The following is a 72,089-nucleotide window of genomic DNA, read 5'->3' as shown; positions in this document are numbered from 1 at the left end:
AAATGTAATTCAAAACCCTAGAATAGTAATTATAAAATTTCATTTCATCAAAATCAAATTCAACTTCTTAGTTTAAAATAACGGAATTCAGTACCAAACTTAAGTATCCAAAAATGATTCAAACCCATATCCAACAAATCATGAATCAATTTTCACAAAAGAAAAAAAATAGAAATATCACAAAAAATCACAAATATGTCTAATAAACTAACCTTAGGAGATTGGGATTCAAGCATATTCTTCAATGTTTCAAGAATCATCGTAGTGAAAGTTGATGAGTAAACCCTAATATAATTGGGTTTTTAGAGAAAAATGGTGGACGAGAGTATTTTGAACGAAGGGGAGTGGGTTTACCAAATTGAAGAATTGATGCAGTAATTGCTACTCACAGGCACCACGATCCATAATTTTTTGAATTGTTGTTGTTTTACTAATGGTCACCAGTTCATCATCCATTATCTTTTATTTTCATCTTTTATTTCAAGCGATTTGAAACCCTAGATTCTACGAAACAACCAAAATGAAGAAGAAGAGTAGGTGATGTTGGGGAAAGAAGAGAATTAGACGTTGTTGGTGAAGGACTAATAAATGGTTGTGGTTTTGGTGGTGGTGCGGGAGAAGGCGATTAGGAGACGCTGTGGTGGTGGTGTAACAGAGATTGAGAGAGACGATGAGTCTTCTCATACGAGGAACATGAAACGAAAGGAGGGAAGAAAAAGAAGAAGAAAAGGTCAAGGGCATGTTTGTCTTTTTTTAAAGTAAAAAAACTAAATTTACACATTATTATTTGGCTTGGGGTTTTTGTCCCAGTTTTATTTGAAACGGTTTTTATTTGGTAGAAATAATATGACCGGTTTTTTCTTATCACTAGTTTGTTCACCTAGGGTTTTGTCACTAGTTTTGTTTTCATAATCCTTTATCCTGTTATTAAGGAAAATCAGTTAGATTCCTTAACAATGAAAATATTACCACAACACATAATCCTTCGTGTGCAATTAGAATAAGAAACGTCAAGGGAACAATAACCGAAATGAAACAAACACCAAAAGAACAAGCTAAAATAAAGAATACAAATCATCACTAACTTTAATTTCTGAGTTGGGCTTGGGCATCTAATTGGTTTAGATTTTGTTTACAAGTTTCAACACGATATCAATTAAAACCTAAACAAAGGTTTTCTTCGGTTGAATTTGCAACTCACAGGAACTTGAAATACCCCAAAAAAAAAACTTCTAACAAGACAGCGAATGATGGTGGAAAGCAAATTAAATCCCCATTTAGTTAGCGACACAATACTTAGGCTTGGTACTGGGCTAACTCATTTGGATGCTGGGTTAAGACTAAATATCTACACTACAAAAAAAATTGGCCAGATCAAGGGACGGGCTATAGCCCGGATTAACCCCTTACTAGGCCCGTCCCCTGCTCCATCCGACAGAGATATGCATACTGGCCCTGATAATGGTTGGGGCTGGACCATATAGGATACCGACAACCTGAGACACAATAAGATAGAGCTCGGAGAACCCCTTATCAATCAAATCAATCAATTATTTAACAAGATGATAATTGAATCTAAATACTTGATTCTCATTAATTCAAATCCCACAAAAAATTGACGTGGAAAGTTGTAAGGAGAATATATATAGAAGAGCAGTGCTGTCCCGCACAGCTGCGCGAGACGTCAACATAAGCAAGCAGCTAACGCGCCGTCTGATATTATCATCTACGGTTAGATTAATTTCAGTTTATCTTCCCTATCAAACAACAGCTGGCAAACTTTGAATATCAGAAATAGGTCCCTTATTTTTATAAACTAAAATAAAAATGGCCATCCCTATATATATGTTATTAATTGTTCTAAGATATCCCTTCCAAAAACCAATGGTTTCTCTCTTGAAAGAAACCATTCCATGTTTCAGAAAAAAAAAATTCCGGTACTTTTGAGAGAAACACAATGCTAAAAATGTCTGATATATACAAGGCGGTTGAAGATCATGATGATGATTGATACTCATCAATCACACATATATATTTATATACACTAATTGAATTAAAGATGTGTTGATGGTGATTTTTAGCTTAAGGTTAAAAACGGTAAAACCTTACATCTGACATGACGTCACTACGACCACTAGTGCATTTATTGAATCATTCAACATGCATACGTAAGAATTACCAGGGTACCTTTTTTTATACATGTGTCATGTTCCACGACAGAACTCTTAGTATTGACCGTATTAAACCCTAATTCTCACGCCACCATGCCAGCCACGTCTCCGCGCCAAGGCATGCCAACCATGCCAGCTGCACCACCGTGCCAATGGCAAACCATGCCGGCCACGTCTCCACGCCAAGGCATGCCAACCATGCCAGCCGCACCACCTTGACAATGGCAAACCATGACAGCCACGTCTCTGCGCCAAGGAATGCCAACCATGCAAGCCGCGCCACCGTGCCAATGACAAACCATTCCAGCCACGTCTCCACGCCAAGGCATGCCAACCATGCCAGCTGCGCCACCGTTCCAATGGAAAACCATGACAACCACGTCTCCGCACCAAGGCATGCAAACCATGCCAGCCGCGCCACAATGCAAATGGCAAACCATGTCAGCCACGTCTCTGCGGCAAGGCATGCCAGCCGCGCCACCGTGCCAATGGCAAACCATGCCAGCCGCGCCACCGTGCAAATGGCAAACCATGTCAGCCACGTCTCCGCACCAAGGCATGCCAACCATGCCAGCCGCGCCACCGTGCCAATGGAAAACCATGCCAGCCACATCTCCGCGCCAAGGCATGCCAACCGCGCCACCGTGCCAATAACAAACCATTCCATCCACGTCTCTGTGCCAAGGCATGCCAACCATGCCAGCCGCGCCACTGTGCCAATGGCAAACCATGCCATCCACGTCTCCATGCCAAGGCATGCCAACCATGCCAGCCGCGCCACCGTGCCAATGGCAAACCATGCCAGCCACGTCTACGTGCCAAGGCATGCCAACCGCGCCACCGTGCCAATGGAAAATCATGGCAGCCACGTCTCCACGCCAAGGCGTGTCTAAACCATGCCGACCTTTCCTTCACGGCTGCCAAAACGAAGGGTTGCAGCAATCCACGGCCACCCTTCCATCTGAGATACAAATCTTAGCCGTCCAAGGTCGCCAGGAAACGCGTGGTAGCCTTTGGCCCAAATTTTGGCCGCGCCCAAACTATGCCAAAGCCCTAGTTTTTGAACGCGCCTAAACTATGCCAAAATCCTTGCTTGGGCACGCATAAACCATGCCACACCGGCCTTTCCTTTACGGCTGCCAAAACGAAGGGTTGCAACAATCAGCGGCCACCCTTCCATATGAGATGCAAATCTTAGCCGTCCAAGGTCGCCTGCTAACGCGTGGTATCCTTTGGCCGAAGTTTTGTCCGCGCCTAAACTATGCCAAAATCTTAGCTTGGCCACGCCTAAACCATGCCATACCGGTCTTTCCTTCACGGTTGCCAAAACGAAGGGTTGTGATAAGCATGTATATGCTACATTTTATACTCATATTTATATTAGCTATGATACAATATTTTATTTACTAATACTATTTTAGTACTTTTGTAGATAGTACAAGCGAATTCGATCGTACAACGAATAAACAGCAAAATGTGAGACTTAATGGTGTTTGGGACGAAAATGGAAAAATGTGGTTGGCCTGGTACTTCCATATATCAGCAACCACAATGATAAAATGTGGTTGGCCTGGTATTTCCATGTATCAGCAACCACAATGATCAATTATGCTGGCCTGGTATTTCTATATATCAGCAGCCGGATTGGCCTGGTATTTCCATGTATCAGCAACCATAATTATGAAATGAGGTTGGCCTGGTATTTCCATATATCAGCAACCACAATGATGAAACAAGGTTGGCCTGGTATTTCCATATATCAGCAACCACAATGAAAAAAATGACAAAATGTAGCTGGCCTGGTATCTCCATATATATCAGCAGCATAAAATTGTTTTATAGGCGAGACACAAACGCAGAAAATGAATTGAAATCAAAGTGGGGTTGGCACATGCAAACTGAAAATGGGAGTATTTTATCTTTCTTACTTTATTACAAATATATTCCACTGGGAAAGATAATTTATTTGCCATGTGAAGAATTAATTGAAGAATATTTACACGTGAGATTATTTTGGAAATAAAGTAACTTTTTCTTCATTTGGGAGATTTTGGAAATAAGGAGAGATTATTATTTCATTGGAAGAACGAGGTGGCAAACTATTTGGGGAAAGATACTGATGACAACATCAACTTGCATGCAAGATATTTTCATAGAATAATTTATTTTGATTCAATGATTAATGAAAAGGAAGGGAAGGTATATAAGAAGGGGTGTCGACTATTTGAGAGGAGAGGCGCGGCCGCAGAGCCGTTTACAGAGAAGAGAAACAAGGGTTTGGTGTATTAGAATTTTCTTTTCTCATGGTTTGCTAAATTGAATGTTAGGGTCTAGGTAGAAACCATTTTAATTGTGTGAACTCTACATTTATATGCTTAATAATGATTTGATTGATTAATAATTTTTCTTCATATAGCTTGTGATTTAATTTCTCATGTGATTTTCTTGATTATTTATGCTTTTCAATTGATATTTCGTACTTGGTTAAATCCCTTGAGGTGATATGCTTTAGGATTGATAAGTAATGCTTTACAATCACTACCCATGAAGCGAAGAAAACTATAACGGATAAATAGTACTTGAAAAAGAATTGAATATATTTTTTAAAGATTAGTAGAGTATGCATAGTTAATTGGTGGAAACTGAAAACTCTAATAACCAATTCCTATTTTGTTTGTTGTTAAGAATTATTTTTCTTTGTTCCGAATTTCTAAAAAAATCATTAAAACATCATCTTGTTGATTATTTACCTTTTGGCATTAGTTGGTAGAGTATTTCACACTCCCTGTGGGAACGAACCGCATTTGCTATCCATATTATAATTGACCTGTGCACTTGCGGATATAACTAGGCTTCATTTAATCATTCATTTTGGTTATATAAAATCCACATCAGGTTGCAATAATAAAGGGCCACCCTTCCATCTGAGATGCAAATCTTAGCCGTCCAAGGTCGCCAGCTAACGCGTGGTAGCCTTTGGCCCAAATTTTGACCGCGCACAAACTATGCCAAAACCCTAGTTTTTGGCCGCGCCTAAACTATGCCAAAATCCTAGCTTGGCCACGCCTAAACCATGCCATCCGGACCACATGTGCCAATGACATTCCGTACAACCTTTCCGCGCCAAGGCATGCCAACCGTGCCACATGTACCAATGACATGCCGTGCCAGCCGCATCTCCACGCGAAGGCATGCCAACCATGCTACATGTGCCAATGGCATGCCGTGCAACCTTTTCGCGCCAAGGCATGCCGCGCCACATCTCCGCGCCCAAAGCATACCAACCATGTCAGCGCTCCACATGTGCCAATGGCATGCCGTGCCAGCCACATCTCCGCGCCAAGGCATGCCAACCATGCCAGCCGCATCGCTGTGCCAAAACCATGCCAGCCTTTCCTCCACGCCGTTGGCTGCCAAAACAAAGGGTTGCAACAATCAACGACCACCCTTCCATTTAAGATGCAGATCTTAGCCATCCAAGGTCACCAGCTAACGCACGACAATCTTTGGCCCAACGCCAAGCCCTAATTTGGTCGCGCCCAAAATATGCCAAAACCCTAGTTCTTGGCCGCGCCGAAACTATGAAAAAATCCAAGCTTGGCGACGCCTAACCATGTCAAATCCATGCCGACCATTCTTTCATGCCGCTGGCTACCAAACGAAAGGTTGTAATAATCAACGGCTACCCTTCCTCTCAAGATGCAAATCTCGAACGTCGAGAGTCACCACCGATCCGGCAAGTCTCCCAAGCTCAACTTGCCAAACAGCATCAACCTCCTACATGTTTTCCACGAAAACATTCGAGACATCAACACATGTCACAAACTGGGGGATGCACATTAGGGTATTTGTTTGGCGGTTTACAGCGTGCGGCGTACACTACGCCCGTTACAAGAGAGTGTCATAAGAATGATGCGGTTAGTAAATACTGGGAGTAATGGTGAAACTCTTTCCTTCATTATGGAACATCAATTCCAGGCGTTGCCGGTTACCACCTCCTCCCATTTACTCATCCGTTTCCATTTCTTACGAGATCAGAGTACGTTTCACTTCGACTTGTATAAATATGTCTTACCTATTACCACCGATCAACAAGTTTTGGTCAGGAGCATACAACACTCAGAAATCACCTGTTAGCTTTCCCATCCGTTAGCTTATGCTTTCTGATACAAGTCAAAACAACTACTCCTCCAGAATCAACTACTCTGGTCTCAACACTCTCTTCGCCTCCCTCCCCAAAACCAACCCTTCTCCTTCACTTTGTGACCGAAGAAAGTATGGAACGACCATTTCTTGGTTTAGGCCGGATTTGTACAGATTGATCTCTCGAATCTAAAGTGCTCCCTTGCAGTACAATGTTTAGGTTTAGACTCGTTTCTCTCCCACAACACACGAAATTACCGAAACCAGCAGAAACTATTTTCACCCTCAAATAATTGGCGACCACAGTGGGAGATTAATCTCTTGGTTACAATATCGATTTCCAATTCCCAATCTCATACTTCAACCCAGACATCAAGGTGGTATAAGAAAACGATCCGCTCAGGGATCGGCGACTCAGTTACCAATCATGACACGACAAGAGGTGACTGGGGACTTCCAAGATGGTAGAAGCAAACGATCCGCCCAAGGATCGACGACTCAGTTATCAGGTGACTCAGGGACAACTGGGGACTTTCCACAATCACGGCGGTGCTTCCTACAAAACTCGGTCTTACACCCGGAAGATTCATTTTTCGTCAAGAGATCCGAAAAACCGAGTAAGTCTTTCCTAGACAAAATACATGGTTTACTACCTCAAGTTTTCACGGGAATGATAAAACCGATAGCCATGTTATGTTTTATCTCATGCTCTCTACCGACACGCAACGCTCACGGTTCCATGGTTTTCCTGGGATGTTTGCGTCACTTGCAATCGTAACCAAGACAACATTATTCTAAAAAAATTCATTCAAAAAGAATAATCCGAAACCCTCATAGATAACAGTTATCTATCAATTCAAATAAAACCATAAACCAGGCGCTTTGTTTGACTTAAAAAAAGAAGAAGAGGAAAACCCTAATGCCCGGTTCTTCGTGGAATCAGTCACCTACCCTACGTACCTACTTTGCATAATAATGATTACCCGTCACTATTCATGAGGTAGCCAACGTTACTACGGTGATATTCGAAGAGGAAATTGAATTATTTCTACAAGTTTATGAAAGGCATACCCGCGGCTAAGGTTTACACCAGTTCAGAAAAACAATATTTCTACAGATTTATGGAAGGCATACCTATGGCTAGGGTTTGCACCAATACAAGAAAACACAAGAAAACAAATTGAAAGAGAAACGCTGGAGTACATACCTGGAATATGTTTGCCCACTTTATTGCTACCGCACCACGCCAAGCCGACGTCGTGCCAAGCCAGCGCCGTGCCAAGCCAACAGTCCGCGCCACGCCAAGACAACGTCCATGCCAAGCCAGCGCCTTTCCAAAACTCATGATTGTGGACAGTTTGCTCGCTTACACATCCAGACAATCCTTTTACTTCCATGGATGCCATACAATTCCAGCTAACCTACTTTGTTACCACGACAATTTAGTCTCTTCTGATTACATATGCTACCAAGAACTGTTGCCACTCATTTGTTGATACCAGCCAGAGCTTCACCACAGCAGAAATCGCTACAAAGATGAAAACATGTAAACCATACTTGGGGACTGAGGATATACATGGAATCCATTCACTGTCAAAGCTCAGAAGACACATTCAACCAAAAGGTCTTATCCACAACAAGGTCATCTACTCTTCGAGCGTGCAGCGCAAGAATATCATCACCTCTCTGTCTAGAAGACGCCTTCAAGACTTTACGAGACCGCGGAGGATCCAAAGCCTGCTTAGAGGAAAACAATTTCAGAAACTAAAGAAAAATGCGACTGGGGACTGCTCATCACAGTCCATCCCGATGACCATCAAAGACTCATGAGATAACTCCAGAGAGGCGGCTGAAACATTTTCTTGAAGAAATAGAGGGAGCCATGATAAACAACATAACTCTCTCATTCTTACCTCTTCTCTATCCATAATATTTCGTCCATGTGATATCTTGAGCATCCCAGTGTCACATCCAGAAGAGTACAATAAACTTGTATCAAATCCCCTGGGCATGGATTCAAGGCGATGCAATGAAAGTAGGATAAACATGGGGACTACCAGCATGAGACGCTTCCACCCTCTTCACTCTGATTATATCTGATTTCAACATCATCAATGCCAAAGTTTTACGAGCGCAGGAATTTCTCAACATAAAGCCGTACATATGCATCGAATACTCCAAAATCACGCTACAAAGATACATTCATATATTCGGTCATGCCATCGGATCTAACGGAAATACAACTGGGGACTGCTCACCGCATCCCATTCCATACGGTAGCCCAAGATTCAGAAGCTAGTTCGAAGGATGTTTCTTGGAACAAAGTCCTTAAAGACTCGATAGCAGCACATCGACAACAGAATGTCTCCCAACTCATCTATTTCATCCTGTGGCTTCGAAATATTTCTACCATACAATCATCCTGGACATATCAGAAGGTTCAGACATTAAACAACCTAAAGTCAATGATAGACCGACAACGCAACCACAATCTCCAAGATTAGCCCTGACATGATCGTTTTCGAGCATATATTTCATCAATCCATCCCGAGAATGCAATGGAGTTTGGTAAATTTTGGAATCCACTGGAGAGACACTGCAGACGAAAGCATGGACCCAGACGAGCAGCAGAAAACGGAAGAGGGTCGATACCTCTTTTCATGCAGACGGAGTTTCTAGAGTTTGAACAGAATAAAGATTCCTTTTTGCTCCATGAACGGGAATAGATGACTGGGCGCGACTATGCCACCTCTGGCCCGCAACATCCCTCCTGAATTCTTCTTGAATTTTACTGTCGGGCTGTTTTCACCTACCTAACGATCTTAAAACCTAAATACTTCTACTTAAGGAGATATGAAATTCTTTTTCGGTCAGATGGAGGGGAGGACCGTCAAAATCCGAGTTCGTATGAGAATTCTACAACGATTTTAGTAAGGAGCGTTAATTAGGGTTTCGGCATCCCAAACCCTGATTTCGACAAAAATGCGTCATCACCACCGTTTGGTGGCCGAAGATCCAGCCATCACCACCATTTGATATACGAAGTTGCAGCGTCATCACCATTTCCTCCATTCCAAGCCGACCAATGCTGACGGCTCCATTCCAAGCCGACCAATGCTGATGTCTCCATTCCAAACCGACTAATGGTGACTGCTCCATTCTAAGCCTACCAACGCCAGCGCTCCATTTCACGCCAAGTCTATGCTAGCGTCTCCATTCCAAGATGATGCCAACAGTCTGCATCTTAACCAGCAACCGCCTCTACAATTTCAAGGTCTAGCCAGCAACACCACCAGTAGAATTTACACAAGGCCGCCAACACAAGAATCGCGAATTCTCCTTACCTCTCGAAAAAGGTTAGACGGGTCTTCCTGACCATCTTTTCATGAATTTCCATTTCTATTTTTTCCTTGCCTGTCACCATCTTATGCATACCTCGCAACAATGCTCCTGTTCCGAGCTAAGCAGGGGACTTAATGTTGATGGTGGGTTTTAGCTTAGGGTTAAAATCACAAAACCTTACATCTGACATGATGTCACTACGACCACTAGCGCATTTATTGAATCATTCAACATGCATACGTAAGAATTACTAGGGTACTTTATTTTTATACATGTGTCATGTTCCACGACGGAACCCTTAGTATTGACCGTACTAAACCATAATTCTCACACCACCGTGCCAATGGCAGACCATGCCAGCCACGTCTACGCGCCAATGCATGCCGACCATGCCAGCTGCACCACCGTGCCGATGCAAAACCATGCAAGCCACGTCTCCGCGCCAAGGCATGCCAACCATGACAGTCGCGCCACCGTGCCAATGGCAAACCATGCCAGCCACGTCTCCGCGCCAAGGCATGCCAACGGTGCCAGCCGCGCCACCGTGCCAATGGAAAACCATGTCAGCCACGTCTCCGCGCCAAGGCATGCCAACCCTGCCAGCTGCGCCACCGTGCCAATCGCAAACCATGCCATCCACGTCTCCGTGCCAAGGCATTCTAACCGTGGCAGCCGCGCCACCGTGCCAATGGAAAACCATGCCATCCACGTCTCCGCGCCAAGGCATGCCAACCCTTCCAGCTGCGCCACCGTGCCAATCGCAAACCATGCCAGCCACGTCTCCGCGCCAAGGCATGCCAACCATGCCAGCCACGCCATCGTGCCAATGGAAAACCATACCATCCACGTCTCCGTGCCAAGGCATGCCAAACAATGCAAGCCGCTCCACCGTGCCAATGGAAAACAATGCCAGCCACGTCTCCGCGCCAAGGCATGCCAACCGTGCCAGCCACGTCTCCGCGCCAAGGCATGCCAACCATGCCAGCCACGTCTCCGCACCAAGGCATTCCAACTATGCCAGCCACGTCACCGTGCCAATGGCAAACCATGCCATCCACGTCTCCGCGCCAAGGCATGTCAAACCATGCCAGCCGCGCCACCGTGCCAATGGAAAACCATGTCAGCCATGTCTCCGCGCCAAGGAATGCCAACCATGTCAGCCGCGCCACCGTGCCAATGGCAAACCATGCTAGCCACGTCTCCGCGCCAAGTCATGCCAACAATGCCTGCCGCGCCACCGTGCCAATATCAAACCATGCAGGCCACGTCTCCGCGCCAAGGCTTGCCATCCATGCCGGCCGCGCCACCGTGCCAATAAAAAACCATGCCAGGCACGTCTTCACGCCAAGGCATTGCAACCATGCCTTCCGCGCCACCGTGCCAATGGAAAACCATGACATCCACGTCTCCATGCCAGGGTATGACAACTATGCCAGCCGCGCCATTGTGCAAATGGAAAACAATGCCAGCCACGTCTCTACGCCAAGACATGCCAGCCGCGCCATAGTGCCAATGGCAAACCATGCCAGCCACGTCTCCGCGGAAAGGCATGCCAAACCATCCCAGCTGCGCCACCGTGCCAATGGAAAACCATGCCATCCAGGTCTCCACGCCAAGACATGCCAACCATTCCAGCCGCGCCACCGTGCCAATAGCAAACCATGCCAGCCACGTTTCCGCGCCAAGGCATGCCAACCGTGCCAGCCGCGCCACCGTGCCAATGGCAAACTTTGCCAGCCACGTCCCCGCGCCAAGGCATGCCAACCATGCCAGCCACGCCACCGTTCCAATGGAAAACCATGTCAGCCACGTCTCCGCGCCAAGGTATGCCAACCATGCCAGCCGCGCCACCGTGCCAATAGCAAACCATGCCAGCCACGTCTCCGCGCCAAGGCATGCCAACCATGCCAGCCACACCACCGTGCCAATGACAAACCATGCCAGCCACGTCACCGCGCCAAGGCATGCCAAACCATGCCATCCATGTCTCCGCGCCAAGGCATGCCAACCGTGCCAGCCGCACCACCGTGCCAATGGAAAACAATGACAGCCACGTCTCCGCGCCAAGTCATGCCAACCATGCCAGCCGCGCCACCGTGCCAATATCAAACCATGCCAGCCGCGCCACCGTGTCCGCGCCAAGGCATGCCAGCCGCGCCATCGTGCCAATGGAAAACCATGCCAGGCACGTCTCCACGCCAAGGCATGCCAACCATGCCAGCCGCGCCACCGTGACAATGGAAAACCATGCCAGCCACGTCTCCACGCCAGGGCATGCGAACCATGCCAGCCGCGCCACCGTGCCAATGGCAAAAAATTCCAGCAACTTCTCCTCGCCAAGGCATGCCAACCGCGCCACCGTGCCAATGGAAAACCATGCCAGCCACGTCTCCGCGCCAAGGCATGCCAAACCATCCAAGCCGCGCCACCGTGCCAATGGAAAACCATGCCAGCCACGTCTCCGCGCCAAGGCATGCTAACCATGCCAGCCGCGCCACCGTGCCAATGGAAAACCATGCCAGCCACGTCTCCACGCCAAGGCATGCCAACTATGCCAGCCGCGCCATCGTGCCAATATCAAACCATGCCAGCCACGTCTCCGCGCCCAGGCATGCCAACCATGCCAGCCGCGCCACCGTGCCAGTGGAAAACCATGCCAGCCAAGTCTCCACGCCAAGGCATGCCAGCCGCGCCACCGTGCCAATGGAAAACCATGCCAGCCACATCTCCACCGAAAGGCATGTCAACCATGCTAGCCGCGCCACCGTGCCAATGGCAAACCATGCCACGTCTTCGCGCCAAGGCATGTCAACCATGCCAACCGCGCCACCGTGCCAATAGCAAACCATGCCAGCCACGTCTCCGCGCCCAAGGCATGCCAACCGTACCACCATGCCAATGGCAAACCATGCCAGCCACGTCTCCACGTCAAAGGTGTGCGTAAACAATGTCGGCCTTTCCTTCACGGCTGCCAAAACGAAGGGTTGCAACAATCAACGACCATCCTTCTATCTGAGATGCAAATCTTAGCCGTCCAAGGTCGCCAGCTAATGCGTGGTAGCCTTTGGCCCAAATTTTGACAGCGCCCAAACTATGCCTAAACCCTAGTTTTTGGACGCGCCTAAACTATGCCAAAATCCTAGCTTGGCCACGCCTAAACCATGCCATACCGGCCTTTCCTTCACGACTTCCAAAACGAAAGGTTGCAACAATTAACGGTCACCCTTCCATTTGAGATGCAAATCTTAGCCGTCCAAGGTCGCTAGCTAACGCATGGTAACCTTTGGCCCAAATTTTGGCCCTGCCTAAACTATGCCAAAACTCTAGTTTTTGGCCCTGCCTAAACTATGCCAAAATCCTAGCTTGGCCACGCCTAAACCATGCCAGCCGCACCACATGTGCCAATGGCATGCCGTGCAACCTTCCCGCGCCAAGGCATTACAACCGTGCCAGATGTGCCAATGGCATGTCGTGCCAGCCGCATTTCCACGCCAAGGCATGTCAACCATGCCACATGTGCCAATGGCATACCGTGCAACCTTTCCGCGCCAAGGCATGCTAACCATGCCGCATGTGCCAATGGCATGCCACGTCACATCTCCGCGTCCAAAGCATACCAACCATGCCAGCGCTTTACATGTGCCAATGGCATGCCGTGCCAGCCATATCTCCGCGCCAAGGCATGCCAACCATGCCAGCCGCACCGTTGTGCCAACACCATGCCAGACTTTCCTCCACGCCATTGGATGCCAAAACGAAGGGTTGCGACAATCAACGACCACCCTTCCATTTAAGATGCAGATCTTAGCCGTCCAAGGTCACTAGCTAACGCGTGGTAACCTTTGGCCCAACGTCAACCCCTAATTTTGGCCACGCCCAAACTATGCCAAAACTCTAGTTCTTGGACGCGCCTAAACTATGCTAAAATCCAAGATTGGCCACGCCTAACCATGTCAAAGCCATGCTGTCCATGCTTTCATGCCGTTGGCTACCAAACGAATGGTTTCAATAATCAACGGCTACCCTTCCTCCCAAGATAAACTTGCCAAATAGTAGCAACCTGCTACATGTTTTCCACGAAAACACTCGAGACATCAACATATGTCACAAACTGGGGGATGCTCATTAGGGTATTGGTTTGGCGGTTTACAACGTGCGGCGTTCACTACGCCCGTTACAAGACTGTCATAAGAATGAGGCGGTTAGTAAATACCGGGAGTAATGGTGAAACGCTTTCCTTCATTATGGAACATCAATTCCAGGCGTTACCGGTTACCACCTCCTCCCATTTACTCATTCGTTTCCATTTCTTACGAGATCAGAGTACGTTTCACTTCGACTTGTATAAATAGGTCTTACCTATTACCACCGAACAATAAGTTTTGGTCAGGAGCATACAACACTCAGAAATCACCTATTAGCTATCCCATCTGTTAGCTTACGCTTTCTGCTACAAGTCAAAACAACTACTCTTCCAGAATCAACTACTTTGGTCTCAACACTCTCTTCGCTTCCCTCTCCAAAACCAACTCTTCTCCTTCACTTTGTGACCGAAGCAAGTCTGGAACGACCATTTCTTGGTTTAGGCCGGATTTTTACAAATTGATCTCTCGAATATAAAGTACTCCCTTGCAGTATATTATTTAGGGTTTAGACTCGTTTCTCACCCACACCGCACGAAATTACTGAAACCAGCAGAAACTATTTTCATCCTCAAATAATTGGCGACCACATTGGGAGATTGATCTCTCGGTTACAATATCGATTTCCAATTCCCAATCTCATACTTCAACCCAGACATCAAGGTGGTAGAAGCAAAGGATCCGCTCAGGGATCGGCGACTCAGTTACCAATCTTGACACGACAAGAGATGACTGGGGACTTCCAAGATGGTAGAAGCAAACGATCCGCCCAGGGATCGACGACTCGGTTATCGGGTGACTCAGGGACGACTGGGGACTTTCCACAATCACGGCGGTGCTTCCCACAAAACTCGGACTTACACCCGGAAGATTCATTTTTCATGAGGAGATCCGAAAATAAACTCTGGGGACCTATTTCAAATATTAAGAGTTTGCCAGCTGTTGTTTTTTAGGGAAGATAAACTGTATTTAATCTAACCGTAGATGATAATATCCAACGGTGAGTTAGCTGCTTGATTATGTTGAGGTCCCGCGCAGACAACATTGCTCTAATTTTCAACCAAGAAGGAAAAAAAGAAAAACAGCCGTGAAGTTATTCTCAACCTCTTCTCCTAATTTTCTTAATAACCTCCGTCTGTGCTGTGTTTCCCAAATAATTCAATGATCTTGATTTTTTTGTTCAACCACTTCATATTAAAGCTTGGTTTAGTTGGTACGGTATCACTAGATGTTGTATTGGATTTTTCACGAAAATCTTGATTGTTGATAACAAATAAAATAATTTCCTTCTTCTTCTTCCAATTTCAGAAATAGAGATTGAATCGTTAGGGTTTATCAGGAATAAGAGGGTAATGCTATTGAAGTTCTCTCCGGATTTTTACTGCAACTGAGGCTGCAAGTGATGCTTTTGTATAGTGCTTTAGTTGTTTGTGGAAATGACTGTGTGAATCTAGAATGGAATTTGCATCAGTCTATTTGGAGATGTTCTGCTATTGATTTCCTTTTGTGATTTGGATTGAGCTATCAAAATTAATGGGATTGTTTGGAAAGGATCATGGCATGTTTAAGATCTCAACATATTCTTAGTTGCCTCAAGGTCCAAGTTGTATACATTTTTTAGGTACGTGTCCAACTGCTCTGAAGTAAATGGAAATGGAATATTTGGCTCCTCGGGCATTGATTGTATCATAATTGGTATGTACTGTATCTTATATACGTACTTATTCCACAGTCGTTAGTAGGCTTCTTTTTGAATAGTCATAGCAAAATGATTGTTCATTTTTTTTTATGCCTGTGGAGGTTAAGTGGGGGATTTATGGCTTGATTGACCCACCCATTCCCAAATTCAGGAATTTAAACGAACATGAACACCAGCCCTTATTCTTGGGTTCATACCTTGACAACTTTCTTCGTTGTTGGCTCTAACCATTTGGTGCTTGATAAATTAGTGGTATGTTTTTCTGATTTGCTGTCTAATTGGGTACGGTTTGCTTTTTCAGGGAAAACTGTTGCGGATGGGATTTTTAGTCCTTAATATGTTGCCCCAGAAGTGTTGCGTAAATATTATGGATTGAAATATGATGTTTAGAGTGAATTTGCAGTTGTTCAATTAGATCTAATTACGAGTGAAGTTCAAAATGTTGCTGCTGAAGTGTAATAATTTACAAGGTTATTGAATTTGATCTTTACTACATTTGACTTTCTATTTACGTGCGAACTTTAAGTGAACTGTCAGTTTCTTTTGAACAGGAAGTTGAATATCAGTTGCAACACGGACTCTATTATGCAGTTGCTAAACCAAATTTTCCAGAGAATGAAGATCGAAGTGAAGAAAATGTGAATGGTAAAGCCGCTAAGAAAGAAAATTTGGTTAGTGAGTTCATTGCCCAATGTGCATCCAAATTATTTTGTAAACCTTTTCTAAATTAGAGAACCTATGTTAGATTCTACCAGAAAAGTCAGAAGCGAACATCTCCTGGAAATGAATCAAAAAGAAAATCTAAAATGCGTCATAGATGTATTTCAGAGATCACGTGGATTTGAAAACGGTAAGTCTATTGGTGCATCGTGATTCATGCATACTTTCATGTCCTTCCTTTAGCATCTGTTTACATTATTTCCGTCTTCTGTCTCACTTCCTACTGCAGGATTCGAAGTATACAACATATTTTAACAAAGGCCCACACCTTCATTTTTTGCAGCTCATGGAAACAAAGATCTCTATCTTTCATGGTAGATGACAAGCAAGGATCAGTCAAGTTGAACATACCATAGCAAGTGAAACATTACTTGCTGGAAAACTTGCCAAGAGACGCAAGGATGTAGAACCTCATGACCTGTTGTCAAATTTATGATAGTCCGAAATGAGATCAATCATGTCCTTTCAATAAGTTTTTCAGTCCTTTGTCGGCAAAATTCCTGGATTACATCAACACAACTTAATCCTACTGCAATCACCATGGTTAACTTGCCTATTTTTCTGCTCAGACTGATGCTTAAACTTCGATACTCTTTTGTAAAGAAGAGGTTGTGATTAGTCAATAGATTTTGTTATCAGGACATTAAAGGGTTAACCTTTAATTGAAGGGTTGTACTGTAGATTTAATTTAGTTTAGGCGATTGATTTTCTTCAATTTTTATCTCTCTCATCATGTATTTGACGTTGTTATCGTGAATATGCATGCTTTACTTTCAGCAAGTTACTTAAAGAAATGAAGATGCACCGACAAACAAACAAAAATATCAATAGGTACCCTGTGCGAAGCACGGGTTATTATCTAGTATAAGTAGATACTAATTTGTGTACATGAAAATATAGGTAACCAGTGGTTGTCTTATTATTTAAATCTTCAATTCCCCAGGGTTTATTCATATATAAAAAAAAGTAATAATAACAGAAAAAGAAAGAACATGGTTTCCTATGCAAACTTGCATGCGGTTGCAGTTTCAGCTAGGAGGCAAAGAGGAATCTTCTTATGCATTGTGAGACCATCCGCTTCTTCTATATCTACTTCCTCTGGTTTCATCCCAGAGGGCAATTTCCAGTCAACACAATGAAGCAAATTTGCCAGGGTGAGCTCGACTAGCACTACCGAGAAGTTAACACCAGGGCAACCCCTCCGCCCAACCCCAAAGGGTATCAACTCGAAGTCTTGGCCTTTGACATCTATGTCATTATTTAAGAATCTTTCTGGTCGGAATTCAGATGGGTTTTCCCAAACTTTTGGGTCCATTCCAATTGCTTTTGCAGCAATAAACACCCTTGTTTTTGCTGGAACGTGGTATCCCTTGATTGTGCAGTTTTGGGTAGTTTCTCGTGGAACAAGTAATGGTGCTGGAGGGTGGTGTCTCATTGCCTCCTTAGTTACTAGTTTCAAGTACTTCAGTTTAGGAAGATCACTTTCTTCTACCACCTCTTTATCTCCGACGCTTCTTCGCACATCCTCCTGTGCTTTCTTCATGACTTCAGGGTTCCTTATCAGTTCTGTCATAGCCCAAACGATTGCTGCAGAAGAAGTATCACTTCCAGCTCCGAATATGTCCTGTGTAAATTAAGCAGTTAAAGAACAAACAGAATTTGGAGGAAACAGAAAACGAGTATAAGAGCAGAAAGAAATGGAGAAAAGATAAAAGACTTTACAGTGATAACCCCTTTAATTTGTTCTCTACTTACAGTGATGCCCTGACCCGGATTCTTTTGAACCCGAAGCAGCACATCAACAAGGTCTTCCACTGCAGGAGTGAGCCTCTGTGGATTAAGGTGTTCATCTATTACTTTCTCATAGAAATCATCCATTTGCCTGAATGTCTTCTCTAGCTTTGCTTCTGTTCCGTCAATCTTATGTAGCCAAGCCAACCTTGGGAAGAAGTCAGCCATGCAGAATCCAGCCAATAAGTCGTGAGTTTCTTTAATAAGTCTGTGAAACTTACTCTTGCCGTTGGTATCAATTTCTTCTTCATATTTCCTTCCAAAAGCAACTCGGCATATGACGTTGTTAACAAAACAAAGTATCATCTCGCTTAGATTTATCAGGGTCAAAGAAGAAGAAGATCGATGAATGAGTTCAATCAGCGTAGCCACCTCTTCTTCCCTGACAGCACGAAACGATTGAACCCTCTTCACACTCAACAGTTCCGCCATTGTTATCTTCCTAACCTCTCTCCAGTACTCACCATAAGGAGCGAAAGTTATATCCACAAACTCGTAAGAAAATTTCTTTGCTGCATATAGCATGGGTCTGTTGGAGAATACGAGATCGTGTGCAGTAAACATTTCTTTCACAATATTTGCAGAAGAGACGACCAAAGTTGGAATTGAGCCTAATTTAAGAAACATTATAGGCCCATACTTATCAGAAAGTTTTTTAAATGATATATGTGGTAGTTCAGTAATCTGATGCAGGTTTCCTATCAGAGGAAACCTAGTTGGACCTGGTGGGTACTTTTTTGTCTTTCCATCTTTGTTTCCTCTCAGGTTTTGGGCAAGCAAACCCAACAGTGAGAAGATGAAAACAAGTAGGAGGATCAAAATGTTGTGCGATAGCGTGGTGTTAGTTAGGACTTGAAGAAGCAGATTCATTTTTTTTTTGTTTGTTTGTTTTCTTCTGCACTTTTCTAGTAAGTGATTTTTGCTGTGCATTTCCAGTGAACTTCGAACCCCTTTAAATATACAAATAAGAAGACATAAAAGATGATCAGTCAATGCCACGAAAGTCTTCATGGTGATGATATTAATTTCTTACATATTTTCTATCCCCATTCTTTGGTCAAAGGCAACCAAGTTTACGTATGCAGTTGGATTCGTTTTTCTTCTTAGTACGAGAATTGAGATATAGCGTGAGAATTGGACGAGGAACCTTCATAAAGTAATGATTTTCATATATATATATTTTATACTTTAAACTTGTTGTATTCTAAGTATAAAACTCTCTCTCTATAGAAAACTCTCTTTGTTTTATTTTGTGTTCTCCATGATTCCATTCTTTGTCAAAGTTCCTCTTTTCCTTTCCCATTGATGTGAATTAATGGCTTTGGGTATATGCTATTTCACTATCAAATTTGTTAGCAGTATGTATTCGTAAGCTTTTGTTGTCTGCAGACTAAGTTTACAGACTAGTTTTTTGTCTGTAAAATATTATAGGTCGGTTCTTTTGGTACCTTACTTCATGATAAAACTGTGACCAGGTTACTATGTAAGAAACATGGATTGCTGAAAGGGAGTTGGTGGAGGAATTTTCAGGAAAAAGCTGCACTTGGACCGTAGCATAAGGATGCTTCCAACATTTTTATTATTAGCCTTGCGACTCTAATGTATTAACGTACTATTGGCCGACTTTAGGAAGCCTTCTGATTAAAGAATTTCCATATTTGAATTTCACAAAAAAAGTTAATCTTAAAATATTATATTTTCGATTTTGGTCGATTTATGTTATTTTTCTTCAAAGTTCTTGCATGGATAGTTTATAATCGTTATGTTTTATACGGGTTTGAGAGGAATTTAGTTAAATTTGATCCTAACCGATGTTTTCTGGGTAGTAAAATTTACTAGAAAAACATCAAAAACAGAGCTCTGTCAAATCGGGAAAGAAGACGAAGTTCTCGGTCAGTCGGAACCTGTACGCAGAAGCGGCCTATATACATGCAATTTAATTTTATTTTACTGAACCATGATATATGGAGGATTTGCTACTTACTTATTTTCTAACTACATCTTTGAGATATAAACAAATTATCTTCTGATCTTTCTCCTCAATCGCCATCAAACAAGAACGAGAGGAAGGAAATCAACACACAGCGGACGGAGAAGTTTAAACAGGTAAAGTCCTAGAGAAGCTTCCCTGTGAAAAGATAAATTATTTATTTGACCAGATGGTCCTGCCACCTGTCCAAAATGCATTTGAGCTGGCAGACATTGTCGCAAACACGTGTCTCATTAAGCAGCGATCAGTGCCTCAGATGACTTCCTTGCAAAATTCTTATATTACCGAATGTCATTCACAGTAGAACAAAAATTGCTCATCGGCTCCTCTGGTCGATCAATAAATTGGTTTTGTGGAACGGTCTCATCAATGTGTGTTATCTTACCACAATTAAACCCCACAACTAAACCCCATTGGTCATTCACACTTTTACAAAATTCTTATGTAAAAGTGTTGCCTCCCCTCGCAAACTTGTTATTTCCCGAGTAAACCCCATTGACATCTCATCTCGTTACATTCGCAACAAACAGCTAATCAAAATGGAAATTTTAAAAAGGGATTTGGCGAATGTTTTTTTATCCCGGCTTGATCCGGGTAATACGCAATTTTAAGTGGACACTTTTTTAAGGTAAAAGGGACAATCAAATGAGCAAAGTTACAAAATTACCCTTACCCTTTATAATCCTAATTACCCTAAATCAGTTTTCATTCTTTCCATTTCATCTTGTTCTTCTCTTCTTCTTCTCCTCCTCAAACACCATACCGGCTCCTCCGTTCCCCACCACCAAAAATCGTCGGTTAATTCATTAAAATCGTCGATTCGAAAACTTCGATTAATCTTCATCAATGGATCTGCCACCACCCAGGGCTAGTAAGATGAAACAAACAAGTAGAAAACGCAATGAATACAACCCCGAATTTGCAAAATTAGTTCAACAAAAAGAGAAGAAAAAAACGGTTGAAAAAGAAGAATTCGTAGGCGCTGAAACACGAGAAATGGTGCGATTAAGAAAGTAAGAGCATACTTAAACTCACTCTAGTACTTCAATTTCATGTTTGCATGTTAAATTAGGTCAGAAAAATCGAAATTGTGAATTGGAAGTTGCGACAGCGGCAAGGTATTATGTTATCGACCTTGCCAGCTTTTCATAGTTAGGGTTTGGCCGGCAGGCTCTTAGGTTGAATAACGTGTCGGCTGCTGAATACTTGTAACTGCTACTTGCAGGGCCGGCAGGTTATTCAAATGTAGACCTTGCCGGCGTCATTTTTCAATGAAGCGGGCATGTTATTTTTTTTTACCATGCCGGCTACTTGTTTCAATATATTGGTTCTTGATGCCTTGAATTTTTAAAACCGGTATGGTATTTATATAAAACCATGACGGCGGTTTGTCAGCCGATGATGTATGGGTTATGGACCTTGCCGACCTGTAATGTGAAAAATCCTTGTTTCTGCTGTATTCATATGTGTTATAAGCCTGCAGGCTATTTTAATGATACCTTGCCGGCTGTAGTTTGGCCGACATGTAATTTAGATATCGACCCTTCCGGCCATGTTTCCTCCGGATATGTTATATCTGTAAACCCTGCCGACCTGTAATTTTTTTTCTTAATTGTTCTTGTTCAGGTTGGAAAAGGCAAAGAAGAAAGCTCTGAAAGCTCTTAGTCCTCCTTCAAGACCTCCTCGTGTTGGTGATAAATTCTTGACTTTAACACATCGAGGGACATACATTGTGCCGGGAACGACAAAGATCCGTATAATGAATGATCCTGAACCACCATTTGAACCCAGTGATTCAGACGAGACTCCAGATGAAGACCAATCAATTCCATCTGGTAGAAGAGGTGGTAACAATGATGATGATGATGGTGATCAAGACATGCTTGATGTTGGAGGAGGTAATGATGATGATGATGATGGTAATGGAGATAAAGGTAAGAATATCCAATATGAAATTGTTGAAGAGGAAGAGGAACAAGAACAACAGGAAGAATAAGGAGATGGAGAACAAACTCTAGCTATTGTTCAACCCACTGAAGCTTCAGTTTCAACTTCAACCGAAACCGGAACGAGGAAGAGGGTGATCACTAAACCAGCTGATTCTCACATGCCTCCCCGTAACTTGATGCTTACACTGAAAAAGGTGAGCTTCCAAGAGGGACCCCAAGACATGGTGGAAAAGTTCTTTTTGGTACAAAGACTCATGGGAATGTACGATCCATAATACTATCGTAAGTAATATCAATCCGTCTTTGTTCTTAATTCAAGTGTGTAACTATCTCAAATTTGTGTTAAGTGTTTGTATTTCTTTTCATTTTGTTTTTTTGGTATTTAGGATCACAAGCATGCCGTCCGTCTCATGAGGCGCCAAGCTTCGTGTTCAGTGACTAATACTTGGGATCTTGACAAGGAATGTGAGGATGTGAAAGTGGTTGTCAACAACTCCGGTTGTGGCCTGCGGTGGAGAGTTCGAATATTGAGCATGATAAAGTTACCGTATCTGCAATCTGTGAGAGGTTCTATGGAGAGACTGATACAATTTTATTCCCATTTGGTGAGATGGCGACAACTCCCGATGATGCTCAATAAATTCTAGGCCTCGAGGTTGATGGAAAAGCAGTCATTGAGGGATTCGATAACAAGTGTCCTTTAAAGGATATTTAAAAATTGAGCCAGAAATTGTTTGGTTGGAATCAGATTGAGACGGAGTCTATTCTTGAGATGAAGGATGGTCGTCTAAGCAAGAAGTTTAATATGAAGAAGTTGAGGGACACATTATGGGAGACAAAGAAAATCTTTGATAAGGAAGGAAGGGTGAACCCGGTGCGAATCAATGCTACCGCGTCAGCTTATTTGCTATACGTCATGGGAAAATGTATCTTCCGCGACAGTTCCGGAAGCTTGGTCAAAGAAGAAGATCGATGAATGAGTTCAATCAGCGTAGCCACCTCTTCTGCCCTGACAGCGCGAAACGATTGAACCCTCTTCGCACTCAACAGTTCCGCCATTGTTATCTTCCTAACCTCTCTCCAGTACTCCCCATAAGGAGCAAAAGTTATATCCACAAACTCGTAAGAAAATTTCTTTGCTGCATATAACATGGGTCTGTTAGAGAACACGAGATCGTGTGCAGTAAATATTTCTTTCACAATATTTGCAGAAGAGACAACCAAAGTTGGAACTGAGCCTAGTTTAAGAAACATTATAGGTCCATACTTATCAGAAAGTTTCTTAAATGATATATGTGGCAGTTCAGTAATCTGATGCAGGTTTCCTATCAGAGGAAACCTAGTTGGACCTGGTGGGTACTTCTCTGTCTTTCCATCTTGGTTTCCTCTCAGGTTTTGGCCACGCAAACCCAATAATGAGAAGATCAAAATGTTGGTGTTAGTTAGGGCTTGAAGAAGCGGATTCATTTTTTTTTCTTTCTTTTACACTCTTCTAGGAATAAGTGATTTTTTTTTTTGCTGTGCAGTTCCAATGAACTTCGAACCCCTTTAAATATACAAATAAGATCGACATAAAAATAATCAGTCAACGCCATGAAAGTCTTCATGGTGATGATATTAACTTCTTACATACTTTCTACTCCCATTCTTTGGTCAAAGGCAACAAAGATAACGTATGCAGTTGGATTCGTTTTTCTTCTTAGTACGAGAATTGAGATATAGCGTGAGCGTGAGAATTGGAGGAGGAACCTTCATCATAGAGAGAACTGATTTTATTTTTTACTTTTTTTGATATTGTGGTATATAAATTGGTTAAAAAGACTAAAATCAACAATTTCTGAGTGAAAAGGACAGTTAGATTTTGATACTATTTAAATGGACAAAAATGTAAAAATAGGCAGGATGTAAAAATAGGCAGGATGTAAACAGTTTTTTCATGCCCATTTTCAAATATTTTTTTCTTATTTTTAATTTACACAGGATGTATCCAGTTTCATCTTGCTATTTTTTAAATTTAAGCTAGGATGACTTCAGTTTCATCCTTGCTAAATTTTTTTTGTCCATTTCACCCAAACTATTTTTTACTCGTCCATTTGAACCGTGATTTAAAAATATTTGAACAAATGATCCATTTTTCATATAAAATAATGATTCTCATATACATTTTTTATATTTTAAACTTTTTGTATTCCAAGTATAAAGTTCTCTCTCCATAGAAACTCTCTTTTGTTTCGTTTTGTGTTCTCCATCATTCCATTCTTTGAATGAGTACCAGTTAATACAAATCAATAATCAAACAAGAGAAAGAGGTCGTAAGTTTACCTCATTTTGGATGGATCTAAATTGTTAGTGCCCTCTTTTCCTTTCCCATTGATGTGAATTAATGACTTCGGGTATATTTTATTTCATCATCAAATTTGTTAGTAGTATGTATTCGTATCCTTACATTCTAAATCTGTGAATCTGGAGTGAAGAGAGTGTCTGATAGGCTTTTCAACAGGCTTTGTCTTTGTTTTCTAAGTTGATCCATGAGTCCCAAAGAAGGTTATCTTGTGGTTATTATCACAATATAATGCAACTTGTTTTTATCTAGAATCAAGTTAAGGATGAATGTGTGGAAATGCTGAATGTGGGATTTTGGGAAAGTTAAATAACGACCCACTTCATGCTTTTGTGATCTGCAGACTTGCTCTTTTTGTCTGTAAAATGTTTTAGGTTGGTTCTTTTGGTACCTTACTTCATGCTAAAACTTTGACCAGGTTACCATGTAAGAAACACGGGTTGCTGAAAGGATTTGGTGGAGGAATTTTCAGGAAAAAGCTTCATTTGGACCGTATGTTGGAAACAAAGCACTATAATCAAATCACACAAAGAAACCGCTGAGTCACGTACTAGGTCGCTATCTTTAAGGTGTTTCGCGACTCTGCCTCTTGATTGTGCTAGCAGTCAGTTTTTTGTCGAAACCCTATGGGATAAAACAGCTTATCTCTTTCGATTTCTCTGCACTGAGAAATCGAATCAATAATAACTCTTTCAACAACACTTGCTCAGAAAACTTGACGAAATAAAAATAACGTTCTATATTTTTTCTTCCAGAAACCAGTTTTTTTTTTTATAATCAAAAAGAATCAATGGAATTAATGGAAAATTAATTTTCGATTAAATGCCAATTAAATTTCTTTGTAACAGCAAAAAAACGGCCGTATTAAAATTTCAACATTAACTGTAATTAATCATGATATAATTATCTTAATACGTTTTGAAAATTTAAGTTAAAAACAGCAAAAAAATTGTTTCTGGATCAGCAGACCTCCCAAGGCCCCAAGGCCCCGCTCCCGGACTAATGTAATATAATATATAGTATAAATAGTATATACCCTAGTGAAATTGTGTGGGGTGGGAATTGAACCCATGCCTATAGTGTGGGAGCTCAAAACAATGCCACCATACTATCTCTCTAACTTTGGCATATTATTACAAAACTATGTTTTTAAATATATACCCCAACAATCCCCCACTTATATTTTAAAACATTGAGCAAGTGCTATACAGTTGTGCATAAGCAAAGGTGCCTTTCGACTTGAACCTCTACATAGTGTTGAACTTTCTAAGTATCAGGTAACTAGAGTGACTCTCGTCTTGAACTCTAACTAATAATAGATTATACAACACACACAACTATATCTTAGAGTAAAGTTCTTAATTTTGCACATTAGGGCCATGTGCTTATCCCTTTCTTAACGAACGATCTAGAGAAATGCCCAAGTTCTCATAGAAGGCGGCCACACCTTCACATTCGTATAGGTGAGTCTATCAAGGATACTCCTGTATATCCCACTCTTAACTTAAGAGCTATAGACATCATTAAGAGTTTAAACACTCAACCTGTTTCCCACTTCAGGATATCATGCTATGGGAATGCATGACTCTATCATATTATTTGTAACTTCGTCTAGTCCCTTTGAACCTATTTCTAGGTTGGGTATCCATTACAAATGACTCAACTTCTCACGGGCAAAAGTCCCATACTTTTAGAGATATTCCATACCTTTTCTCTTGCTAATCCTTTCGTCAAAGTATCAGCTATATTTCCTTCAGACCTTACATGATCTACTCTAACAACACCAGTTGTGAGAAATTCTCTAACTGTGTCGTGCTTTCGACGTATCTGTCGATTCTTACTGTTATTATAACAGTTCTCTACTACTCCGATAGCCGCGGTACTATCGCAGTGGATCAAAGTGGCTGGTATCGGTTTTTCCCATACTGGAATGTCTGATAACAGACTCTTCAGCCATCCTGCTTCTTCACTAGCTGCTGCTAGTGCCATCAATTCAGCCTCCATCGTAGATTGGGCTATAATTGTCTGTTTCTTTGATCTCCAAGATACAGCGCCCCCAGCAATAGTAAAAACATATCCACTGGTGGCCTTGGAATCATCTGAAAGAGTATTCCAATTAGCATCGCTAAATCCTTCAAGGACTGCGGGATGCCTCTTATAGTGTAATCCTAGGTTTGTGGTTCTTTTCAGATACCGCATAACCCTCTCAATAGCATCCCAGTGTTCCAAACTAGGATTACTGGTAAACCTGCACAGAACTCCCACTGCATATGCAATGTCTGGTCTTGTACAATCAGTTGCATAACGCAGACTTCCAATTATACTAGCATATTCAGATTGTCTAACACTTTCTCCAGTGTTCTTAAACAATTTCACATTAGGATCAAACGGAGTACAAGCAGGCTTACAATCAAAATATTCATACTTTCTCAGAATTTTTTCAATGTAGTGAGATTGATCCAAACAAATACCACTACTAGTTCTAGTTATTTTGATTCCCAAGATTACACTAGCTTCACCCAAATCTTTCATGTCAAAATTCGAACTAAGCATACCTTTAGTTTCATTGACAACAGATAAATTGGAACCAAATATCAGCAAATCATCCACATACAAGCAAACAATCACACACACATCATTCTCAAATTTATAATAGATGCATTTGTCACCCTCGTTTATTCTGAAGTTATGTGAAATCATTAAATTATCAAATTTCTCATGCCACTGTTTAGGAGCTTGTTTTAAACCATAAAGGGATTTTTCTAGCTTACATACTTTCTGTTCTTGTCCAGGAATTACAAAACCTTCAGGTTGTTCCATATAAATTTCCTCTTCTAGTTCACCATTCAAAAAGGCAGTTTTAACATCCATTTGGTGAATAACAAGATTATGAGCAGCGGCAACAGCAATCAAAACACGTATAGATGTTAATCTAGTAACAGGAGAATAAGTATCAAAGAAGTCTACGTTCTCTCGTTGCCTAAATCCTTTAGCAACCAGTCTAGCTTTGTGCTTCTATTGTTCCATCAGGTTTAGTTTCCTTTTCAAAACCCATTTACAACCTATAGGCTTACAACCAGGAGGTAAATCTACTATACGCCAAGTTCCATTAGACATATGAGAATCCCATTCATTATCTACAGCTTCTTGCCAGAAACTAGACTCTGCAGAACTGAACGCCTCTTGTAAATTAGAAGGTTCTTCCTCTACGGCATAAAATTCAAAATCAGGATCTCTTGTGTCAGTCCTAGCTCTTTTACTTCTTCTAGGTTCAACTTCAGTGATCCTAGTTTCTGCACTTCTAGGTTCTTCTAATCTATGTTCAGAATCAGCTCTAGGTAAAACACTAGATAAAGAACCCCCACTATTACCCCCACTATTTCTAGATTTAAAAGGAAATCTCTCTTCAAAGAAATCAACATCAATAGATTCAATAATAACCTTATTATTAATATCAAAGAACCTATAAGCTTTACTGTTTTGAGCATAACCAATAAAAACACATTCATAAGCTCTACTTTCTAACTTATGTCTTTTAGGATCAGGTTTTCTAACAAAAGCTAAGCAACCCCAAACTCTAAAATAAGAGACATTAGGTTTTCTATTTCTCCAAAGTTCATAAGGAGATATCATGGTTTTATTATTAGGAATGCGGTTCAAAACATGGCAAACAGTCAGCAAACATTCACCCCACCAATGAGAAGCAGCACCAGAGCTAAGCAAACAAGCAACAGTCAATTCAGTAAGAGTACGATTCTTTCTTTCAGCTTTCCCATTCATTTGAGGATTATATGGTGCAGTTCTTTCATGTATAATGCCATTAGTTTGATAAATTTCAGTAAAAGGAGAAGAATCATATTCAGTGCCTCTATCACTACGAAATCTCTTAATTTTCCTACCAAATTGATTTTCAATTTCAGCAATAAAAATCTTAAACTTTTCAATAGCTTCGTTCTTATGGCTCAACAAATAAACATAAGTATAATTAGAACAATCATCAATGAACGTCATGATATACCTCTTGCCATTTCTAGTTAGGATACCTTCATATTCACACAAATCAGAATGTATTAAGTCTAGTGGTTTCGATTCTCTTACAACAGATTTATGTGAAGTCTTGGTTATTTTTGCTTGACTACAGTATTCACATTTTTCAAAATCATTTTCAGAAAATTCAGGGAGGACACCTAACTTACTCATGTTATTTACTAACTTTTTACCCACATGACAAAGCCTACCATGCCAAACATTAAAATTGCAAACCATATAAGCAGAAGAATCAATTTTATTCATAGCATCAACATTAAGCTTAAACATTCCATCAGTAGCATAACCCTTTCCTACAAAATTCTTATTCTTAGTTATAGTGTAAATATCAGACCCAATAGTTTGATACAACCCAGCCTGTTGAGAAGATAGCCGGAAACAAGGTTCTTTCTCATTTCTGGAGTGTGAAGGACATCTTTCAGCATGAGTGTCTTCCCAGAAGTAAACTTCAACTCTACCGTACCAGAACCTTTCACCATAGTGCTGTGGGAGTCTCCCAATAACACTTTCTTGTCCTTGGTTTCAGCATAAGTCTTAAACATGGACCTATCAAAACAACAATGACGCGAAGCACCACTGTCTATCCACCACCCATCAGATCCACCAACCATGTAGAACTCTGGATCAGAGACCATGGCAATTATAACGTCACCCACAGCATTAGCTTGTGCGTTATTCTTTTCCTTGTTAAATCTGCAATTCCTAGCCATGTGGTTTGGTTATTACAGATATAACAAAGAAATTCAGAATTGGAATTCTGTCCATTTTTCGATGGGTGTTGGTTTTGTTTTGATTAGGCCTTCCTCCTTTCTTCTGGTTCGGGTTAGGTTTCATATCCCTTTTCTTAGGTTTTAAATTCGGATGAGTCTTATTTAGAAACAATGAGAATCTCTTCCTTCTTATCTTGTTTCCGAGCTTCTTCCTCAACCCTGAGCTTAACAATCAAACTTTCAAGAGAAAATTCTTTAGTCTTGTGACGCAAAGTATTACGAAAATCTTTCCAGCTAGGTGGTAACTTGTCAATCATTACAGAAACTTGAAATTGTTCATCAGTTTTCATACCTTCGGCCACAATTTCGTGGTAAATTTTTTGAAGTTCATGAGCCTGTGCAACAACTGATCTATCATCCACCATTTGGTATCTCACATACCGGCTCACAACATATTTCTTTGAACCCGCTTCCTCGGTGTCATATTTTTTCTGTAATGCATCCCATACATCTTTAGCAGTTTCAAAAGTTGAATAATACTCATATAAATCGTCAGATAATGCATTAAGAATGTAGTTTTTGCAATCAAAGTCATTATCGATCCATTTGTCGATGGCCTTTTGTTTTTCCTCGGGAGTTTGAGAAACAACTTCTTCAACACCACCGGTAGGAGGTGGATCTGTAGCAGCACCACCGCCAGCAGCAACAGCAGCAGCAACAGCAGCAGTCTTATCAGCAGCAGGTTCCAGGGTTCCAAGATGAACACTCGACACAATCATATGCAGCTTCATCAGTTTGAGATAAAAGAACATCTTCAGCTTCCATCTTCTGAAATGCAACCCTTCAAATTTGAAAGGCTTGTTGGTATCATCAACGCACTTCTTTTCATTCTCCATAGCAGAAACGAATCACCTTAAAATTGTTGGAAACAAAGCACTATAATCAAATCACACAAAGAAACCGCTGAGTCGCGTACTAGGTCGCTATCTTTAAGGTGTTTCGCGACTCTGCCTCTTGATTGTGCTAGCAGTCAGTTTTTTGTCGAAACCCTATGGGATAAAACAGCTTATCTCTTTCGATTTCTCTGCACTGAGAAATCGAATCAATAATAACTCTTTCAACAACACTTGCTCAGAAAACTTGACGAAATAAAAATAACGTTCTATATTTTTTCTTCCAGAAACCAGTTTTTTTTTTATAATCAAAAAGAATCAATGGAATTAATGGAAAATTAATTTTCGATTAAATGCCAATTAAATTTCTTTGTAACAGCAAAAAAAACGGCCGTATTAAAATTTCAACATTAACTGTAATTAATCATGATATAATTATCTTAATACGTTTTGAAAATTTAAGTTAAAAACAGCAAAAAAATTGTTTCTGGATCAGCAGACCTCCCAAGGCCCCAAGGCCCCGCTCCCGGACTAATGTAATATAATATATAGTATAAATAGTATATACCCTAGTGAAATTGTGTGGGGTGGGAATTGAACCCATGCCTATAGTGTGGGAGCTCAAAACAATGCCACCATACTATCTCTCTAACTTTGGCATATTATTACAAAACTATGTTTTTAAATATATACCCCAACACCGTAGCATCCAAGGATGCTTTCAAGATTTTTATTATTGGTCGACCAAATGAGGAATTGTGACTATATAACATTCGATCTTCTATTATATATGTACAAGTAGTTAGTCCCTTATTAGCCTTGCGACTCTATATTAAATGAAATCTAGAGGTGAGGTAGCACTGGAACATTAAGGAGTTGTTTTTTTTTTTTTTATAATCAAACCATTAATATTTCATTCCAAATAAGAAACGTTTACATGATGATTTTTAAGAGAAAACAAGTACAACATAAACATGAAATAAATATAATGATAGATGCAAAACGAAAATAAATCGCGAAGAGAAAGAGCGATCCACACCGGTAGCACCCAAATCTTGTATGTAGAGATTGGAGAAGGAACGATATTCGAAATCATAGTTCGACCACTTTGATTGATTTTCTTCTTGAAAAGAGATATTCCTATGAGAGATGACTGATTTGCCCAAAAATCGCCGATGTACTTATATCCAACAAACTAAATCACGAATAAATCTATAGAATGAAACACTAACAAAAGTATAGATAAAATCGCTCCTAATATCGAAGAGAATAATCGCCCTAATAGCGAAGAAAAAAATCGCTCTACTAGGGAAGAAATTTATTCAAAATAACTAAAAACAAACAATCTTTGCTCATATCTAGCCCCAAAAGGACTAGACCTGGGCAAAGAAGGAAGAAGATGATGGGTTTTCTCTATGCTTCTTGAGAAGGGTGAAAGAAGAAAGAGAAATCAAAAGTAAAGACGGAACATTAAGGAGCTAGCATGTCACGTTATGCAAGTGATATTATTTTTTTTATTCCGAAATATCTTATTTTTTAGTCAATCAACAATTTCAATTTATTCAAATCAAAATGTGATTACATGATCGCTTACAAGAATAACAAAAACATCAAAATACAAGATAATAAGAACCCTAATACAAATGAAGATATCGATTACAAATACATCGCGAAAAGAAAGAGCCATATACCGTAAAGATACCCAATTTTTATAGATGTAGTAGGGAAGGATGATGGTATAATCCGGAATCGATTCCGACCATTTAATCTGATTTTCTTCTTCTTCAATAAGAGATACTCCTATAAGAAAGGAGTTATTTGCCCAAAATCTTGTAAAACCAAACAAACTCAGATGCGCTAAATCCTTTGGATTGTCGATGTTCTTGAATCGAGAATAGCAAGTCACGAACCAACGATCTAGGTTTGAATAAATCGCCCTCAAAGCGAAGAGAAACTCGCCCAAATTGGCGAAGAAAAATCGCTCCAAATAGCGAAAAAATATTTCAAATGACATCAAATTAAAAACAAAAAAAAAACTAATTTTATTCGATTAAAATTTAAAAATAAACAGAAATCTTGCTCAGATCTGGTCCAAAAAGGACCAAATCTGAACAAGAAATTAATGAAGGTTAAGGTTTTTTTTTCTGGAAAGAAGAGGAAAAGAGAGGAAGGAGAGAGAAGAAATTTCAAACTACGTTAATTTCTTATTCCAAAATATTAATTAGTTGTCTTTAATCTTCATTCTGGCTATTTTATGTTGTGCCTAATATTTTCCCTTAACGTGTAACTTTCCGTTTTTATGCTGTGCCTAATAGTTTTACATTAATGTGTAGCCGGCCTTAGAAAAAAACGGGATCTAATTTATTTTCCCGACAAGTTTGGGATCTAGGAAAATTATTTTCCTATTAGGTTGGGGTTTATGTGAATTATTTGGTGCCTATAGATTTCCTCACCCCTAGATTAAGTGGATAAGGGGTGTCTAAACTATATAAATTTACTAAGTTACACTAAATATTAAAATTCATTCCTAAGCGTATCCTTCTAAAATCCAAAAAATTTCAAATTCTTTCAAAATTAAAACCTACTCAAATCATTTTCCTTATAAACTAAAATTAAAATCTAACTTCATCAATTCTAACGACATCGATCGATTTATAGGAAATTTCATCATCACATTTAAAAAATAATATCCAATCTAAACATCGTTGGTTGCAACCCATACTCTTAATTATATTTGTGATCGTCTTATCCAATCAAAATCGAAAAATACAAACAATCTTGGGTTTATTTGTATGACCATAATTCGTTGATGTCCATGTCCATATGGACCGATCTCTATGATAATCGATCTATGTTCATGACCACGTCAACCGATTATTCTGTATATGTTTTCTGGTTGAAGAGCATTTAACCAGAATCGGTTGATATTCATGTCCATATCCCCCGATTTTTGTATGGAAGAAATACCAAGTTTTATGCATTTTTTTTGTTGTTATAATCGGATTACGTGAAAGTCCAGGTAAAGCGATTGTATAATCTTTGTTTATCAGAGCATGGCAGAATCGGTCTATGTGTACATCTATAAAAACCATTTATAACAATCGGTGTACATTAGTAAAAATTGATTCTGGATTTTTCTCGTGAACCGAAAAAACTCAACCCAAAATCGTTTATGAGGGGACGAACATCACCCGGTTCCTGGTTGAGTTTTTTAAAAACAAATATGATTTTTTCATGTTTTAATGATAATTTAAGGTTAGTTGATTTTCATTTTAATTTAATTAAACATCAATTAATCTCTATTAACACTAATTAATTAAAGATAAATTAGGCATTACGTAAAATAATTGGGTAATGGGTTTTCCCTTTTATTTCTCAATGCATGTTTTTGTCCTTTAATAACAAGCTCCAAATAAATCTCCTAGGACCCAAACTAGGCAGGTTTATTTGATTTTCATTATTAGCTCATCTTTCACTATATCGAGCAAGACGTCAGCAAAATTTGTAATACTTCCAATTTATGATCCCCTTTTTCCCTATAATTTTTATGATTTTGGATAGACCATAATGGTCGTAGCATATTACTCTATGAAACCGGCAGGGGTCATTCTCTAATATCACCATATGTGAAGATGTCATCGGCCTTATGTCACTATCTCTCCACTGTTGTGACCATACCGTCCCAACTTCCAATCGGGTTGCGAACGATTACAACTCAAAGTTGTCATCTCCACTGCCGATTATTACTATCACCAAGGTTCAACACCACTCATTAGATAGTACAAAAAAAATTCTCCACTATGTCTATCCAACGAACCTGTTTTGCAGAGACAACACTATGATAAAGCTAAGTAACTACACTTTGTCTCAGAACTCAATACTTAAAAAACAAAAAAAGTCACAATCTAATGCTTACCACGCAACAACATTGTTGTTTCGTGCTAAGCATGTGACTTAATTTTGATGGTGATTTTTTAATCTAGGGAGAAAATTGTACGCCTGTACCTTTGACCCGACATCGGAATTACTGAGTTTTGATATGCTTTTATTGTGCAAAGAATCTAAACCTAATAAGCGGATATGCCTCTCATTATGTATGTGTATAGCTATATTTATGAGCTTCATCTGGCTGAATTCAGAAAATATATGTATTCATATACGAATTGTATTTACTGTACAACTCAATATCTACATATATGTAAAATCATCAGAATAATATTGTTGCATGTTGCAATACTCCAAGGTGTTTTATAATTTTATCACATTAGAACTCAAGCTCCTAGATGAATTGCACACTGGTATAAAGCCTTGTAATACCTCGATATTCGGTAGGGGTTGGGCGAATTGAATATAAGTAATAGTTTGTCATTTTCTAACACCGAGGCCTTTTCAGCACAATTGGCTCTAGAGTTGGCAGAAAACTCTGCAGTTAAGCGTTCTCGGGGGGGTGGGGGTGGGTGGGGGAGTAATCCAAGGATGGGTGACCACCCGGGAAGTTGCTTCTGGATTACAGCAATGATGCCCGTTGAAAACCCCACACTGTCGGATAATCGCAGTGGCTAAATTGGGATAATATCGGTCAAGGGACGGGTCATTACAAGCTTAATGAATATTTATTTAATGTTGTTTTCCTCAGCTGAACTCTTAATACTGACCCGACATCCATGCTCATTCTCAGTTGAGTAACGTGACTTCACTGGAGTTTTCAATTAAGTAATGTATAAAGGCACCTGGTCAAGTGGATCATAATTGTGCCAGCAGGATCAGGTAGTCTCCGTGCTACTTGCATGAGTAGAAAATTTAAAGATTTTGTATTAAATCACAAAATTTTCTTAATTTATTCAATTTTATGTCAATACACAATATTTCTTTATTTGTCTTAATTTTGTGTCAACACACAAAATTTAATTATTTTCTCCTAAAATTGGTACAAGCATGATATCTCGATTCCTATTGGTCGAGATTAATCCTAGCCAAGCAACGCATTAAGCCATCCCTTGCCAGGTTAGTACAAAACACTAATTTCGGTTGGAATTGACGAAATAAAGAATTAAGGTTAAACTAGCCAGTCAAGGAATGCGTCCGAACGTACTACTTGGACGATCAAATTGACAAGCTTCATTCGTGATGTGATCGACCGATCAGGTTGGTTATAGCATACCTTCTCCTCTATCTCAGTGGCCGACTAAAGTAAGTCAGACGAGCTTCCTAACAACTTGTTTAGATGAGATCGTGACTGCCCAGGTCAGTCGCGAAATAATCTTGACCAGTCAACTTGGTCATCCTATCTAACTAGCCTATCTCCTACCATGATATACTAATCAGGTTCCAAGGTGACTACATATCGTCGTTCTATCTTTCCATCCAATCAGTTCCTTATAGACTACCTGCTCTGCTCCCAATAACCGACCAGAGTAGGCTTGTCGAGCTTCCTAAAATTCTATTTAAGTTAGGTCATGGCTGCCTAGGTCAGTCGCAGAATAACCTCGACCACTCAACTTAGACGGTAAATCTATCTAGTCTAGCTCCTACCATGATCGAACAATCGGGTTCCATGGATATTACCAACCGCCTCTCTACCATTCTGGCTAATCAGAATTCTCGGAGTCGACTTGACGATCTTCCAATAGTCGTCCAAAGTAGGCCGGTCGAACTTCCCAAGTTCGTGTGAATCGCACAGGAGATTGTCCATGTAAGTCACATGTGCCAAACCCTTAAATTGAAATTTTAACGTTTACAAACGTTGCAAACAATGTGCAATATTCAAGGTTTCTTCAACGAAACACCTATGCATTACAATTAGTGTTGCAGTTGGCTTATAACAACTATCACGCTTATAGGCGTTAAAAATTTGTTGTGAAATTTAATCTTAGGGATAAACTATTCCTTTTAATGGTCGCGGTCATTATAAAAATACCTTCGACCCATCTCAATCGTCCACTGCGCAAAAAATGTTTATGTAGGTATCGAATTCATCATGCGATTGATTTCGACAGTTCACTTCACACGACTTATTCAATTCTACTTACTCAAGAACACCATGTATCGTTTTGGTCCTCTTCACACTAGTAATATTTTTATGAAACATGACTTGCCACTCATGACCCACCTATAACCTAGCTTGCATGTGATTGATCGAAATATTTCTTTACATGTAGGTCTTATATGCACGAACAAAAACACATGTTAGTTGCTGAGATAATCACATATCTTCTCCACTTCTGATGACCACTTTTCACATGTCATGGTGTTGGACCCACTAAGAAACTACCACATTCCACATCAATGGTTCATTCAAATTATAACACACTTACTCTCACAACCTATTTACTTCATCAATTAGGTAAGTGGAGGTCATGCAGGTGTTGATAGTGGTTTTTAACTTAGGGTTAAAATTGTAAAACTGTGCATCTGACATGACGTCACTATGACCATTAGAAAATTTATTGAATCAGTCAGCATGCCTACGTAAGAATTACCGGGGTACCTTTTTTTTTACATGGGTCATGTTCCACGGCAGAACCCTTAACATTTACCAACATAATCTATGTCAAACCCTAATTCTGATGTTATCGCGCCAAGGCATGCCAACCACGACTCTGCGCGAAGGCATACCGACCATGCCAGCCGCACCACCGTGCCAATGGTATGCCATGCCAGCCACGACTCCGCGCCAAGGCATGCCAACCATGCCAGACGCACCACCGTGCCAATGGCAAACCATGCCATCCATGTCTCCGCGCAAAGGCATGACAACCATGCCAGTCGCACCACCGTGCCAATGGCATGCCATGCCAGCCACGACTCCGTGCCAAGGCATGCCAGCCACGTCTCTGCGCCAAAGCATGCCAACCATGCCAATGGCATGCCGCGTCAGCCACCTTGTCGCGCCTAAGCCATGCCATGACAGCCTTCCCTTCACGAATACAAAAACGAAGGCCTGGAACAATCAACGACCACCGTTCTATCTTAGATGAAAATCTTAGCCGTCCAAGGTCGCCAACCAACGCATGATAACCTTTGTCCCAACGCCAAAACCCTAGTTTTGGCCACGCCAAGGCATGCCGACCATTCCACATGTGTCAATGGCATGCCGCGCCAACCACCTTGACGCGCCTAAGCCATGCCATGCCGGACTTCCCTTCACGGCTACCAAAACGAAGGAATGCAAAAATCAACGACCACCGTTCTATTTTAGATGCAAATCTTTGTCGTTCAAGGCAACCAACGCATGGTAACCTTTGGCCCAACGCCAAAACCCTAGTTTTGGCCACACCTAAACCGCTACAAGGCATGCCGACCATGCCACATGTGCCAATGGCATGCCGCTTCTAAGCCATGCCATGCCGGCCTTCCCTTCACAGCTACCAAAACGAAGGCCTGCAACAATCAACGGCCACCGTTATATCTTAGATGCAAATCTTAGCCTTCCAAGGTCGCCAACCAACGCATGATAACCTTTGGCCCAACGCCAAAACCCTACTTTTGGCCACGCCTAAACCGCGCCAAGGCATGCCGACCATGCCACATGTGCCAATGGCATGCCGCGCCAGCCACCTTGCCGCGCCTAAGCCATGCCGTTCCAGCCTTCCCTTCACGGCTACCAAAACGAAGGCCTGCAACAATAAACGACCACCCTTCTATCTTAGATGCAAATCTTAGCCATCCAAGGTCGCCAACCAACGCATGGTAACCTTTGTCCCAACGCCAAAACCCTAGTTTTGGCCACGCCTAAACCGCGCCAAGGCATGCCGACCATCCACATGTGCCAATGGCATGCCGCGCCAGCCACCTTGCCGCGCCTAAGCCATGCCATGCTGGCCTTCCCTTCACGGCTACAAAAACGAAGGACTGCAACAATCGACGGCCAACTTTCCATATAATATGCAGATCTTAGCCGTCCAAGGTCACCAACCAACGCATGGTAACCTTTGGCCCAACGCCAAAATCCTAGTTTGGCCACGCCTAAACCGCGCCAAGGCATGCCATGCCACACGTGCCAATGGCATGCCAGTCACCTTGCCGCGCCTAAACCATGCCGGCCTTCCCTTTGCGGCTACCAAAACGAAGGCTTGCAACAATCGACGGCCATCTTTCCATCTAAGATGCAGATCTTATCCGTCCAAGGTTACCAGCTAACGCATGAAAACCTTTGGCCCGACGTCAATACCTAGTTTTGGTCGCGCCTAAACCATGCCAAAACCCTAGCTTTTGGCCGCGCCCAAACTATGCCATGTTAAAGCCATGCCGGCCATGTTTTCATGCCACTGGCTACCAAATGAAGGGTTGCAATGATCAACGGCTACCCTTCCTCGCAAGATGCAAAATCTCGACCGTCGAAGGTCACCACCGAGCCGGAAAGTCTCTCAAGCTCAACTTGCCAAACAACATCAACATGCTACATGTTTTACACGAAAACACTCGAGACATCAACACATGTCGCAAACTGGGGGATGCTCTTTGGGTATTTGTTTGGAGGTTTACAACGTCCGGCGTACACTACGCCCGTCACAAGACAATGTCATAAGAATGAGGCGGTTAGTAAATACAGGGAGTAATGGTGAAACGCTTTCTTTTATGGAACATCAATTCCAGGCGTTACCGGTTACCACCTCCTCCCATTTACTCATTCGTTTTCCATTTCTTACGAGACCAGAGTACGTTTCACTTCGACTTGTATAAATAGGTCTTACCTATTTCCACCGAACAACAAGTTCTGGTCAGGAGCATACAACACTCAGAAACATTTGCTATCTTTCCCATCTGTTAGCTTTCCACTTTCTGATACAAGTCGTCAAACAACTACTCTTCTAGAATCAATTATTCTGGTCTCAACACTCTCTTCGCTTCCCTCCCCAAAACTAACCCTTCTCCTCCACTTTGTGACCGAAGCAAGTCTGGAACGACTATTTCTTGGTTTATGTCGAATTTATACAGATTGATCTCTCGAATCTAAAGTACTCCCTTGCAGTAAATTGTTAAGGGTTTAGACTCGTTTCTCACCCACCCACCCGAAATTACCATAATCAGCAGAAACTGTTTTCACCCTCAAACAGAAGGTAAACCCTAGACATACAAGTAAGCCTAGTCCTGCAGGTAATCCTTGGTCATGCAAGTAAGCCTAGTCATGCATGTAAGTCTTGGTCATGTAAGTAAGCCTACTTACGCAGGTAAGCTTGGTCATGCATGTAAACCTAGTCATGCAAGTCACATTTACAACCAAGTATTATTTTCTACCAATATACTCGAGACGTCACCAATGTCACAAATGGAGGATTTCATCAGGGTATTGATCTGGCAGTCTATGGCAATGCGGTGTTCAATGCACCCATTATGAGAAAGTGTTAGGAAATGCGGAAAATTAACGAGTGAGTAGTGGGCGTGAAACCGTCCATTCTTACCTCTATAATAGGGACACGTTTTCATCACTTCTACACGATCTACACCTTCTCACTCCTCCACAACTTTTACTTCCTAAGAGATTAGGGTGAAGAAGCATGATTACACATAAATAGATTTTATGATTTATTTCTGAATGGGTAATGAGTGAAAGTATACAGAATACACATAACACACTCCTTACGATCTTCAAGAAAGTTCTAACTTATGATACATGCTCATACACCTTCACCTCTCACATAGTCTACCACTCTGATCTCAACACTTCATATTCTTCCCTCCTGAGACCTACCCTTCTCCTTCCTTTGTGACCGAAGAAAGACTCAAACGAATATTTCTTGGTTTAGGCCAGAATTGTCTCGAATATAAAGTACTCTTGTGTAGCAAACTAGTTTAGGATTTAGACTCGTTTCTCATCAACATACCCCATTTTAACATTTTTGGCAGAATCAGTTTTTACCCAACCACATCTTCCTATTTAGACATTTATCTTCATATACATTCGTTGGAGAATATCTAACTTTGTCTATGGTTGATTAAGTTCCTATTGAAAATATATACATACAAATATAGAGTTGCTAACTATCTATAAAACATATACATAAATACTAACTAAGATAAACACATGCATGATGAACAAAATGTTAAAGAATTGCTCGGTTATAAAGTTTGGTTGTCATATTTTAGTTTCAAAACTCGAACCTACTTGATTTGATTGCTAGAGTCAACTTCGTTAGATTAAAGTAGGAACATAGAAATATTGAGACTCGCTCTTGTTACTCACGAAGAATCTGAAGACGTATTGCCATTAACAAACATTTCATCCTTCAATTCGAGGTTTGTAACACTGACTTGACTTGTTCAGTTTCTATTTTCGTTCTCAAGTCAGTATTTATTGAACACATATGTCTCTAGTGTTTGTGATTTGGTCATTATACTATGCTCAAAGTGCCAAGAAAAATATATACTAATTCTTTTATACAACTTTGGTATATAGAGTTACGAAGTGTTGTTTAACTATGGACTTCGTAAAATCGACGTAATAATAATTAATAATTATTTATTATTTAGTGTGTTGAACATTCAGTTGAATGAACACCTTAGGATTGTGTTCAATTACATAGTTTAAGGGAGTACACTAGTGAAATTTGTTTCGTATCTAAATAGGTGATTCAAAGGATATACACTAGGACCAATCCATTTAAATGATCTTTACTAGGACTGCTCCTAAAGATATCTAGTAGGATCGATCCCTAAAGGATCTCTAGTAGAACCGATCATAAGAAGTCGGATCTCTACTAAGACAGATCCTAAGGATTTCTAGTAGGATCGATCCTCATAAAACCAAAAGTGCATTTTCCATTTGTCTATTATCTTAGGGTTTACGTAGATATTAAAATGTCGTTTTGTTAGAAATGAAAGGTTCAAAACATTACGACGTAGTATTTAAACATGTATTAAACTCTTATTACTTAATATTCAAGAATTTTGTTGGATACTCAAGGAGACGACCAAAACCAAAATATTCTGATATCTTTTATGTACTAGGATTTATATGCTTTCCATATCAAGAGGTCTGCATATCTCTAGTTAATATATAAGAAAAGTATATGAGTGACACCAATATGCTATCTAATATTAGTTATCAACTAAGAGTTATTTCGGTATATGAGTTGGATTACATTTGGAATTTGTCAAAACCGAAAATATACATTTATTGCATATCTTAAGGATTTTCGGATTTGGTAATTCCTTGTTGTCCAAACAATCCTTTCTCATTACACTATAAATAATGAAGCTTGTACTCTTACAAAATCATTCCGTTACACACTGTCAAACCTTTTGTGTGGAAATCATACTCGTCGATAGAAAAGAGTAATATAATTAGGTGAAATCTCTTGTGCGGCCTTCTTTAAAGTCTTTTTTGGGATCAAGAAATCTTTAGTAGTACTGTTGATGGAAAACTAAATTATATTGATTTGGTTGACTAAAGGTGTAGTTATCCTTGATCTATCAAACTTGATTATTTTAGGTTATTATTTTCTAATATAAGGTCGGCCAAGTTTGTTTTAGGATCTATTCGATTCTAAATCTGAAGATAATACTAATGATTTACGATTACTACATGAGTGTGATTTGTGATTACCATTCTACTTTTATAGTTGCCAAAGAAATGTGGGTTAAAACACACAACTTTTCACAAATATATTCAATTTTATTTTGTTAGAAAAAATATAGGCGGTTAAAATATCAACGAGTTGCGAAGAATTCATAAGCGAAAGGTCTGGGAACTAAATTTGATGCACGCTAGAGACTTGTGTTTCTTAAGGGTCCACGTTATAATTTTTGCATGGTGTCACGTGATTTTGCTCATTTACGTAAGGTTTTCTTGTAGAAGGAGAAACATATGCTAACAGATCTGTGGCCTTCCAATATGATAGGCATCAGGATACAACTAAAACGGGGTAACCGAATTGGGATCCCTTATGGGTTGCATTAGGTACATAAAGTAATCAAGAGTGTTCATACTGGACTAGATCTCATGATTTTCAACTACTGGTTGATATTATTTTGTTGTTAAGAATATTTTATATTGTTACCTCTATTTTTCCACCGTGTCTTTATTATTGTAAAAAAAAATTTGATTTATTCAAATGTGTGTATGTCTCTCTTCTCCATTCTTTAAAAAAATATATCATATCTACGAAAAACTGGTGATATTCATATGACCTTTCTTTGAGAATATTAAATCATGAGTAAGCATGAAATAAATATTGAGTTGCATAGTAATTCTAGGGGGGTGACGTTATGAGGTATATATTATGGGTAACAAATGTGGATAAGGTAAATTCCCCCAAAAAAATGTTTTTTGTCGGAAAACATAAAGCCGAAAAAACAAAAGAAGAACTCCAACCAATACCTCTAATTTGGGGATAGTTAACTGACCTAAAAAAAACACAAACAGTTGAACTAATCGCATACATGTTATTTTATTACCTAGGTTGTTCAGTTATGAACATGTATATGAATATATGCTTAAAAAAAAATTTATTAGGGGCTCCAAAAAATTTCTTTTGGAGGCTCATATGAATTCAAATGTTCTAAATGTGGATGAGGGGACCGAATCTATAAAAAAATATAACAATACCCTTTGACAACTAACCTAATTACCTAAACTAAACCTAAATATAAATAAACCAAAAACTAAAATTAAACAAAAAAGAACACCTCTCTTACTCCTTTTCCTCTTTTCTTTTCCTCCATTGCCTTTTCTTCGGTATTCTTTTCTTTAGCGACTATTGTCTTAGCCAATAATAATTTCAATTGGGTAAGAATTGAAAATCCCACCATTTTTTTTCTTTTGATTGCATGAATAGGTTAAATATGATTGAACTAGGGATCTAAAGATTAATTTTGGAACTCAATACGGTTGGGAAACCAATGTTACCAACCATAAACCAATTTTACGGTTTGGAATATGGTTTAAGGTTGATTTCCCAACTGTAAAAAAAAATCAGTTGAGAAAAGAGGAAATTCCAACTGTATTTATGGTTTGCGGTGTATCTCAACCGTGTTTTCAATTTTTAATTTTTATTTAAAATGTTTCCCTGGATTTATCTACGCTTGGGAAAACATGAAGTTCCAATTGTATTTATGGTTTATAATTGATGGCATTCTAGCCATTAGCAAAATTAGTAGGATAAAAAGGTTTTAGAGATTACTATTTGTTGACCCGATATTACTACCTTGTGAGCGCGAAACTTCGGAAACAGAAAAATCACATCCAGAAAAAACAAAAAATAATACTACTTCCAGAAGCCTTTCTTTCCTTCGTCAAAGGAAATATAGAAAAATTAAATTTCTTTACTATTTTCCCACGCATCTCATATACAGTCTAGTGTGAATCAAGGAAATCAAACAACTTAACTCATATGAGTTAGTATTTTTTTTCTTTTTTAAGTCCAACTATGTCTTGAAAAGAATAAAAGGAAAAAATCTTGGAGTATTGAAATCGACTGACGCATCAAAGAGTCTTTTTCACTGTGTATTACATGTTGGAAAAAACGATTAATAAAATTGATTTTTAAAGACTTTTAATTAATTGTTTTTTTTATGAATGAAAAACTTATTAGTCCCACATCGTGGAGTTTCCACTCTTTAGTTGTTTTAAGAGAATATATAAGCTTTTTAGTCCCACATCGGGGAGTTGCTCTTCTTAAGTTGTATTTGGCAATTATATAAACAAATTCACTACTTTTGTAAAATCTACGGTAAAGGGGTTGCTTTATATTTTAGAGGGACCCCTAATGGAAAATATTTTATAGCGTTTCTTAAGCGTTCGCGATTTTCCTTAACGGTTTTTTTCGGAGTTTCCAAGCTCAAGTTGAGCATCTACTACATATGCTTGTAGTAGGGTGTTTTATCCTGGAGATATCCGTCCTGTGAGGGCTATAGCATCACTCTTGAGTGTAGCCGGGCGCTAATGTCTTAAGGGCAGCGTGTTGAACACGTGACTCACTCTGTTTTTCCAAAGTTTTGCCTTGTTGCTGTTGCGAAGATATGGGGAGCTTGTTCGTTTCGTCAAAGCAGTCACTTCCATTATAAAGGAGCTAAGTATCAATAACTTTTGCTTATTTGATTCTTTCTTTGTTTTTGATTATTGCACCCAACAATCTTAAGACATTAGTATTTGTAATAATTGAAAACGATTGACTGATTTGTGAATCATGGATGTTCATTGTGGAATGAAAAATAAAAATAAAAAAAATGAATTTTTGGTCAGCTGTATAGTTTCGAAGTTATCTCTTAATCTATAAGGAATTTCGACGAACCCTTTGTACATAATGTAGTAGACATCCTGATAGTTATCCGTGTTAAATTTCAGAATTTTTGGAGTTGCAAAAGTATTTTTTTGATATTTTACAAAACATAAAAAACGTTTCTGAAAAAATTCTGACGAGCAGAAATTTGTTGTTGACTAAATTCGTTTTTGTGGGGTAACCATGAGTTTTTTGAAACACTGATTCAAACGAAGTTTGTATATCTAAATGTTATCTTCAGAACTCATATTTTACTTTCTAATTTGGAATTGTGATTTGTGAATAAAGGTGTCATCTCCGAGGGACATGGCTAATAGGCGCATGTGGTTGGAAACAAATCTTCCAAAGATGGCCAAGGTGAGAACATCGAACGCAACTCTAAGCGTGGTCTTCATAATAAAGGTATGTTTCGTAAACCTGAATCCGGAATTACTTTAGTTAAGGGTGAGTGTTATGTTTGTAAAATTCCTGGCCACGCGGCAGTAAATTGTAGACAACAAAAAACCTTAATAAGTAGAAAGTTAATGCTAATTTAGTTGAAACAAAACTAGAACGAGTTTGGTGGCATGATGTCGGAAGTTATTTTAATAACCAATGTGAGAGACCAGTAGGTGGACTCTGGAGCCACCAAGAATGTTGTTGAAACAGAGACCTGTTCACCTCCTATCATAGGATAGGGGATGTCGAGAAACTCTTATTGAGTAACTCATATGCAATAGAGGTTGCATAAAAGGAAAAGGTCGAGCAGAAGCTCATATCTGTAATATTCTCACATTGAATGAAGTTTTCATGTTCCGAGCATATGCGAAAATCTTGTATCTTGTTCTGTTGTAGATGGAAAAATATTTAAGATCTTAATTGAATCTGGAAAACTTGTTGTAACTAGGCAGTGATTTTTTAAGCAAGAGTTATAGGACTTTGGGTCTATATAAGCTTAACGGAAAAACTGATGATGTGAACGTAGTTGATTCTTGTGATATCTTTGTGTGATTGATTGTTTTACGTGGTAGACTTGGAACCGTAAACTTATAAGTCAATGCTTAACTGGCTAGCATAGGCTTCGTACCCAAATTTAGTTTGGATTTTGAACACAAAAGTGAAATCTGTGAAGAATCAAAATATGCTATAAAATCTTTTAGCACAAATGTTCAGAGTAATTCTAAGCCTTTAGAATTAATTCAGTTAGGCCTAGTTGACATGAGTTCAACCCAAAACCACTGTGGTAAAAGATGGTTATAACTTCCGTAGATGATTGTACGAGGTACTATCTTGTATACTTGCTTAGGATAAGGATGACGCCTTAGAAGCCTTAAGATGTATAAACTTGAAGTTGGAAACCAATTAGAAGCCTTGAACATAACAACCGTATCCTTAAGGAGATGATAATTTCCATGTTGATTAGTTCAGGATTACCTGCGGCCTTGTGGGGGGAGGCAGTCCTCTTAACTAGTATATCCTGAATAAAGTACCCTTTTAAGAATCAGATGAAACTCCATATGGTTTATGGAACGGTAGATGACCTTCTTATGAATGTGTCAAAGTGGGGGGTTTGACTAAGATTGTAATTCCTCTTCCTAAAAGAACTAGATTGAAACCAAAAATGTTGATTGTGTTTTCGTATAGGGTATATTGAGTATACTTCTACAAATAGATTTTTGGTTGTGTGTTCTGATTTTTTCTGACATTGGTGTGAATATTATTACGGAATCTAGGGATGCTGAGTTCTTTGAACATGTTTATTCTAAACCTGTACCTCATTAGAGATGTGTTGTTGATCCCCTAGATTTATCTTCAAATAGTCAGAACTTATTTTAAAGGAAGATGAAGTTGATGTTGAGCCTAAGAGAAGTAAAATAATTAGACTTGAGACTTCTTATGAAACCGACTTCATAACATGCCTAGCTTAGTCTGAGCCACAGACTTGTAAAGAAGCCTTAATATCTACTGAAACCCCATTCTGGTAAGAAGCTTCATTTAGTGAAATGGACTCAGTCCGTTGGAACCAGACTTGGGAGCTTGCTAGTTTACCTCCAGGTTGTAAGACCATGGGATGTAAATGAGTCTTTAAGAGGAAACGATAGGTAGATGAAACTGTGGAAAATATTAAGCTAAGTTGGTAGCTAAAGGCTATAAACTAAAAGAAGGTGTAGATTTCCTTGATTCTAATTCAATTGTGACGGAAATTACTTCCGTTGAGATACTAATTATTGCTGCCAAAACGTAGAGATACATCAGATGGATGTTAAGACAGCTTTTTCTAAAACCGTGAATTAGGTAAAGAAATTTACATAGATCAACCTGAAGACTTTGTAGTGAAAGGTTGTGAATACAAAGTTTGTAATTTGAAAAATCTTTGTATGGTTTTCAAATAAGCACGTAAACAGTGACATGGAAAATTTAATCATGTGATAATGGATAGTGGATTTAAATTAATGAATCTGACAAGTATGTCTACAAGTAACTTGTTAAGGATGTCTGTGTAATTGTATGCTTGTATGTTGATGATATGCTTGATACAAACATAGATGTGATCAATTCCACTAAAAACATGCACTGAATGAGAACATTGACTTGAAAGACTTGGGCCCTTTTGATGTAATCTTAGGGATGAGGATTAGAAATAATCAACATTTATAAGTCTTAGTCGTTCTCATTATGTTGAGTTGTGCTTAAGAGATACAATCAGTCTGATTGTAAACCTGCTTGTACTTCGTACGATTATTCTTGTAGTCTCAAGAAAAATAAGGGTAGTGGAGTATCTTAACTTGAATACTCAAAAGTTATAGGATGTCTGATGAATTTAATGAACTGTAAGAGTCCAGACATTGCCTATATTGTGAGTAAGTTAAGTGGATATAATTGTAGTCCAGCAAGAGAATTCAGATGCACTGAGTAGAGTATTATGGTACCTAAAATACTCTTTTGATTTATGAAAGGTATCTTGTTGTCCTTGGGACTTTATGATGCAAACTGGATAGTTGACTCAGAGGAGTCTAAGTCTACGAGTGGATATGGTTTCACTACAGTGGGTTTGTTGTTGGAAGATTTCCAAACAAACATATCGCTCAATTCATTATGGAATCTGAGAGTATTGCGTTAGATAAAGCATGAGGGGGCCGAGTGCCTAAGATGCTTTTTAGAAGACATTCCTCTTTGGCATAGTGCCAGCTATCTATACATTGTGTTAGCCAAGCTATAATAGTTAAAGCTAAGAAATAACTAATCTCAATCGGCGTTATTTCCATTGATTGGATAAAGTCCAAGGAGAATATCGCGCAATCTTTGACGAAAGGTTTGTACAAAGAGATAGTTAAAAATGCATCGAGGGGGTTGGGGCTTAAGCTCATATATTAAACTTGCCATGAAGGATACTCAACCTTGCTGACTGGAGATCCCATGATCAAGGTTTCGAATGAGACAACTAATTTGTGGTGGGTAAAGGTAAACACTATCAGAGATTTTCATTCTCTGTCCCTTCCCTATGGTGTAGACGTGATAGTGTGACTGCATGTGGAGGATGACTTTTTAATAAGTCTTAATGAGTTCTATAGTTTCAATTTAAGATTGAAGTGGGGTGTAGCAGTAACACTCTTTATGGAAACTCACCTATCTGAATGAGGAAGTGGGTCGCTTCCTGTGAGAATATGAGCTGATTCTCTAGAGCATTCTGAGAAACAGGATACGTCCAGGGCCAAAACGGACAAAACGGCACGAGCTTGGCAGCAATCTTGGAGATATCACCCGTGGTTGTTATCACGAATTACATCAAATGCTAGCAGTTCAAGACATAGTTCACTGTCTCTAGCAAGTAATTCTGGTAATATCTCACTAAGCAAAGGTTCAAGACCTCATGGACACCTCTGCCTAAAATGGTATTTCCTGCGTTTTTTATGTGATTTTCATTTTGATGGTTTTGGTATTACTGGAACTTAGGACCTAAAGGTCACTAAGGGTTCACTAGTTCATGCTTTTTCACTTTGGTGAAAGATACCTATAGTCTCACCATGTGAGAACTAAAGATGAAAGCTCTATACTATTATGATTTATGCAATCCATAGTATGACCTGGGGTCAACACACTTTTGTGTGAGGAGAGGACGTAGAAATGACTAGTATGATTTCAACACTTGCACGATCAGTCTGTTTGGATCGTGGGTGGGATGTTTATTTACCAAGATCTATATTTTTTCATGTTTTATTGAGTTTTCATTCATGTGGGGGATTGTTGGAAAACGATTAATAAAAAATAATTTTTTAAAGTTTTTAATAATTGTTTTTTTGTGAATGAAACTTTTAGTCCCACATCGTGGAGTTTCCAATTTTTAGTAGTTTTAAGAAACTATATAAGCTTTTAGTCCCACATCGGGGAGTTCTTCTTAAGTTGTATTTGTCAATTATATAAAAGAAATTCACTACTTTTGTAAAATCTATGGGAAAGGGGTTGCTCTATATTTTAGAGGGACCCCTAAGGGAAAATATTTTATAGCGGTTTTTAAGCGTTCGCGATTTTCCTTAACGTTTTTTTCGGAGTTGCCAAGCTCAAGTTGAGCATCTACTACATATGCTAGTAGTAGGTGTAGTAGGGTGTTTTATCCTGGAGATATCCGTCCTGTGAGGGCTATAGCATCACTCTTGAGTGTATCCGGACGCTAATGTCTTAAGGGCAGCGTGTTGAACACGTGACTCATTCTGTTTTTCCAAAGTTTTGCCTTGTTGCTGTTGCGAAGATATGGGGAGCTTGTTCGTTTCGTCAAAACAGTCACTTCCATTATAAAGGAGCTAAGTATCAATAAATTTTGCTTATTTGATTCTTCCTTTTGTTTTTGATTATTGCACTCAACATTACAAACGAATCAGGAGTTTTCATCGAAGAGTCTTATACTAACGTTGTACTATTATCTAAATTATGCATGAAAATTTGTCATCACGAATTTAACGATCAAACCAATACCACTGGTGTATACTAAAAAAATAAACAAAACAATATCTGTGTTAACTAAAATCAATTACTGCTAATCATGGTCAAAAAGTCAAATTATAATTTCAATTATTATTTGTTATTGATGATCCTTGACCGTTATTTACATTTTATTCATATTTGATGGAATAGAAACAAAAGCTTTTACTCGTGTATTTACCAAAAAATCAAACCCCAAAGATTTGAAAAAATCAAATACTAGTATTCTACTTAGTCCAAATGCCAAACAAATACCAGGTAAATGTTAATTCTTCCCAATCAAATGTTGGCCAAATATGTCGGTCAACTATTCAAGAAAATGGGAGCTCCTTTTTCTTTTTTTCTTTTCATTTTCAAAACGTGTATGATCCTAACATGCTAAATTGGGGCTAGACCAATTATATGGGGCCTATCAAGTTTTCCCACCATTCCACAAAATGGCTATGGGCTACTAAATTTCTCAAAAACATTAATTTATCCTAAATTAATTCCTAAAACTATCTCGTATAAGTACTAATCTTTCTATTTTCAGCAAATCCAAAAACATAAAAACCCTAAACCTACAAAACTTTCTATTTTCATCCTAATCTTTCCAAATTCTCAAAACCCTAATCAAAAAAAAATTGATCCTCTTCTCCAACGATCTTCGATCCAACCAAGAAAAGGGTAAATGTCCATGAACCCGTTCTAGTTTTCTCACTTCTTCATTTATTTACATGTTTAAATCTTCAAAATCTCTAATCTTACCCAGAATCGGTTTATGTTGACATATCGAACAAACCGATTCTGAGTTATTTTCTTCGGCCTAGCATGGAGAGTAATCGGTTTATATGATGATTAACATCGACCGATTCTAGGTTTAGAAACGAAATATGAAAAGACATCATCAGAATCGGTTTATAAGTGCATTGGCATAATCCGATTCGGGGTACAAAATTTTTTTTTTTAAACTACCCGATCCCATAATCGGGTTTTATTTGCTTGGTAATATACTGATTGTGCAATTGTCTCTTTAGATTCCATTTTATAATCGGGTTTTATATATGTATCACATAAACCAATTGTTTATGTTTGACATTCCTATGTATTTTGTTGTTTATAATCGGATTACATATGTTATGTACTGATTGTTAACTTGACTTTTTTTTTTGTTGTTGTAGATATGGATTTCTGCTACCTACCGTTTTACACTCGAGATCTCACCCATGAAGATACTCACAGGGCACCACAACCCATGCCAGAAAGAATCCTTTACAAGTTTGCATATGGGTGTGAGACCCGTCCAGAGAAAGCACTCTCCCTGGTAGACAAGCTTGCACTGGAAGAGCTTTATGAGGTCATCAGGTTCGCGAGGAGAATGAGGGATTTGATTGGGGATGAGAGGGATTGCCACAGACATTTGGAATGGCTAAAGCTCAAGCCATTGTTGAAGCAGAAGATGCGGCTGCTGCTGCAAATGCTCCTGGTGTTGCTGCTCCTGATGCTGGTGCCCCATGATTTATAAGTTTTTAAGTTTAAGTTTTTAAGACTTGGTTGTTTTTAGTTTATTAAGACTTGGTTATTTAAGTTTTTGGTTTTTAAAAGTTTAGACTTAAGATGATTAAGGTTTATATTTTGGATGATCATGGTGTTGAACTTAATGCACTTAAAATTTTAACTATAATTATGTGTATCGTAACAAGTTTATGCATGCTCAATAATTCTGTTTTCTAAACAATCGGGCTACTCGATATGTCAACATAAACCGATTGTCTAGGGTCCATTATGTAATCGGTTTATGTGTGGGACTAGTATAATCTGATTCTTTATGTCTTAGAAATGCTGTTTTTTTTGAATCTTTTTCCAGCTAGTTACGGTTTATGTGTGGGATCATCATAATCCGAATCTTCATGCTGTTATTTTTGTACCTTTTTCAGATATAATTGGATCACATGTGCATTTATATAAACCGATTTGTGTCGGTGAAAATTCAATTTTTTTTTATAAATTACTTGTCATTAGTCGATTTATACTGGATACGATAAAGACCGATTCTTTGTAACATGAAAACATAATCGGATTTTATGGACCTTCGAGAAGGCCGGTTATGCCAAATTATTTCACTTTTTTCGAAAAAAAACTAGTCGTTGGGGTCTTTCACTGTATACAAAGACCTCATCCTTGGACCCCATTGCCCCAATATTGCTCATTTTATTCGCTCTCACTCCATATACTGCACAACTACTCATTTCACATCTCCAAATGGCATCGTTTGACTCCGCCGAAAATTTGGCAATCACCAAAGCATGGTATGCGAAAACTTGAATTAGAAATCAGTCCTCCGTAAGGGTGGATGCTGTAACCTTTTGGTCAACGGTATACGACAAATATAGGCAAGAGTTTGGGAATCCTAATGGAAGAAGTGTCCAACAACACTAGTACAAATCTTCATATAGGCCACACTTAATCCCTGTGTCCATAGGCTTTTGGTCATGGATTTTTTTCACTCCAAAAATGTGGCATCAGTGTCGTGACAAAGAGATACCTTTATGGCTACATAAAGTTTGAGTGACTATAAAATATGATTTACCATGGCCATTGCCTTATAACCGTGTCTATATGGTTGTCCATTATTTTTGTTTAGTTAAACATTTTCTCTATCACCATGGCCATAAGATCCTTCCAGACACGCAATTTAATTTGAATGTGGCTAGAGCTTAGTCTATAGCCACATAAATTTTCTTCTAACCATGGCTTTTGTTATCTATCAGAAACACAAAATTCATTTTCTCGTGGCTAATTCATGACTTACATCTACGTTAAACTTGTGGCACCCTAACAATAAACTTTCTAAAGACACATTAACCTTTTTTTGGCGTGGCTATCATATACCATCTGGACACATTGAATCACTAAAAGTGTGGCTATCATATACCATCTGGACGCATTGAATCAATAAAACCATGGCCATAAAATTCTTATGGACACGACAGCGGCAGAATAACATGGCCGATTGACAACTTATAGTTACGGGTGATATTTAGTACTTCCATGGCTTAAACCTCGAAAATATGCTATGAAATTATGGTGGAACACCTATATCCGTCCAAAAAAATGTACAATTGCTTCAACGAAAATATTTAAAACATCAAAACACTTTTCATTTAAAGGGTAGCTTATTAAGATAAGAAGTGGTTACATCACTGCATAAGCAAAATGTTGTATGGAGGACCATTCATCCAGGACTCCAGACTTGGCACAAATATCAATATCACAAGTTTTGGCAAGTATACCGACCATACAGTTTCAAGACCTTTTAACAAACTTATAAGTGTAGAACCGATAAAGAAATATACAATCTGCTATCACAGGAATGGTACTCCACTTAATTAACACTACATTGAGAACCATTGATAGAGTTGATAATAGCCCTCTGAAGTAAAACTTGGATTAGCTCCTGCTCTCAAGCCCATACGATTGTTCCAAGACATTTAGCTTCAGCCTGTTGTGTTTGGGATTGTTTTGGCAACCCACAAGTACCCTGCATTATAATAGGAAAACCATCAAAATAGTAAGATTTTAATCTATACAAAAAAACATCAAAATACATGAGATGGACATCAAGATATACAAACACATTCAGAACTAAAACAATGGAAAGTAGAACACTTCAAGAAGATGAATGAGAATGAACTTAGAAAATACAATATATTTATCATGAGTTCCTGGAGAGCACAATTGGGAACACATACAAGCCACATCGACGGAAACCTGTCAAAGTGAGAGGCATTCCTTAAAATATCATGAATCAACAGAAGGGGTTTTTAAGAAATACTAACCCAATATCAACATTCAACAGAACCCAAAAGGAACCCAGGGTTAGTAGAAATGTTTTTCAGTTTTTCTTGCTTAAGCTGTATCGCAGTGCCAAACTTGTATCTCAGGGCCAAAAAGCATGCAAAGCTAGATAAAACCATTATACTTTGGTGATTTCGAAACCCACGTTTATAATCGAATAAATCTCTGGTTTTCACCGTGAAAAACTATGAATTCAAAGAAATTTAGGGGAAAAAAAAAAGAGCTGATCATCATCGTCGTCAGAAAAGAAATAGAGAGATGTTGTTCTTATACAGGGTAAGAAGATAGAATAGCGGGCCCAGTTAACCCGAGATCGGCACGGCACCAGAATTCTATGTTGACCCGTTCTCGTATTCTAATCTCCTTCTACCCTCCTCTCTACACTCTACAACAACAAAACAAAAATCCAATCATAACTGTCGAATAACTTGAAAATCTGAATCGCTGGTTAAACTTGAGAGACGGTGAAACCCATTCGTTTTTAAATCGTACAAACAAAAAGAAATAGGTGAAACAATTTACGGAATAGCTTTTTTTTTCTTATTTATTATATTAAGCTTAAGCTTTGAGATTTACTCTCCAAAACTGAAATTTGATTATTGTCAACAAGGTTCAAGCTAATTCAAGGTGTTTCCTTTAAGATATTCGAGGAAATTCCTAGCAGTGTGTTTCGTTTGAAGTCTTGGTTCATTGCAGTAAGCCAAATCATGTATAGTTTTATTTTATTTGTCTCTCAATGAACGCGTATATTCTGTTTGTTAAATGTTCCACAACAACCATCGTTCTTCTCCTACATTATTAGCCAAAATGTTGCATGATTTACACCTTTCCTTTGTTTACAGGGTATGCAGTTAACTTGTTCGATAAAATGCAACTATGACTTGAATAATTTATCAAGGCTTATACCTGCTGTTATGTGTACAGTGCTAGTCATTCTGTTGGTGTTGTAATTTTCCACAATCAAAGCTATTAGCCGTAGTAGCCAAGTACAAAAACTAATTATCCCAGAAGAAGATGTCGGCGCTGTTGTTGCCGTTGTCGATTAATAGTCAATCTTTACATGGTTGAATTCAGGTAGGTATGTCACTACGAATTGTTATACTTGAAATTAACTAATTCACTGGTAATACATGGATAGTGTTATGGTAATTCTGTTGAAAGAATGTCTCTCCTCATTCCAGGTTTCATCCGAAGTGAACATCATTCTAGTCGCCCCCCCCCACTGCTGCGGCAGTAATGTAGTATCTCCGTCACTTCCACTTCCTCTTTCAAATATGAAATGGACATAATCAATTTCATTCAAACAAAATTCAATCCGAAAGTTCCAAAATCAAAACGATGGTGATTATGAATATCATGGGTGGAGATTGGCAAGAGATTACCCAATCAATCATAATCGGTTTAATCTTCTCATTCCTCGTGGCCAAATTAATTTCAATGGTAATCTCAATCAAAGATGCAAATCTCAAAGTAACTCGCGAACAAGAAGAAGAAGATGAAGATGATAATGCAAAACCTAATCAGGAATCAACATCATTACCAGAAGTTAAAGAAGAAGAAGAGATTGTTGAATCTGATCAGAAGAAGAAATCTGCTGCTACTGCCAGAGTTGTAAGTGAGAGTGATGAAGATGATGATGATGATTGGGAAGGAGTTGAAAGTACTGAATTGGATGAGATATTTAGTGCTGCTACTGCCATTTGTAGCAACAGCTGCTGCTGATAGGTTGTCACAGAAAAAATCAAATGATGTTCAGTTGGAATTGTATGGTTTGTATACGATTGATACTGAAGGTCCGTGTACATCTCCTCAACCTTCTGCTATCAAAATGACTGCTAGAGCTAAATGGTAAGTGTCAGATTGCTTTTAGGTTTTTTGAGTTTAATTGAATTGATTTGATGAAGTTGAAGATGTGGTGTAATTGGTTGCATTGTTCTGTGCAGGAATGCTTGGCAGAAACTTGGTGCAATGCCACCGGAAGATGCGATGGAGAAGTACATTATGATGGTTAGCGAGATTTATCCTGCTTGGATATCTGGTTCTTCTGTGGTAAGTGTATTATTCGTTCTGTTGATGGGAATTTTGCTTTGGTTATGTTGTGTTAATTTGTATGTCTGGATAGTTCTGGATTTTGATTTTCTGAAATTTGAACATGGGGATGACCAGAAGAAGCATGGTGGGGATAAGGAGGGAAATGATTCGAAGGGGCCTATGAGACCTGTTTTCAGCTCGTTTGCATATGAGGAAGAGTCCGATAATGATCTGTAAGGTCTTTTAAGGGTTACATGTTTATGAGGTTATTCTTGTTTATTTGGAATGTTTAAATCTGTGACTGAATAATGTGCTTAATGATTGTTGGGTCTTGTTTCATGTCCAAATAACTTCTTAAAATATGTATGGGTACTTAGATTGTGAATTTTTCTTTAGGTCTTTAACTACCTCAATTATAATTATGAAACTAGATCAGAATAGGGAACTTTGGAATAATTTCACTTGCCTTTCGATTCATGTATAGAATAGCTATGAAGTGTTACTTTTTCATTATCGACTATCTTCATGATCATGTGCTTTTCTTGTTTCAGTAAGATGGAAGCTATACATACATCTGTAAGAGAAGGAGAGCGGGATAATCTGGTGAAACACATAGGGAGTGGTGTTTCGGTGAATCTTAAGGGTTGGTTGCTAATTGAATACTGAAACATGTTATTTATTTACCGAAAACAGTTAGCTGAATCTGATTCATTATTCTATCTGTTATAAGTTATCTAAGAGGATAAGATCTCGACCACCTTGACGACTAGAATATCAACAGATTGGTCTCTCAATATTTACATGTCTGTCTTGCCGAGCATATGTAGTTTTTTCTTCTACTAGCCCTAAATGAGAATTCGCAAGCCAAGTGCTTGTATATAACGGGAGCTATTGGTGTTTCACCATTTAACAGTTAAAAATATCTATTCCTGTATGAACTTGCAGGACATATTAGTGTTGTGCTATTTAGCCACTTCGAATAGCTCATGTTTTCAGGACTCAGTGATCTCATTTGTTCTGATTCTGCAACATTCTTTCCATAGTTCAGGCTTATCTTGGCAATTGTCTAGCTTAAACTACACAGTTTTGCAAATTACATAGAATAGTACTAGTGTAGTATATATTTGAAGTATCAGAACCTGTGCCTGTGTATTCTATTTAGCAGGTTTCACCTTCTCTGCATCTATTGCAAACTTCCTTTGTTAGATAATTTCTCTGTATGTCTCTTGTCTTGCTCCCCATCCTACTAGACCCCTAGCTGTCTCTCTCTGATGTGATTTCATCTTGGTTGAACATGACGACTTTTTTGATTTTTTCTAACAAATATCAGATTATCTAGAGTCCATGAATTTGATATTTGATTGGTAGGTTAATTTGAGGACTAGGTCCCATTCTGAAAAAGAATAACTAGGTCAAGTTATTGTTACGGTGTAAAGAATGATTGACTGAAAGTTCTTTCACATGCCTGTGGTTCTCTACTTGAAACTTTAGCTCTTGCAAACATAAGAATGAAAGCACACCGGAGCATTCGTTTCCAGTTCTTGCAGGGAAGTGGGAACGAGGCTTGTGAAAGCTGGTCCTTGATTTTAGTAGGAAGTTATTGTACGGACACATTACTGTTAACTTGCAGGACATATTTGGGTTATGCCACTTTGAATAACTCATGTTTTCAGGACTCTGATCATATTTGTTCTGATTTTGCAACATTATTTTCATTGTTCAGTCTTATATCAGCAATTATTCCAACTTAAACGACACGCACAGTTTTGCAATCTACATAGAACAGGACTAAATAACATGTATCAAAGTATCAGAAGTTGTGTTTGACTGACTTCTATTTAGCAAGTTGCACCTTTGCATCCATTGTGAACTTTCTTTGTTTAGGCAGAGTTTTAGGGCATGTTGATAATCATTGTATCTACCAATCTGAAATAATTATATGCTAGTCTTCTGCTATTTAAAAATTTGAATAATTGCAGATAGCGAGGGACGCTCTCCATTGCACTGGGCTGTAGACTGTGGCCACTTTGACATGGTAGAGTTGCTTCTCAGCAAGAACGCTGACGTGAATGCTCAGGTATGTCATAAATAGCATCTCTCATGTTTCTTATTCTTGCCACCTGCCAGAGAGTGTACAGGTGTTGGTACACTAATTAGATGACAGAACTAGTAGGTTCCTATAGGTTGTATGCATCTCCACTCTACAATTTGCTCGACTCAAGAGATTGTGTAAGAAGTAAGATGTGTAGTATTTGATGGGTCAAGAGTTTTAACCCTCTTGGATGATTTACCATCTGATCTATGCCCAGCCTTTCTGCATGTTTAGTATACCATCATGAGCCACATTGCAAGCAAACTTCATATTCGTGATGGCTGTAAGAAAGTTGGTTGAGAACTTCATATATTTGTTTCAATTGGACAGAGCTTAGGCAGTGTCTGTACATCTGTTTGAAGTACATTATTCACTGGTCACTCATCTCAATATTCGTTTTCTCACTGATGTTACTGGGTGTCTCTCACTATTTTTCATAGGACAATGAAGGCCAGACTCCACTGCACTATGCAGCCATGTGTGATAGAGAAGCCATTGCAGAAGTTTTAGTAAAGCAAAACGCTGATACTGATGTGAAAGATAATGATGGCAGCTCTGCATCTGATTTTTGTGAATCAAACTGGTCTTGGCTGCGTAAACAGATGCTTTCACTTCTCATCCTAAGATTTTGTGGGTCTAGTAGAGTGTATAATGTACATCCAAATTTTGAACCTGAACCATATTTTGCCTCGTCTTAGCAGCACATGCTTATGGGTGCTTTAAAATTGGACTCATTACTGTATTTAGTTGGTTTATAAATGGAAAGAGGGTTTTTGTAAAGAAGCTCAATTTGTTTTAAGTTAGGGCTTCCATTCTGAGCCTCGCCTCATCTATTCATAAGCTAGCTTGGATCATCTCCAAAAGTTCCAATTACATATTTTACATCTTACTAAATAACTACAGAACTTTAGAAAATCTACATTCCCCGAGTGCGGTTGCCTTCACGTGGAACCCACCATTTCATGAGAAGAATAATGCATATCTGATGGTATATATCATGATATTTGCAATGGGAAGAAGGACATTCTTCGTTTTCATGAAGTTGTTTCTTCTGTTATTCTCTGTTGAACTCTTCATCAATTTTCAGTTAAAGAAGTTGAAATCCTCTTTTTACCAGCTTTCTTGAACACAATTTCAACCTTAATTAGTCCAAGAAAACATTAAACATTTTTCTTCACAAGTCATACGCACCTTTCCAATACAATAGGGAATTTAAATGAATATTTTCGTTATCTCCTTCCTCCTGCTGAATTCCTGGCACATACTTAGCTCATAGATCATTGGCCAGTGCCTTAATTTCCAACACAACAACCACTGCACAGTTCAGCAAAATTCAGCTTTGAGCATAACTAGTGATCGAGAACTTATTTCCATGCCATTTGAGGGGAATGTCCCCCTCTATAATTGTTGCAGGGATTACTTGCAACTTCTAGCATGTGTTCTAACTCCAAAAAGACGTGCCCAATAGCGAGAAGCAACATTGCCACCAGAACTGAAGCGTATAATTCATGGTTCTGAAATATTCAGGTCTACACGATGCAAATAGCACTAATCTCAAAACTAATCTCATTTGACAAAATTTTCCAAGCATAAACGTACATATGAGGTTCTAATGGCATCAATTTCATTGCAAAATAATCTCGTTACATTTTACCTACTTACGAAACAAAGCTGTCATTTCTAAAACAATCCATCAAATGGTAAAGCTTCACATACATCTAGATAACTTTTCGTATACGATTCAGACAATTTAGTTATATTTTCTTCCAAATAATCCTGTACTGCAATCAGCTGAACCTCTGCCTGCTTCAACTCATCTCCTATTGCCCTTAGACACACTTTATAGAAAAGTGATTCCAAATTTGCATTTAAGAAAAAGAGTTCGGTGAGCACCCAAGTGAGGTGATAATTTGGTTGAGTCAAAAGAGTTCGGTGCACAATGTATGAAGGTACTTATCAATCTATTTCATTTAGATTCAACAGCAAATTGTGACTTGCTCTTCCAACATTTTGCGAAAGGATTGGCAACAGAACAACAATCAAGATAGAATCAAAAAAGAGGGCTCATTAAACTAATTCAGAATCATAGTTCTGGAAGAATCAATTCAATTAAATTACAATGAATCAGGGTTAGGGTTTTGCTGGAAAAGATGAAGAATAGGTAAGAGAGAGCGCATCTGGGATAGATTCAAAATCAGTATTTTACAAAAATACCCCCTATAAGAACAACTGTGTTTGAGACAAGTTTTTGTTTTTCATTTTTTTTCATAAGAACCGCTGCGGCTCACAGCTCCCACTAGTGGTTTTTGTAAAATCAGGAATGTGGTTAGAAATCCATTTACCAGTGGTGTCACATCGACAAGATTCAATGTCTTTGATGAAAAAAATCTGAAATTGTTTCGGTTGTCTCCATCTGCAATAATTCATACTTTCTTTTTAGGGTTTACAATCTAATTTTCTTGACCTTGTCAGGTCCTGTGTAGTAGCTTATCAAACCATCACATGCCCTTTTTACTTCTTTGATGTAGATAACTCTATCCACGAGAGATTCATGAATACCTTGATGAAGAATATATGTTTCCTTAGAATTCTTCTTTCTGTTTTCAGGTAATAGAGTTAGCACACGTCCTTCTGATACTACTCCATCTGCTGGTTCAGCATAACCATCTTTCACAATATCCCATACCTCCTGGTATGTGAAAATGTTCTTCATCTGCAACCTCCAATGTTCAAAGTTTTACCTTCAAACACTAGTACCTTAATCGAACTTAAACTCGTCATTTTCTTCAACTCAAACTCTCATACCCGCAGCCCTAGAACCTGATACCAGTGCTCTGATATCAGATGTAGAAAATCTGATACCAAAGACTTAATGAAAAGAACACGGAACAAAAACTCAAACAAACTCCTCTTAAATTGATATAATTCGACTCACGGCTCAACAGCCTATTTATATCATTAACAAACTTGACTCTCAAGTAAAAAGACTTTCCTAAAATAATCAAACTCTAACAAAAAAAATTCTAGACAATTCTCACGTAAACAAACTCTTAAAACCAGTAATACTTGCAACCCAAGTAAACTTCTAAATACCGTACCATACATAAACAACTCTTGTTGATCCATTCACTTCATGTCAACTATACCAGTTGATCCAACCATACTCTGTCAACTCTCGTAGTTGATCCACACTATTGTATCAACAAATCTTGTTGATCCCTTCTGTCTTCATCACAGTATCTTGGTTTATTCTTCAACATTTCCTAAAGATATTGTTTCGTATTGTTCTCCCTACTAGATTGTGCTATTTAGCCAAATTGTTTTCCCACTCACTAGTCACTAGTCTAGTAAAATTCTCAACATTAACCGAAGCATTATCATAAACAATTGCACATCTATCCTTCCATACGTGTGATGTAGTTTTGAAAGTGGTAGTAAAGTTCGTTCAACTCGGACTCGATAAGATTGGGTTCTAGACTTAAAATAAAAATAGAAAATATATATACAAAAGATTTGTCACAATGTCGAGAGAGACTGAGACTCAGGATTCCACCAAATTCCAATTCATGTGATTCAAATAATAATTCCAATCAATTATAGATCAAATATTAAAAATACGGACTCTTGTTCTTTGCCAAAAATAGATTTTTGAAAAGCAATGACTGTAAATCACAAGCATGATGTATCAAAAGTACATAGACCAAGCATACACCATCAAACGAAATCATACCCATTCAATAAAAATCATAAATCGATTAAAAATCAATGCAAATAGTCATAAAAGAATTATTAGAATTACCACATGCGTGAAATAGGGCTTCCTCCGTCATCCCAGTGTTAGGGTTTAGCTTCTCATATAAAAAACAGGCTCAAAAGAATAAATCATGACTCAAAAGTTGTTTTTATTGAAGAGATGATATGATTCAGTGAATATGCAACGATGTAGTGGCGTTACAGAATTTACTGTTAAAGGAGGTGTGGTTAACTGAAGATAAAAGTGGCTGTTCAGCTGTTACAGAGAGAACACTGTAACAGTGTTGCGAATTTGAGACGTTGTTTTTCGTTGCAACGCTTGTTCTTCAGCAGTAGCAGCAGCAGAGACAGGATTCCTGTAATCTCCGATTCTCGCCTCCTGAGCTCTCCTTTCGACCCCAAACTCTCGAAACTTTTTCTAGGTGACCTAAGCATCCTATTTATACACAAAAGGGTCATTGAATCTTTCCCAAATCGCATCAAAATTCCCTTTTTCTTTCTTGGCAGTCACGGCAATAATCGCTTCCCAAATTTGTTTTACGCGTTTCTGAGCTTTCCCACTTATCTCAAACTCTTCCTTAGATAGAATATAACCTTTTTTAACCAATTTCTTGCCTTTAATCTCTCTGAATATCCAAAAACGAACCAAACATGGCATATTTCCTTATTTACTCTGCTTCCCTTTCCCGGCCATTCCAGCCCAATTCGATCGATCCAATTTCTTCTAATGAACTTTTTAGGTCATATCAAGTTAAGCCCAACCAATTTCCAGTGTTTAATCTCCTTGAAAACGCTTCAGAAATCATTTCAAAACTTAACAGCGTAAACGAGTGCTTTCCCGCCAAATTCTCTAATTCAAATCGTGAAGAAGGTGTTCCCCTATCCTGTGCTGTTCTCCCTTTAGCAGCTGCCTGGAAATAGGTCACCCCTTAGTAATTAGGTTACCCCTTATCCAAAATCGAGGGTCCGTGTAGTGATTTTTCTGGGACATTTTCCGCACTTTTTCTGGGTTCCTCCGGGGTATTTCTTGGGCGCTTCCGGTACACTTTCAACGGAGGTCCAAACGCCGCATTTTCAGCCAATTTCGCCGCAATTCCTTATTCTTCTAAAAACACCTACAAATAAATAAAATAACCAAATAAGTACAAAATGGAGCACTAACACTATATACAATTGAGCTGTATTAGACACATAAATGCGTCTATCAAATACCCCCAAACTTATTATTTGCTAGCCCTCGAGCAAATCAAAACTATAAAATAAAATCCTAACTCACTGTCGCAGGCATCGCCGATTGCATTTAGCGTATGCAATAATCCTTTAAACCCCTAGGTGGCCCTAGTGGCCGAGTTATAGTCTCGGGAGGGCTTACTAGAGATATACCCACAAAACCTTTATGTGAAAACTACAGGGAGACCCATTCTTACACATTTTCCTACTGTGAAACCCACCCTCACAAAATCTCACGGGCGCACCCAAAAGCAGCCAACAAATTATTTGCAGGCCCAGACTTTTCAAAATTCGTTTATTTTCTTTTTTATTTCCCAGTTTAGCCTCACTTTCAGTTTCAAAATCCAGTTTATTTTCGAGAGATTGATTATCGAGAGATTGATTCAATTTACTCAACAAGATTTAGCCTCACTTGTTCTTGATTATCGAGAGAGATTCAATTTACTCAGCAAAGCTTCAGGTTCGTTCGTTTTTATTCCAATCTTGATTCTGATTTTTGTTTAATCTTGATTCGATTCTATGTTTTAGTTTCTGTAAGATTAGGATCTATTATTTTAGGTTTCCGAAGCTTAATTTAGTTTTTCGAATCGTTTTTTAGATCTTTTAAGCTTGTTTTTGTTTATTTTCTAGGTTTCGAATTTGTTAGCATCAATGTAGATCTTTTCGATTAAATTTTTTTGTTTCGATTTCATGTTCCGATGTTGACATACCAATTTACTAGGTTTTGCTTCTGTTCTGTTGGATTTTTTATTTGATTTGTTTTTTCATTCTTATTTTTGATCTGTTATCTATTATTGATTTTGATATCCTGTTGATTTCTCATCTAATTATGGTTAATGTAGATTGTTTGCTGTTGTTGATTTGATCTTTTAATTTTGAGTAAGAATTTTTGTGAAGGAATATGCAGGATAGATATGTTTGGTTTTTTGTCTTTTGTGTTTTGCAGGGTGAAAATGCCTGTTGGTAGTGCACTAGCTGTAATTCACTACTTCATTGAATTCTTAGCACATCCTGTTGATGTCAACACAACTTTGGAGTCTTTGAAGACATCCGTTTGCCAGAACTGGACTCGTATATACCGCATCATGTCAGATTTTCCTTTAATGATGGAAGCAAGTTTGTGCGAGTTGATTCTGATATTCTGCTTCAATGTTTTGTATCTCGTTGCCACTGTAAAGGTCAGAAGAGCTTTGATTTACTTGTCGAACTTGGCTGTAATTCTTCCAGAAGTCGTAGTAGAGCCTCAAGTAGTCGTGTAATAGAACCTGAACAAGCTATGGTGAATTTCCTTGAAGATGGTTCTGTGCCTGTTAACAAGGTTCTTAGGACTGAAGGTTGGGATAAATTACTTGGTGAAGTTGGTAAAGTGTTTTTTGGAGGTGTAGTAGAGGTACGTATCGTAGTGAAGAAATACGAGTTAAAAGCTGGGCGTGTTCTTGTATATAAGAAGAATGAACCTAGCAGGTTCTATGCAAAATGCTCAAAAGAAAATTGCCCTTGGGAGTATAAGGTTTGTGTTGTTGATGTTGAAAACAGGATGCTTAAGGTTAAGAAATATGAGAGCAGTCATACCTGTGGTGTTGGAACTGAAAGGCTTTTCCACAGGCTCAGCAGTAAATTTGTTTCTAGTCTGATCAAGGATGAAATCCGAAGTGATCCGAGTTTCAAAGCATCTGATTTGGCAAAGTTTTTCAAAACTAGCTACGAGATCAATGTGAAATACTACCAAGCTTACAACGGAAGAGAGAAAGTGTATGAGGATATATTTGGTGATGAAGCCATGTCGTATTCGCATCTTTCATGGTATGTAGATTCCATTCGCAGCACAAATCCTGGGAGTTGGATTGATTTTCAAGTTCAAACGGATGAACCTGAAGCGAACGAGGATAGTTCAGCTGAATTAGAAGATGAGACACCTTCAAATAAGTTTGTGCGTCTTTTTATTGCTTTCGAGGCATGCATCCATGGTTACCGTTACCTTCGCCCCATGGTTTATGTCGATGCTACCTTTCTTACAGGGACAAATAGAGGATGCCTCATGGCTGCAACCGCTATCAATGCTGAAAATGGTAATTTTTGTGATAATGCATCCTTTTTTATGAACATGCATAATGTCTTATGCATCATTTAGTTTAGATGCATAAGACATTATGCATTATTTTTTTTCACTTTTCTGGTTATGCATCATTTCTGTTTTAGATGCATAATGTCTTATGCATTATTTAGTTTAGATGCATAATGTCTTATGCATCATTTAGTTTAGATGCATAATGTCTTATGCATTATTTGTTTTCACTTTTCTGGTTATGCATCATTTCTGTTTTAGATGCATAATGTCTTATGCATTATTTAGTTTAGATGCATAATGTCTTATGCATTATTTAGTTTTGATGCATAAGACATTATGCATTATTTGTTTTCACTTTTCTGGTTATGCATCATTTTCTGTTTTAGATGCATAATGTCTTATGCATTATTTAGTTTAGATGCATGATCCATTATGCATTTTTTTAGCTGCACATACTTCATGTAGACGCTGCCTTGATTTTATATTTTTTTTTCTTTGCAGGCTTCTTCCCACTAGCCATGGACCTGGTACCTGGTGAAGATAATGATAACTGGGAATGGTTCATGAGGAATTTGAGTAATGTTCTTGATCATGATCAAAGGCCAATCACATTTTTATCTGATCGTGCAGAAGGATTAAAGAGAGCGATTCCATTTTACTTTCCTGGATCCTTCCATAGTTTCTGCTATTATCATCTTAAGATGAACTTACCTATTAATGCATCTGACGAAAGGTATGGTGCAGTTATTGATTCATTTCAAGCTGTTGCTTATGCTCTTAGTCGCGAAGGTTTCCAAACTGCCATCGCTACTATTAGGGGTCTTGGTTGTGGTTGGGTTGCCGACTATATTGAAGATATCCCTCCAGAGAAGTGGTCAAATTCCTTTTTCCAGGGTTGTAGGCATGGTAGGACATCTTCTAATCTTGCTGAGTCCTTCAATAGTTAGATGAAGGTACACAAGAATCTCCCTGCAAATGCTCTTCTGGATCAGATAAGGAAGGATGTGATGAGTATGATGTCAGAAAGGCGGAATACGGGTAATAGTTTCATAACAATTCTCACACAGAAGAATGAAAATAAGATGAAGGATCTTATTGATGGGGGTTTAACCTGGCTGGTTATACAGTCCGATACTCATGTTTATGAAGTGGAAGGAGGGGACAGTTCTCATAGTGTTAACCTTGAGGCAAGGACATGTACCTGTCAGAGGTGGCGCGTCTATGGGTTTCCATGTGTGCATGCTTTCGCATAGATAACAATGTCTGGTTCTAATCCATATGATTTTGTTGAACCTTATTTCACTACTTCATACTTCAATAATGCCTACAGTCATGCAATTCATCCTATTCCGAACTATAACAGGCCTGAAGTTTATGAACGTAATGATATTATCGATGTACCTGATGTTAGGAGGCCGCCAGGGAGACCATAAGCTAATAGGCATTTGAGCAGATATGAGAAGCCGCCCAGGAGAGCTATTCGTTGTGGTAATTGTTTTGAGCTTGGTCATCATAACAAGCAAACATGTACGAATCCTACCTGTTACAAGAAGCCTCCGAAGCCGCCGAAGCAGCCTAAGAGAAGTTAAAGAAGAGCAATTATCTTGTTTGTTTCTTCAGACTATTACTTTTATCTTTGAACCTTATTCACTTTTCTTTCATTAGTTTCTGTATTAGTTTTTATGAACAAGTACTTTTTCTGTACTTAGTTTCTTTTTTGTATTGGTTTTATGAAAAATACTTTTTTTTTTTGCACTGTGTGTTTTTCTGCTTCTATCAGATAACGTTTTCATTTTTATTCTTAAATGCATAATGGATTATGATTTAGTTTTTGATGATGCATAATTTGTTATGCATTAGTTTTTATGATGCATAATCTCTTATGCATTGTTTTTCGACGATGCACGATCTGTTATGCATTTATTCTTTTAAAGATGGCGTCATAACGACTCATGCAAATGTGGTTCCTTCATGCATCTGCATCTGCATAACAAGTCATGCACACTTATTTTATTAGGAATAACATGTTATTCAGGTTTATTTTGTTGCATAACTTGTTATTTAGATGTTTATATGTAACCTGTTGTTCCTTCATTTTCCTTGTAAGATTTATATCATAGTACAGTTAAATGAAATAAGATTGCAGCAAATAGAAGCACTGAAACCAGCATTGATATATAATAAATATATATATAAACATCGACAAGATAACATAAGTTGTTCTGACAAGAACTAATAACTACTTTCCCATTAGTTTTCACTCCCAAGTTAAATTTCTCAACCTACCAACAACACACAGGTTGTTAAAACAAAGTTATGTTTCATCCTTTCTATTATGCACAACTTCACATTTGACGCTCAGCTTCATCACATTGACGCGCAATATCATCCCAGATGTATTCATTGACATCTATCGCCCAACTGTTTCTAAGATCCGTCAGCATTTTCAATACCAGACTTACTCTTTTCTTGTTGGATTTTTCTACTGCATCTTCCTTTCCCAACTTCAGCCATTTGTCCTTGACTTGAGACTTCATGCTCATCTTCATATAATAGCATACAAATATGAGGCAGTCGGGGTGATGACCTTGTTCAGGAACAATCTTGGTAAAAATATCCTTGTATACAAGCGGTTCCCGCTTTATATCCACGATTTGTGGTGTTAGATTCGGTTCATCATATCTTTGGATCAAATACGGCATACAAGCCTTTGCCATTATGAGAGCTTGTTTCTTGCAGTTAGATTTATAGCCTTCAACACTGTTATAGTAGTTCCACTCACCCTCTGAAAAGTCATACTCTAACAATGTCTAATGTGTACCAGCAGGGTTTTCCTTTGTCATATAGTTCATTGGAATGAACATTCTCTCAACTTCAATAGGGAGATTCAAGATGAATTCTCCAACAAATTTGGCAATCCCATCTTTCTCCTTTGTTTTAACAAAGAACTGCAAAAGAAATATTTTTTAGGAAAAAAAAGTTAGTGGATGCAATTGAAAGGGTGCACAACAGGTGTAGAAAACAATGCTGAATAACTTGTTATGCAGTTCAATCTAGTTGCATAACATTTTATGCTGAAGTAATTATATGGGCATAAGATAATATGCCGGAATGACTTGTTATGTAGCAAAATGATTTTATTTTCTTGACTTACCCAAGCATCTGGCGTCATGAATGCAGACTCCGCATACCTATGTTCAACACTATCAGCCATCTTATCATTTTCCCGCTTCTTGAACAACCTGTAATTGTAGTAGCGTACTACTTGGTCTTCTAAGTATTCTTTGTTCATTAGATGCCTTATTATATCTCCGTGAATCCGAATATCCCACAAGTACGGGTCTTCTCCTTCTCTGATACTCCAAGCCGAATTTCTGCAGATGACATAAGACACAATTGGTGAGATGTTTTATTCAAGTGACATGCGGCAGAACCATAAACTAAAGGGTTGTGTTATGCATTGGTTTTTATTAAGCATAACTTGTTATGCATTTATTTCATAAGAAGCATAACCTGTAATGCATTGATTTCTTAAACAAGCATAATAAATATAACAACATTTTTTGCATAACTGAACATGCATTAAACATTGGAGCTGCATAACATGTGATGTAGATATTTTAAACAACGCATAACTAACCATGCATTAAACATTGGGAGCTGCATGACATATTATGCAAACAAGCATAAAGGTAATTTTGATGTACTTACAGGCTGTTGGCTTTCTCAAAGTATGTCTCCAGTACTTCCATCATGGCTGGTTCTATTGTATCCTTGTAATCTTGAAAGCATTCCATTGTTTCCAGCGGAGGTAATTTTCTGAACGGCAAGCCAGCAGACGTACAGGGATTTTCTTCTTCAACTTTATTCTCATCAGGCTTGTCTTTTTGCTTCTTCTGCTTCCCTAGCTCACAACCTTTGAGTAGTACACTGGTTCTCCTTTGATTCGATGTTGTCCTTTCCTTGATTCTTCTTACCTTGCTTCCTGGTTGCTTCCCATCCACTTCTGCCTTGTTTGTTTTTCGCTTCAATACTGACTTTTTCTTCAATGGTGACCTCTTCAAAAATTCTGTTCTTGGTACAAACTCCCCTCCTACGTCTTCTCCCTAGAGATTCATGTAACCAAAATGTGTTAGATATAAACAGTTTATTATGAAATTAAGTAAATAGTTGATTAAACAACAAAACAACAATATAGTAAACATTTTATATTGTTGATTAAAAATAATAAGTAGTACATAGTTGATTTGACATTAATAAAAATACTATAATAAAAGATGTTATATTTTAGGTACCAGGTTTTTTGAAACGGTCTCCATCTCAGCATCTTCATTATAGCCTTTTTCTTTTTCAGCATCTTGTGTGGCACCAGGAGTTAAAGGATTCTCAACCACCATCTCGATCTCTGCATCAACAACCATCTCAACAACTACTTGTTGTGGCTTTTCAGCCACTGGCTCTTCTGGTTGTTGTGGTTCTTCAGTTTGATGTTGTGGTATCTCAACAGCGGGTTGTTGCAGATTTTCAGCTTGCTCTTGTGGTCCACCAACATCATCTTTAATTGCAGCAGCAGGTTGTGATAAATGCATATTAAATGTGGGCACCACATATTCTTCTGCTTTCTTCTGAGTTTCTTGAAGAATGTCATCATCACCACCGGCCAAAAAGTCTCTTTCCTGTGCTTCAAGTCTTTCTTGTGTTGTTGCTATATTTGGTGTTGTCTCCAATTCCACTTTAGTTTCTGTTTCCTTGTCGTCGCTGGAGAGATTAACAACTTTTTCCATGTCCATGAACTTGAAAGGTGAAGACCGGATACCTTGACTAGACGTTTGGTCTTGGATATCGAGTCTGATAACTTCTGGAACTGATTTTTGTGTTGGTGGTTCAGTTGAAGAAACCAGTTCAACAAGAGTCTCATTCCTTGGCAAGTTTTGGCTCAGTGGGTCGCTTGGCTCAGCTAATGATACATTGACACTAGGTCCACCTGATGACTCCTCCTGCACTTCTATGTTGCCACAATCAACGAGCAATTCCTTCACGTAATTATACAACTTTTTATTGAAGTCTACTCCACTTTGTCTATTCCTCTCCTGAGTCTGCTTCATGTCTTTCAACTTTGCTTCAATGATCTGCAACCTTGCTTCAGCACAATCGGGTGGACACGTTTCTTGTTCAATGATCTTAATCGCATCCAGAAATGCTTCTTCATACTTGTCCCTGTTCTCTTCAAGATTCATTGCGACGAGATCATATATCTCTTTCCTTTTTCTTGGTTTTCTTGGTTCACAGAATTCCATCTCTATTGCACTGTACTCATCTCTAAATTTCTCATTATACTTCAACATGATTAATGACACTCATCAAAGGAATGCATAACAAATATAACAACATTTTTTATATGCATAACCTGTGATGCAGCTAATCGAAACAATGCATAACTAGTCATGCATTTAATATTGGAACTGAATAATATGTCATGCATTGATTTTTGTTAAGGTGCATAACTTATTATGCATTTAAAAACACAACCCTTCTTAACTCCTTTTCAATATTGAAAAATGCATAACCGGTCATGCATTCATATATTAGGCTGCATAACATGTTATGCATTGATTTATTAAGGTGCACAACTAGTCATGCATTTAATATTGGAACTGAATGATATGTCATGCATTGATTTTTGTTAAGGTGCATAACTTATTATGCATTTAAAAACACAACCCTGCTTAACTCCTTTTCAATATTGAAAAATGCATAACCGGTCATGCATTCATATATTAGGCTGCATAACATGTTATGCATTGATTTATTAAGGTGCATAACTAGTCATGCATTGAATATTGGAACTGAATGATATGTCATGCATTGATTTTTGTTAAGGTGCATAACTTATTATGCATTTAAAAACACAACCATGCTTAACTCCTTTTCAATATTGAAAAATGCATAACCGGTCATGCATTCATATATTAGGCTGCATAACATGTTATGCATTGATTTATTAAGGTGCATAACTTATTATGCAGTTATCATTTTTTGCTAACGTAACTTATTATGCATTCAATTTTAAGGAATTTAGAGATATAGTCATAGATGCATGAAGGTCAATTATAAATCATGAAATGTTCACAAACAGGTACCTTTAAGAACGTAATATTCTTCTTGAGCATTGCTTTCTTCATTGCTGCCAAGTCCCACTTTGCAGCTCTCGGTGTAGCATTGGAAATGACCTTGACGATGTCTGATGATATCTCATCTATGTTAGAATGCTCAGCCAACCAAAGCTGCAAAAAATAATAACTAATAAGATATTCTGTATCCAAGAAAGTAATATTTATTGAATGATGTTATGAAAGTAAAAAAAAAAACTAATCACAAGAGAATATATAGTGCAACCACTGCAATTCCTGATATGAAGATTGTTTCTTTTGACAGTCTTGATGCTCTCCATCAGGTGTTCATGAATAAGATCAGGATAAGAGACAGAGTCCATGGTTTCCAAATCCTTAACCAAACCAACATACGAGACATCTAAATTGTCTCCACTTGAACGACAAAAGAACAAGACGACTAGCATGTAAAGGCAGATAAGGCAGACAACTTCCTCTTCATTACCTTTCTTATCAAGTTTTTCAACACCAGCCTTTCAATATCATCTATCCACACCTTTGTTACCCCGTGCTTTGGGATCTTTGCTGATAAATCCTGGCTTTGTTTTGAATGGGAATTGCTTGACGAGGGGATGTGACTGAGTCAGCTCTATCTCTGCCTTCGAAGTCAGAATATCATTTCCTCTGTCTCCTTCAATTCTTGGAATCAAAAATGTAACAACAAGCTCACTAGACGTTGATGCTATGGACTTGTTTTCAGACAACTTGAATGAATGTTGATTCAAATCTTCATGGTCATATGATAGAAAGATTTCATCCATCATCTTGTTGCTCTTACCATCCAAGTATGCCATGTTTGCAACATATAACCAGTTATAGAACTTTCCAAACACACACACATTCATCATGTTAGCCTGCAACGGATTCAAACCACCTCTGTCTTTTATCTTACTAAACAAGTGACCTACCCTAAGGAAACCTTCTCTATAAGTACCTCCTTGAACTGTAGATTTGGTTTTAGGTTTAACTGCGTAAAAAAAGAACAAAAAAAATGCATTTTAGAACTGCTATTTAGAACAACAAAGGAATGCATAACAAATATAACAACATTGTTTTGTATGCATAACCTGTGATGCAGCAAGTCTAAACAATGCATAACATGTTATGCATTGATTTATTAAGGTGCATAACTAGTCATGCATTTAATATTGGAACTGAATAATATGTCATGCATTGATTTGTTAAGGTGCATAACTTATTATGCATTTAAAAACACAACCCTGCTTAACTCCTTTTCAATATTGAAAAATGCATAACCGGTCATGCATTCATATATTAGGCTCCATAACATGTTATGCATTGATTTATTAAGGTGCATAACTAGTCATGCATTGAATATTGGAACTGAATGATATGTCATGCATTGATTTTTGTTAAGGTGCATAACTGATGCATAACAGGAACATGAAGGAATTCAACGCACCTTGTTTATAGACAACACATTGCTTATTAGATTCAAAGCAAATTTTACCATCTTCGGCATCATTTGTATTATCATCCTCATTATCTGCATCACCCAATACTTCCTTTGGTGCATCTTTCTTTGCCTTGATTTTCATCTCCTTCAGTGTTTCGACACTATCAATTTCTTCTTGTTCATCTTCAACATCAGAAGGTAAAATCACATTGAGGAGAAAATTATGTTAAAATCGAAGAAGAATAAAGTGATAACTCAAAAAAAATTATGGGTATTCAGGATTAAAAAAATAAATTCAAAAAAAAAAAAAAATCAAACACTGACAGATGAAGCTAATGATAAATCTCACCAGGTTTTTTCTGTTTCTTCGACTTCATT

At 38.6% G+C, this 72,089-nt stretch overlaps 1 protein-coding gene, 1 long non-coding RNA gene and 1 pseudogene across 3 annotated transcripts; 2 read left to right on the top strand and 1 right to left on the bottom strand.

Annotated features, from left to right (window-relative positions):
- The first annotated feature begins 14,835 nt into the window (after positions 1 to 14,835).
- LOC113319684 lies at positions 14,836 to 16,932 on the top strand. 2 transcript variants are annotated; one of them, XR_003345752.1, is made up of 5 exons: positions 14,836 to 15,493; positions 15,799 to 15,967; positions 16,049 to 16,168; positions 16,243 to 16,347; positions 16,501 to 16,932. It is a non-coding gene; the product is annotated as an uncharacterized LOC113319684 (long non-coding RNA). The 2 variants fall into 2 exon arrangements; XR_003345751.1 differs by having other exon boundaries at positions 16,049 to 16,347.
- Positions 16,933 to 17,105: 173 nt separating this feature from the next.
- Positions 17,106 to 18,917, bottom strand: LOC113319576 (cytochrome P450 71A9-like). Its single transcript, XM_026567825.1, has 2 exons — positions 17,940 to 18,917; positions 17,106 to 17,841 (listed from the first exon to the last, which is right to left on the bottom strand). The coding sequence occupies exons 1-2, from the start codon at positions 18,876 to 18,878 to the stop codon at positions 17,218 to 17,220; spliced, it is 1,563 nt and encodes a 520-aa protein (XP_026423610.1). The 5' UTR covers positions 18,879 to 18,917; the 3' UTR covers positions 17,106 to 17,217.
- A 34,438-nt stretch (positions 18,918 to 53,355) lies between these two features.
- LOC113317585 lies at positions 53,356 to 57,836 on the top strand (annotated as a pseudogene).
- The last annotated feature ends 14,253 nt before the right edge of the window (positions 57,837 to 72,089 follow it).

This window comes from Papaver somniferum, chromosome 10, assembly GCF_003573695.1.
Source record: "Papaver somniferum cultivar HN1 chromosome 10, ASM357369v1, whole genome shotgun sequence".
Lineage (NCBI taxonomy): Eukaryota > Viridiplantae > Streptophyta > Magnoliopsida > Ranunculales > Papaveraceae > Papaver > Papaver somniferum.
Note: the sequence above shows the minus strand (reverse complement) of the source record. Positions and strands in the feature narration are given on the sequence as shown.

Bases quoted from the DNA above. Each gene is read 5' to 3' on its own strand.
- LOC113319576 (XM_026567825.1), bottom strand. From the start codon at position 18,878: ATGAATCTGCTTCTTCAAGTCCTAACTAACACCACGCTATCGCACAAC. The intron at 17,842-17,939 runs GTAAAGTCTTTT...TAATTTACACAG, and splicing joins AAATTAAAGGGGTTATCACT to GACATATTCGGAGCTGGAAG.